Source organism: Eschrichtius robustus, chromosome 19 (genome assembly GCF_028021215.1).
Source record: "Eschrichtius robustus isolate mEscRob2 chromosome 19, mEscRob2.pri, whole genome shotgun sequence".
NCBI classification, from domain to species: Eukaryota; Metazoa; Chordata; class Mammalia; order Artiodactyla; family Eschrichtiidae; genus Eschrichtius; species Eschrichtius robustus.
In genome coordinates, this window is record NC_090842.1 from 30,539,696 (window position 1) to 30,611,784 (window position 72,089).

The following is a 72,089-nucleotide window of genomic DNA, read 5'->3' on the forward strand; positions in this document are numbered from 1 at the left end:
TAGAACAACCATCTAAAAAAGACTTTAAAATAAGTAAAAGCAAAAAACATTTCAAGACATGGAGAAAAGAATAGTAGTCACAAACCAAGAATAAAACTATTTGAAAAAGGGCAGATTTGGGGAAAAAATTCTAAAAATGAAAAATATAGTAATTGAAATAAAAACTTAATAGACCAGTTGGACTGTAAGGTAGAGGTGGCTGATGAAGGGTTAAGTGAATTGGAAAACACATTGCAGGAAATCACCCAGAATACAACACACAAGATAAAGAGATGAAAAATATGAAAGTTGATCAAATGAGCAGGTCCTACGTATGTCTATTAAGAGTTCCAAATGGAAAAAAAAAGGGAGTTAGAAGCAAATAGATAGTAGTCAGTGATTTCCCTTATCTAAGACATGAGTCTTTAAAGAAGCACACCAGGCCTCATGCAGTATAATTAAAAACAAACCTACTTTTAAACACTAGTTCAACTGCAAAGTATCAACCTTAAAAACTACCAGAGAGAAACACAAATTTACCTCAAATGAATGACATTTAGACTGAGGGCACACGTCGCAAAGCAAAAATAGCTGGCAGAACACAGCTGTTGTGTTATAAATGTAGTTACAAATGCACAGGAATAATGCATTTAAATTGCTGAGAAAAAAACTGTCTTTCCAGAATGAAAGTAAAATAAAGTCAATTTCAGACACAAATGACTATTTTGGCCAGTAGTACTTTGGCATGTTGTATATGAAGATTTACTTTGGCAAGAAAGAATATTACCTTGAAAAGAAGAAGTGGGATGCAAGAAGTATTTTTAAAATGGATAAATATGTTGGTAAATATAAACAAACACTTGATAATACAAATTAAAATGCCTATGCGTTTAAAAATAAGGGGAAAATAAATTTGTAAGTATAAAACCATGGAACATGGGAGAGCAGATCAGAGTTAAAGCATATGTTATTTAGAAGGAGGTAAGTGATATTGATTAATTCTAGACTTCAGTTTAGGTGTGAATATGAATATAACGGTAGCCATAACAGGATAGAAATGGAATGCATAATTTGCATACAAGTAGAAGAAAAATATAAAAATATGAACTGGACTACTATCCACCAAATCATGATAGTAGCTTCCTCTTGGGAGAGAGAAGAGGCGATGGCCACCAGGAGGGGCTGGGACAGGGGGTAAAGGAAACGTCAACTTTATCTGAAATGGTCTACATTTTTAAAACATTTAGAAACAAGCCTTTTTGTCCCCTTTGCCTCTGGGATATGTTCAGGATTTTCCCTGATATTCAAGGTCCCTCGTAACCTGCCTCTGTTTTTCAGCCAGCTTAGCTCCCTCTCCACCTCTCAACACATATTTTCTATTTCCATCAGGCCAGTCTCCCCATTTTTTCATAATCCTTGGCTTATTTTAGGATTCCTATCTCTGTTGTCCAAATCCTGCCAGTCCTTAAACACCCTTCTTCCTATCACCCGGTATTGACAACAGCAAATAGGACTGTCTGTAGCACATAATACATAATTACATTCTGTTTAGCTCTCTCTTATTTGTATGTAACTATCTTATGTTTATGTCTTCTATTTCCTTTTAATTGCCTTCTTTTATTCAGTATTTAACGTAAAAGATTATAGAATCTCAGAGGTCAAGAACTGTGGTGTTTATGATACCCTGCCCTGAAATCCCTCATGGCATGTTCCACAGCTAAACACATTGTAAAGAATGTATTTGGTAAATTGAAAGCAGTCCCTCTGATGGAAAGGCAATAAGAAAAGAAAATGAACAAGCAAGTTTTCATCGTTCTTTGGTGGATAAATTGCACCGACTAAACAATAATAAAAGTCACTTATTTCAAAGTTATTGATTAATCTCAGTGATCTGGAATGTATTTGAGATTCAGAAAAAGTTGGTTAAAAACATGTGCTTTGGTGTCAGACAGATCAGTTTAACCATGTGATTACTATCTTTATGAATAGGCAACCTAACTAGTCTGAGTCTTAATTTCTTCATGGGTAGAAAGGGAAGATAGTTCTTGCATGGAAATCACCTAGCTCAGCACGTGGAACGTGGTAAAAGAACTCAGTAAACGTGACCTGGGATTATTATTACCTAAAATATGTAAACCCAAAGCCATGCATGAGATAACTCAGTTCTCTCCCATCCTGCTGCCAGCCCACGATAGAATTGCATTTATCTGCCCTCTAGAAGTTAAGTGTGGCCATGCTATTTATGTTTGCCAATAAAATGTAAGCATAAAGACATATTTCGTTTCCTACAGAATTTGTAAGACCTACTAAACAATTCATCACTTCACCTTCCCCTATACGGGGAAGCACATGTTGAGATGGAGCCTCTGCCAGCCTGGGTCCCTGAATGACCATGTTGAGGAGAGCTCTCCTGCAACCCAAGTGGACACATAAAATGAATGAGAAACAAGCTTTTGTTGTGTTAAACCCCCTGAGATTTTGGAGTTTTTTGTTCTTGCAGCAAAACCTAGCCCATCCTGACTAATATAATGCATTAAAAGTTGTAGTTTCCCCCCGTCCCCCTCCCCCCAAAAAACCTACCTAAAGCCATACTTTAGAACTCATTTGCTCTTATTTAAAACACTTCTTTCCAACTTGTTTATGTGGTTTCCCATCTCACAGGATGTTTAGAGCAAAATATTAGAGGCAATGTCACCAGAGGTAGGCACTCACCCCAACGAGAAGGGAAAACTGTGATAAGAAGATAAGGAACTCAAAAAGCATTATGATCTGGGGCCATTTTGGATAGGTGGAATTAATGATGCTTACTAAAAAGGCTTTGAAGCCATCTCTGTATCGCAGCACTGCTTTTTCAGTTTATTACAGGTTCATTACATTTTTATTTTGCTTATTCATTTTCTTTACTTTATTGTACATTTAGTTTTTACTACACTTTTTTTTTTTTTTTTAATGCTTACTATCTCCCAAGCATCATGCTGAACACTTTGAATGTGTAGCAGGTCACTTAACGCTCTCAGCCTCTCTCAGAAGCGGCAGGTTTTATCCCATCTCTGTGGCAGCGCTCAGAGATTTGTAACTGCCGGAGGTTTCTTGGTCACTATGGCAGCATCAGTTTCACGTGAACCCAGCCTGTCTGATCTCAGAGTCCTTTCACCATCATGCCTCTCATGCATTAGCATAACACCGTAGGATGACCCTCAACAAAGGCTAAATTATGTTTCAGGAAAGTCTGTTTTAAAAGGCTGGGAGACATGTGTAACATTTTGGACATTTTTCTATAAAAAAAAAAAAAAGATTCAACTTTAACAAGTGCTGGTGCTTCAAAGGCTAGAAAGCTTGGGTTATCAGGAAAAGCCACATGTGGGAAGCAGCTCTCTCTCTAACCGTGTGAGATAAATGAGACAGTCTTGAATTTCAATGATCTTATAAATGCAACAGGAATGATAAATATAAGTCTATTAAAGCTCTTTCATTTAGAACAAGGAATCTGTATTCTTTGACCATAGCACTTTTTTTTTTAACTGCAACTTTCAAACAGAAAAAGTTGCTGGCCACGGATGAGTCACTTCCTTGGTTCTTTACAATGTGAAGAGAAAGGACCCATGGTTGGGGGTGGGGAAGTTGGGGAGAAGGTGAATTTCTCTGCTGCTGTCCAAATGGTTGCCAGAGAGGCCCCAGTTTGCCATTTCATCTCTGTAGTTGTTTCCTTATGCGAAGGATGGCGGTTGACACCCAGGGGTCTTCGCCATAAATGAAAAGAGCAGAGGACAACCAAACTAGAAGCCCAGAGACGTTTCCTGCATTGAGAGGCATTTGGCAGACAGCGTTTCTTATTGGATAACAGAATCTCACTCCTCACTGCCAGAACGACATCTGTGGGGCTCAACTACCCTGCTCTGGAAACCTACATTGTCCCTACCTAGCACAAACAAGGTTTCAGTCTCAGTGGAAATTTGATTTTTGTTTTTATCACAACATTTTGTATGACCGTTCAACAGGTAAGCAACATATTTGTCGTAGAACCGTAGCACTATTGTTTAAACATCACAGTGGCAATTTCAGTTCTCTGGAGGAGCTATTAAGAACGTAGGGTCCCTTCCCTGATCTGTGTTTTTGTCCCCCGTTACTGGGGGTGCAGCATATTCACATACCTTCAGAGGGGTTCAGAGATGCCAGAAGTGGGGTGATTGCAAATGCTTACTATCAGGCTACTTCTGACAATTCCTAATGTAATCCATACACTACACATACATTCTAGTTATACAATTTATGAGGTATAACAAGGGGAGAGAAGTGAAGCTGGGATATAATTGTGACTGATGTGAAACAGACATGTAGAATGAATGGCCTTACAACATTTTCTTTGAAGTTTGTTAAAAGCAGTAAAGTGATATTCACTATAAGTGAAACCTGCTGTTACAGATATCCACTGGCTTGGGGAACATTTTCTTTTGACTTTATTTCTTGAATTTTAATTCGCCACTTGAAGTTTACAAAATTTTTTTTCTTTTGACGTGCAATGGAAGAGAAAGGGAATAAAAATTGTGGAGAACCTACTACGTGCTTATCCCATACCAGGCACTTGACATCAGGGCTGACTCACAAGCCACAGTAGGACACAGTGCCTAGGGCCCACAGGAATGTTTTGGTTTCTTTTAAAGTCAGAAGAAAACAATGATATAATAATAATATATTATCAATTCATATAATAAAATTAAAATTTATTATAAAAATAATGAATATAACAATGAATCGCACCTGGATTATATTTGTCTTTTAATCCTTTCTTTATGGAAGAAGGAGCCCCCAAAGGCAACGTGGCAAGGGCCCATGGATTCCATAATGTGGTGGCCCTGCTTGATAGAAATTATCACGTTTAATTCTCCTGAGTAAATCTGAAAGACTGGAAGACATGGAGAAAGTGACATTTCAGAGACTTAAGAAGTTTTCCTAAGGTCCTAAAACTAGCAAGTGGTAGAGGCAGGTCTTAAGACTATTGTCTAATTCTTTCCACTGAAGAAGAGCTTAATGTATAGGTAATTCTACATTGGAACACCTGGCATTAGGAACGAAAAATGTCACTTATATATTTGGTACCAAAGAAATGAATGGAAAATCAGTTCTGAGGTTGGCATGTATTTTTCCATACAATATAGGAAGATGTCTAGAAATATATGTAACCCAGATGTCCCCAAGTTTACCAGCTTCAAGGTCAATACTTCTTTTCAATGCTCAAATAATAGTTTACACACCCACAGGAAGTCCGGCCTTGGTCCTACCACTATCGCCTTCCCATCTTTCTCTTGGGACCTGTGAAGACCACTTATGTGTTCCTCTAACCAGTCCTGGTTAATACTCAACGTCTCAGCAGACTGCTTCTCACAGCATTTGGGGCGTCACTTTTGGGGCAGATGGTCACAGCTCTCTCTTCACACATCAGTGCGTGCCCCTCTCTTTATTCCCCAGAACACAGCTAAGACAGAGCTGGGACTTCCAACCAGTGTTTACTGAAGTCTTGGGGGCATCAGTAGTGCAACACGAAGGGGAACACTCGACTAATATCTAGGTCGACCAAGCATCCTAATTTGCCCAGAACTAAAGGAGTTCTCGGGAAATTTTAGTTTGAAAACTGTGTCAGTCCTGGGCAAACCTGGACAAGTTGTTCACCCTACAGATGTCTCGTCTTGAACCCACAGCCCTGACTTACCTCACTTAGGGCTTCATCTTGGCTATTGGTCTATCTCCACTTGGCTAAGTTGGTTCTTCCCATCCCTGTCACCTCCAAGAATGCTCTTTCCTTAGATTCCAGACCCAACTTTTCTTGGCCTCAGAGAGAGGAAGACCTCTTTCCTCTAGTTTAAGACCAGCCTCCTTCCCTGCCCAGCCTCATTACTAACAGGAAGACCTCTTACCTTGCTGAGAAAGACCTGTGCTCCTCCATTAGCATGTCATTAAATCCTCATGGCCTGGACAAGACAAACCCAGAAGTCCACAGGACTGTTCCCAGACTCAAAGTCATTTGGTCTTAAATGACATCATGTATGGGACCCCAAGAGTCTAATATGGGTTGTTCTGTATCAAACCCATGCAGTTTCTTGTCACAATCTCTTGGCCTGATAGAAGAATGGGAGGTTGGGTCATCCCCATAATTTGTAACCTCTTGTGAGCAATGTTTAGTTTAGAACACAGACACATCTCTGGGGCAGGGGAGATGGGGAGAGTGATTTTCAGGCAAGTATCAGTCTAAATCCAGATTTCATGAGAAAAGAGGTTTATAACCCTTAAGCAGCACAGTTCTGTTCAAACACACCACAGATGTTACCAAGAAGAGCACTCAGTCCCTTGGGGTGAAGTGTCTGAATTTTGGTTACTCTGTGGATTCAGGACTTTAGACAAGAACAATGGGTAGGTATATGTCCTATATACGCTGTTGACTAAAACACCTTTAAATTGGACCTCCCTGAAAAAAAGGAAAGTTCTTTTCCAACACCAATTCCAAATCCTACCCTAGAATTCAGCAACACTTGTGACTCTCAATGATGGGTTTCCAATTTTGAAAATTTAAAACTTAGGTCTACGAAGAACCCCATTACAGGTAGGATCAGAGAGTACGTAGAGATTACAAAATTTGTAACAATGCAATTAAGTGTCACATGAGTTGACAATATTTATCACAAAGCTAAGAGGCCATCTTGGGCAAACTGACCAAAAATTTAATATTTCTGAGAAGGGAAGAAAAAATGAAATGAGACAAAATAAAGTTAAGAAAGCTGATTTCAGAAGACTTTATACTGAGGTGGTAAGACTGTAGGAGGGCTTTCACCAGACTCTATAGCATTAACTTTACCATACTTACATTAAAAAAATCATCATTGTACCTTCTTCTATACCCTGTCATTATTACATCACCTGCTTCAGTTTTTTGACCAATGATTATATGCGTATATGTTAAACTTGAAATTAAAAATCAAATCATCTGTTTTATAATTTTGCTGTCACTCTACCCACTAAATATCACTTTCCTTTTTTTTTCTCTGTAGATAATCTCAAGAAATACAGGATAAAATAGGTGTTTACCTAAAATTCCAAGCAGACTTAAGAAGTTTGTTGTGCTGAGGCCTGGATAGACTTAGGAACACATGAATCCAGGGGTTAGGGAAGAGTAAGGTCAAGGAGAAAAATCGTACAGATAGTTTTTGCCTTGGTGAAAAGTCAGAACTTCATACGCAGCAAAAGTGAGGTATCAGAGCAAATGTGGATTGCCACAGCAATCAGACAAGAAATAAAAGGAATCCAAATTGGAAAGAAGGATGTAAAATTACCACTGTTGGCAGATGACATGATACTATACATAGTTGACCCTTGAACAACACAAGGGCTAGGGGAGCCAACCCCCTGCATGGTTGAAAATCTGTGTATGACTTTTGACTCTCCAAAAACTTAACTATCAATAGCCTACTGATGACTGGAAGCCTTACCAATAACACAAACAGTCAATTAACACATATTTTGTATGTTATATGTACTATATACTGTATTCTTACAATTAAGTAAGCTAGAGAAAAGAAAATGTTATTAAGAAAATTAACGAAGAGAAAATACATTTACAGTATTGTACTATATTTTTCAATACTGTTAAGTTTATGTCATCCATTTACAAGATGAATTGTCTATCTGTCAGCACCTACATCAATATTGGCTTATATGATACAAAGCACAGGAGATATTATACATATTACTAACACCAGACAGCAAAAATGAAAAGATAATGTGAAAAAGAAATTCATATTTCTTTACAAGTATAACGATTCATGCATTGATAACAAAGAAGCAGCAATATGATTGCTTTATGTTAGCCTAGTGTAACTGATACAATTGCTTCATGGTAGCCTAGCCCATAGGCTAATGAATGGATTGTTATAAAATTTCTTTATGGCATACAATATTACAATCATATTCATAATACAGTATTGGAAACATTGTTACATTATTTAAAAAACCGCTTACCTGTGATGAGAGGCTGATACGCAGTTTCTCCAACAATGAGAGAGAGAGGAGCACACTGTACAGTAAGGTAATCCTTTGAAAACGAAGATATAAAACAGTAAGAAAACTAGCACATTATTAATTCTATATGAAATGTCACTCACCTATGCCTGTGTAAGAATAGGCTACCCACTTCAATACAACTCTTGCACGTATATTTTTGTACATTTATTGAAAAAATCTACATATAAGTGGATTTGTGCAGCTCAAGCTCATATTGTTCCAAGGTCACCTATATGGAAAATCCTAAAGACACCACCAAAAAACTATTAGAACTAATAAACAAACTCAGTGAATGTTCAGGATACAAAATTAATATACAGAAATCTGTTGCATTTCCATATACTAGGAACAAACTATCAGAAAGAGAAATTAAGAAAACAATCTCATTCACAGTTGCATCAAAGAGAATAAAATACTTAGGAATAAATCTAACCAAGGAGGTAACTCAGAAGTTATGACATTGATGAAAGAAATTGAAGACAATATAAGCAATTGGAAAGATATTATGTGCTTATGGACTGAAAGAATTAATGTTGTTAAAATGACCATACTACCCAAGGCAATGTACAGATTCAATGCAATCCCTATCAAAATACCAATGGCATTTTTCACAGAGCTAGAACAAATAATTCTAAAATTTGTATGGAAACAGAAAAGACCCTGAAGAGCCAAAACAATCTTGAGAAAGAAGAACAAAGAACAAAGCTGGGGGCATCACACTTCCTTATTCCTTATACTACAAAGGTACGGTAATCAAAACAGTATGGTATTGGCACAAAATCAGACATATAGATCAATGAAACAGAATAGAGAACCCAGAAATGAACCCACACTTATATGGCCGATTAATTTACAACAAAGGAGGCAAGAATATACAATGGGGAAAAGACAGCCTCTTCAATTGGGAAACCTGGCCAGCTACATGCAAAAAAAATCAAACTGGTCTACTTTACCACACCATATACTAAAAAAACAAAAACAAAAAAACAAAAAAACCTCAAAATGCTTAAAGGCTTTAATATAAGACCTGAAACCATAAAACTTCTAGAAGAAAACAAAGACAGTACACTCTTAGAATCAGTCTTAGCAATACATATATATTTTTTGCCTATGTCTTCTCAGGCAAGAGAAGCAAAAGCAAAAATAAGCAAATGGGGCTATATCAAACTAAAAAGCATTGCACAGTGAAGGAAACTATCAACAAAACAAAAAGGCAGCCTACCAAATGAGAGCAGCTATTTGCAAACAATATATCTAATAAGGGGTTAATATCCAAAATATACAAAGCATTCATACAACTGAACATAAAAAAACCCAACTGGATTAAAAAATAGGAGAGCGCCTGAATAGACATTTTTTCCAAAGAAGGCATGCAGGTGGCCAACAGGTACATGAAATGGTGTTCAGCATCACTAATCATCAGGGAAAGGCAAATCAAAACCATGAGCTACCACCTCAAACCTTTCAGAATGACTATTATCAAAAAGACAACAAATAACACGTGTTGGAGAGAATGTGGGAAAAAGGGAATCCTTGTACACTGTTGTTTGGACTGTTCATTGGTGCAGCCGCTTTGGAAAACAGTATGGAGGTGCCTGAAAAAGTTAAAAATAGAACTGCCATGTGATCCAGCAATTTCACTTCTGGGTGTTTACCCGAAGAAAACAAAAACACTAATTCAAAAAGATATAAGCACTCCAGTGTTCATTGCAGCATTATTTACAATAGCTGAGATATAAAAGCAACTTAATTGTCTGTCAGTAGATGAATGAATAAAGAAGATGTGGTATATATGTTTTTCGTTCATAAAAAATGAAATCTTGTCATTGGCAACAACATGGATGGATCTAGAGGGTATTATGCTAAGTGAAGTAAGTCAGACAGAGAGAGACAAATACCGCATGATCTCACTTACATGTGGCATTCGAAAAAACAAAATCAAGAAACAAAACAAAATGAAAACAGACTCATAGATACAGAAAACAAATGGGTGGTTGCCATAAGGGAGGGAGGGTAGGAGGGGTGAATGAAATAGGTAAAGAGGATTTAGAGGTGTAAAATTCCATTTATATAATAAACAAGTCACAGGGATGTAGTATACAGTATTAGAAATATTGTCAGTAATATTGTGGTAACTTTCTATGGGACTGATCATGATCATTTCATAATGTAGGCAAATATCAAATCATTGCGTAGTATACCGGAAACTAACAAAACATTGTACATCAACTATATTTAATTTAGAAAAATCAAGATAGTATGTTATTAGTGTAAGAATAGTGTAAGAATATAGTGTAAGAATAGTCTGGTCAATGAGACACAGTAGAGATTCCAGAAATAAACCCGTATTAACACAGTAAATTGATTTTTGACAATGGCACTGAAAGAATTCAATAAAGAAAAACCTTCACCAAGTGATGCTGGAGGAACTGAATATCCAGATGGAAAAAAAATGAACCTTGACCCTTACTTCAGTCTGTATAAAAAAGCTCATTTGGGATGGGTAATAGACCTAATTGTAAGAGCCAAAACTATAAAGTTCCTAGAAGAAAACATAGGAGAAAATTTTTATGGCTGTGAGGTAAATAAAGGCTTCCTAGAAAGAACACTGGTAGAAATAACCATAATATTTACAAAAATCAGATTTCATCAAAATTAAAAATTTCTGCTTATCAAATCGTATCATTAAGTACAGGAATAGACAAGCTACAGACTGGGAGAAAATATTCACAAAAAATATATGTGGCAAAGAACTTGTATCTAGTATCGAGGAATCTTGAATCTTTTATAACTCATTACTAAAAGGACAACACAATTTCTTAAATTTGCAAAAGACTTGAACAGGCAATTACAATAGAACAGATACAAGTAATTAAAAAGGACACAAAAAATTCATTAGTCATCAGAAAAATATTAATTAAAACCATAATGGTATACTACTTCACACCCACAAAATAGATAAAATTTTAAAATGCTGACCATACCAAATGTTAATGAGAATGTGGAGTGATCAGAATTTGAATCTATCTCTGGCAGGAATTTAAAATGGTATAACCACTTGGAAGACACTGAAATTTTTTATAAGCTAAACATACACTTACTCTATGATCTAGTAATTCAACGCCTAGCTACATAGTTAAAGAAACTGAAATATAAGTTCCTAAAAAGATATGTATAAGAGTGTTCATAACAGCTTTATTCATAATAGCCCCAAACTGAAAACAGATCAAAAGTCCATCCTTGGGAGACTGGATCAACAAACTGTGGTATATTCATAGAATAAAATACTACACAGCAAAAAAAGAAACAACCTACATGAATGAATCTCAAAAACATTATGCTGGGCAAAAAGAAGTCAGATACAAGAACTACGATTCCATTTATATCAAGTTTTATAACAGGCAAAACTAACCTATATTCCAAGATACATACTCAGGAGAACTGAAAACAGAGGTTTACAAAAAAAAAACATGTACACGAGTGCTCACAGCAGAATTATTCATAATAGAAAAAAAGTGGGAACATCCCAAATATCCACCAATTGATGAATGGGTAAACAAAATGTGGTATATCCATACAATAAAATATTGCTTAGCAATAAAAAGAAAGAAAGTACTGATAAATGCAACAATGCAGGCAAACCTTAAAAACATTATGGTAACTGAAAGCCAGACACAAAACGCCGCATGTTGTATGACTCCATTTATATGAAAGCACTAGAACTGGCAAATCCATACAGACAGAAAGTAGTTTAGTAGTTGCCAGGGGCTGGCAGGAAGGGGCAGTGGGGAGTGACTGCTGATAGGTATGTAGTGTCTTTGGGGGGGTGATGAAAATATTCTAAAATTAGATAGTGGTAATGATAGTACAACTTTGTGAATATATCATTGAACTGTACACTTTAAAAGGATTAATTTTATAGTATATGAATTATATCTCAATGAAAAAAACCATAGTGACAGAAATTTGAGCAATGGTTGCCTTGAAATCAGGGTGTGGATGGGGATCTAAAGGAAAATAGGAAGGAACTTTCTGGGAGGATGGAAATGTTTTATATTTCTTTAGAAGTGTGAGTTAGAAATGGCTAATAGAAATGGCTGTATGCAAATTTTTCAAAACTTATCAAACTATAAAAAGTAAGATCTATGCATTTACATGTAGATTTTTGCCTCAATGAAAAACAAATTAAAGGCAACAAAGAAAAAAGACAGAGTAAAATTGGAATAGAATACTTCTTTAACCTAGGTATGACAATTTTATCATATATATAAATCTCAAACCAGTAAGTCAATATCTTAGTATCGAAACCCTCTAGAATCTATCATTACAGTTGGAAACAAGACCAACATGTCCTGTTATGGGTGAAATGTTTTAACAAGATTCTGCAAGTGCTCACCAAAATAATTAGTGAAAATAAAAAAATAAGGTTCCTGTATTAGAAAGGAGGTGGCCCCAAATATTGTTATTTACAGTTATTGAAGTCGTCCACCTGAAAAACCCAAGAAATAATGAGAATTGTTGGAACCAAGAGGGTTTACCATCCTAATTGTAAAGCCAATAGCGTTCCTATATAATATTAAACATTATTTTAAAAATATAATGGTTAAAACAATACCATTTTAAAAATTAACAAAAATACGAAATGCCCAAGACCAATATAAGCAAAGTTATTAAACTCTACTGATGGACATAAAAATCACTTTAATAATTCAAGAGTGCCTCTCGTCTTTGCATGGATGGACTCAAAATAATAAAGATATTGCTTTTCTCAATTCATACACATATACAGTCCCAAGCAAACCCCAGCAAGGTTTTTATGATATTTAAAAAAAAAAGATTCAAAACTAATATGGAATTAAATGTGTAAGAATAGCCAGAAGAAGAGTGAACTTTCTTCTACCAGGTATAAGAATCCTGTTTTTTTGGCCGCGCTGTGTGGCATGCAGGATCTTAGTTCCCTGACCAGGGATCAAACCCGTGTCCCCTGCAGTGGAAGCGCAGAGCCCTTACCACTGAACCGCCAGGAAGTTCCCCAGGAATCCATTAATTAACGTTGGTGCAGAACTAGTACAGGAAGAGGGGTACCTTGATGGAAGGTAATAGAGAACCAAGCCAAAAACCAAAGCATGAGTATGGATTGGGACAAAGTAAAGGCAGCATTGAAATAACTAGGAAAAGATTGGATTGTTTACCAAATAACGTTAGGACAACTGACTGTTCATGTGCAAGTAAAAATGACTACCTATTACACATCTTACCATACAACAAATTCACGATGGATTAAAGGTTAAATGTAAAGACAAAACCAGAAAAGTACAAGGAAAACAATAGATTAACTACTGCATTTGTTAATTTTGGTTAGAGAAGGAGTTTCAGGAGGATGTTTGAAGTATATCATCAAAGCTAGACTAAAGAGGGAAAGGATTGACTCCTTAAAAACAAAAAACTTCCATATGACAGAAACCTCCTTAAACAAAATTAAAAAACAAACAATTGGGGAAAACACTTACTGCTTATGTGACAGACCAAACGTTAATACCTTCAATATGTGCTTTTTTATGGTGGCTTTCAACTGAAGAGTCCTGCTCAAACTTGCTGAAACATGCACGGGGATTTGCTAGCTTCTGTAACTGGAGAGCCCAGGGATGGAGAGGCCTGAAGCTTCCATCATGCGGAAGCCATGTTGGTTGCCTGTAGCCCAGTCTCCCCTATCCTACCAGCCTAACAGTCCTCCAGGAAAACAGTGCTGCTTCTCTGATCGCTCCAGCACAGAAGCTTTTGGAAGGATTTTGACCCAGTTTGGGTCACAGGTCAGTCACCGAATAACCCCCGTGGCTGAAGGAAGGTTTCTTTCTCTTTTGCTCCTGTTTCTCTTTTGTTCTGAGATTCTAGTGTGTTACCCACTGATGATTCTGCCCAGGCATGGATCATGTGCTACCCTTGTGGCAGGGAAAGGGGTAGGTCAGTGCTACACAAACTACTTGGAATGAATTTTTCATAATACAGAGTGATTCTGTTATCAGAAGGGAGAAGGAATGCTAAGGGGAAAAAACAGCAGATTTTCACTAACGTATATAAAGAGCTCTCACAAATCAATAAGAAATAGTATCTTCAAAAATCCATGAAAAGCCGTAACGATTCATCATTAATTAAATTTCAATTTTCCTTAGTCCTATTCTTTTATATCTCTGCTGAATGCTTTCCAAGGTTGTAGTTGGCTACTTTGACAAATAAAGCTGTTATAATTTATCACAAGATGCTAATATGTTATAAGGAGCTTCCTCTCCTCTTAGGTAACCCATAGAGTACAGGGGCTTTCTGCAGACAATGTTTTAATCAAAGGATTGCCTCGGTTGTAAGAATTTTAGGCATGAAAACTAAGATACAGTCCCTCAGGCAGAATGAATGCTCAAATCTTTATTTCACTAGCGTTCAATAAATCTTTCTTCTTGTATCTTTGACAAGCAAGGGAAGGCCTTGTTCTTTTGGTTTTTCTTGACTAACCTGTGATTTTGCAGTTATTTTATGTGCATATTTCTTAAATGAATTTAGGGGCCTGAACTTTACTGATTTTGTTTCAAATTTAGTTTGTGTCATTGCAAGAAAGATTAGATTATTACTTTTATATAATTTATATGTTTTTTATAAATATAAATTTTTATCTATTAGATTTCAAGTTGCTGCTTTTTTTAAAAAATATAGGCTGTATATTTTAGACCTAAATGGGAGTATTCACAGAAGATACAAAGTTCAATTTTTGAGAAAACAGAACATTTCTGTTAACTTAGAACCCTGAAACTCAAGAAGCATGATTCTTTTGATTTTTTGTTTGTTTGCTTTTAAATTTTGCACATTATTTTTATGAAAGAGAAGGAACCAATGGCAGGGAGTTAATTCAAGAGAGCCTCTCAAGTTTATATTTCACTGAGTAAATAAAAGTATATGCTCCACCCTTTATGTGTGCTCGGAGGCGTTATTCACCTTCTCTGTGTCTCAGATTCATCATTTTTGAACAGGGATTACAATAGGACCTACCTCACAGGGTGGTTTTAAGGGTGCAATGAATTAAAGTGCTTTGAAAAGTGCCTGGCCCAAAGTAAGTGCAGAGTCAGTTGGCTACACCTATGATTCATGTCATTTCTAACCATAGCCCAGCCTACCGACAGTTATGTAGCTGACACTGTTCAGAAGTCCTTGGGAGGTTAAGAAGTACCTCCTGCATGACAGAATGCAGTTGAATAGAGTTGAGAAGCTTACTTCCTTGAACTAGAATTCTCTGGAAATAGATGTTTCAACTATGGATAAAAGAAATGATCACTACCATTAATCAGAAACATAAAGAGTTCTCAGAGTTCCTTGTTACCTCTCTGTAGCCCTTATTCTATGATGATTTATCCACTGAGGTTTCTGTTTTCTCTACTAATCCGTGAATTCAAAGGAGGGCTATGATTTATTCACTATTAATTTCCTCGACCCACTATGGGCCTATCACAGAGGGGCTCACTGGATATTTGTTGAATGAATGAATGAATGAATCAGCTAATGAACAAATAACCGAACAGGCATACAACTCTCCAACCCTCTTATATAAATAGTACTCTAGTGAGCAGTGTACAAGTCAGAACTAGAAGTCCCAGAGGCCAACTACCTGGAGAGCAATGGGACAGGTTTTATCTACTTGCAATCTATTAAAAGATCATCCTTCAAAAATTCTTTAAAGCGTCTTAAGAAGAGGAAATTCCATCATCACATGTGCTTCAGCCATGAATTTCAACATTTCTTCTTTGAGAAAACATGAAATATTATACCAACACAGATAAAATCTTTTGACTACTTTTATTGGTCATTCATGCATATATACTATTAAAGCTGAAACAGAATTGAAAGGTGGTAACCAAAAGGGAAGGTAACTTAATTTAGAGAAATTAAAAGGATGAGAGGGAAGCAATAAACATGGTTGAATTTGCTGAATATTTTTCTATGCTGGGAAAAAGGTATTACCTGCTAGGTATTTGATACATGAACAGAATGAAATAGTTGGATTCAGAAAATATTTTGAAGCTTTTATTTTCTTTTGACGCAGTAGGTGAGGTCTTTTATTTTTTTTAAGAAAGTATCTAGTTCAGTTCTGTTTGAATGATCTTTTAGTATCTCTCTGCAGACATAACTTGTTTTACTGCACTTCGCTTTATTGACCTTTGCAGATATTTTGTTTTTTACAAATTGATGGTTCGTGGCAACCCCTATCAAGCAAGTCTATTGGTGCCATTTTTCCAATAGCATTTGCTCACTTTGGGTCTCTGTGTCACATTTTGGTAATTCTCACAATGTTTCACTTTTTCATTATTATCATATTTGTTATGGTGATCAGCAATCAGTGATGTTTAATGTTACTACTGCAAAAAGATTACAACTCTCTAAAGGCTCAGATGATGGTTAGCGGTTTTTTTTATCGATAGTGTTTTTTAATTAAGGTACCTACATTGTTTTTGTACAGAACACTATTGAGCACTTAATAGACTGCAGTATAGTGTAAACGTAACTTTTACAGGCACTGGGAAACCAAAACATTCGTGTGACTCACTTTATTGCGATATTTGATTTATCGCTGTGGCCTGGAACCAAACCTACAATGTCACCGAGGTATTTCAGGTTGAGTATGATGAGAAGCTGGATTCGGTTCAGCTTATAGCTCACAAAGGTTGTGTGTTTCATTCTGGTGGGGTGGTTGTTGTCAGCCCTTGGTCTGGCTCACACCTCCAGCTATTGTGAAACTCAGGGGTCTCCCCTGGAACTGTAAATGGAGACCCCAAATGAGATCAAATGAGGCGGACGCCTTAAATCAGAGGTGTCAGCTGAAGAAAGAGCTCTTTCCCTGGGTTCCTGCAGTGAGCGGTCCAGGGGGCCCATCACTTAATTCAGAGCTAAAAGAACATAAGCAATGTACTGGGTTTTCAGAAGTGGCGAACTGAAATCCTTTCCCCTCAAATTTCAGAATTAATCAGGAAATATCTACACGCATCAGATAGATGAAGATCAAAACATGTCGTCTTTATTGCTGGCCTCGCTCAATTAGCACATGTGGCTGGAATCTGTGGCCCAGTAATTGGGTTTCCACATCTTGCTTCTCACTCCCTCCTCCAAGACAAGGTATTAGGACGGCCCCTTTGTAAAGCAGACACTTCCTTGGTCAACGGCAGATAGGGTCACTGTCTCCCATCTGAGAAATCTCATGAGTTCAGACCAGTAGAAATGGCCTTCCTATCTGCCTCCAGAAAGGAGATGCCAGGCCCAAGGTAACTCATCCTGTGGATGCAGGAGCAAGAGGAGATGCCCCCTCCAGGCAGACAGACCTGAGACAGAGCCAGGACCAGCCAAGCCAAGCTCAGGCCAACCAGGCAGGTGGCTCCTTCTCCTTTGGGGAGCGAGTGAAGGGGAGAAAGGTACCAGCAGCTTAGGGAATAGCTGTCCACTTTCCAGGTATTTTATCCTTGTCCTTTCATCTCACAGTTCAAAACAGCACTTTGAAAACTTTCTTCAGAATTGAGTCCCTGATTAAAAGCATCTTCATCCTTCAAAGGAGCCACTCCCATTGCTTTTAAGTCAGGAGAGCCATGGCTGACTTTTTCTAGAAATCCCCCTTTCCATCATGCCTACCCCTTCCCCAGAGGTCCCTGTCCTTGTCACTTTCTTCATCCTTAACAACTGAAAGTCTGCGGCCCTCTCTTGCTAAGAAAGGCCTCTTGCGTCGTCTCACACCAGCCCAGGTGGCTGTCACCCATTTCGAGACATTTTTCTCCCTCTCCCAAACACCTGCCCTCTACCCAGCACACACAACTCAGAAGCTCTGATCTCCACCAAAGCCTTGGACCATTTGGATTATCTCCTGAGCACTTACTGTAGTCACAGCCTGTCTTAGAAGACTTAGTAAAGGTAGGGAATTTATTCCCTGTGCATACTCGTTTTTTCTATACTTACTAAATGTAAGACTGGACATGTTGACGTTGTTGATTTTGTTGTCACGTTCTGTTGCGTGTGAGTTCTTGGGCCGTTGAATTCATTCATTCAACTCATTCATTTATTCATTCACCTACTAATCTTTATGGAGTGTGCTTGGCCCTGTGCCGAACCTGGGGTTACAGATAGGAATAATGCTCAATTCCTATCTTTGGGAAATCAGTCTGGGGGGAGGGACGGACGTAATAGATATTTTACAATATGGCCAGGTAAACTGAATTATAGAGGCACATTGAACCGAGGTCTTGGTTGAAGGTTGAAGGGTGAGGGGGACCAGGACATTTTGGCATGTCCTGGTCTCCTTCCGTGTGAAGAAGCGCGAGATGTGCAGCAGGAACAGTGAAAGGCAGGCTGGGCCCAATCTGTGGAAGGCTTTGTAAGACAGAAGAAGGAGTTTAAACGTCATTCTGTAAGCAACAGGAAGCTGGCAGAGATTTTAAGCAGAGGTGTAACTCGATCAGCTTTTTATTAGGGAGATAACTCTGCATCAGGCGGATGGGATTCATTCTTAGAAAAGTTAATCCTTCCAGGGCAATAGGCACTTGGCTGCTGAGAAGCCCGGCTTTCAGCTCAGTGTTTGGAGGGTCTCGAGTGATATTGATGTAATTGAGCTTTTAGCAAAAAAGATGAAATCGTAATAGCCAATATGTCTAAAATGAAAAGAACGTGATTTGCCTTCTAATAAGGTACCCCCCTTAAAAATAAATCTTTAATTCAACCTATGAATTTTTAATGCCAAGAACGCAGCATAATACTTTGAAATTGAAACTTGAGACACAGGCATGGCAAAAATCTTCCGGTGGATTTGGGGCATACAAATTGAGCAGTACGAACTATTGACACCTCCTGGTGGCAGCAGATGTGTGCTGTTTGCCTGGTCAAAACAAGAGGGAAATGAGTCAAAGGCATTAAAAATAAATAACACTGGCAGCCCAGAAGGAAGGGATGGGAGGATGAAATGGCCCTGGTCTCAGGAGAGACCTGGTAGAGACCTGTTGGAAGAGAGAGATGGCAGAGGGAGGCCTCAGGTGACCAGGGCCAGCCGCCACTGCTCCTAGCGAGAAGGGCTGAGCAAGGCCGTCTGACAAATTTAAAACCAAAAGGTAGATGACTGAGATCGGTGTTCCAGAATGTCCGCTGGCAGTTTTTGTTGTTGTTGTTGTTGTTTTTTAATGTATTTATTTGTTTTTATTTTTGGCTGCGTTGGGTCTTCGTTGCTGCACGCGGGCTTTCTCTAGTTGCGGCAAGCTTCTCATCGCGGTGGCTTCTCTTGTTGCGGAGCACGGGCTCTAGGTGTGCGCGCTCAGTAGTTGTGGCTCGCGGGCTCTAGAGCGCAGGCTCAGTAGTTGTGGTGCACGGGCTTAGTTGCTCCGCGGCATGTGGGATCTTCCCAGACCAGGGATCAAACCCGTGCCCCCTGCATTAGCAGGCGGATTCTTAACCACTGCACCACCAGGGAAGCCCCCCGCTGGCAGTTTTTAAAGGAGATTGTTTTCACTTTTCAGTTCTAAACATCCAGCCAGGTAAACGCTTTCTCCATAGTAATCTCTTTCAGTTCTGTGAGCACTTTTTAACCTTCTCAGGACCCTTTCACGTACAGGGTTGTATTTAATATAAAAGAAAAGAACCTTTCCTTGAGGAAAGAACCACCCAGAGTTATTGCATTTCTCACTTGTACATTATGTAAAAAGGCACAAAAGACATTAACTGTGAGATGTTGAATAGGAAAACACAAAAGCCAATCAAATGCCATCTTAGATGGACACACTTACCTACTCTCTGTAGAAAAACAGGAGAAGGGCCAAAAAGAAGCATCTTGGTTTCTGGCTCATTTCTGATATAGAAATGGCTCAGAACTGATATGGGATGATCCAGGGTCCAGGTTTAATATTCACTGGCTGGATGACCTAGGACTTCTCCCTGCCTCAGTTCCCCTCTAGGTAAAGTGTGAAGATGGGCTGCAAAAGAGCTCTGGGACCTAGTGGGTGTTGGGCGGCTTTATGACTTTCATGGGTTCTAAGCACTTTTGTCTTCATGGTCCCCTTTTGTTGTTGTTGTTTCATCTCTTGGTTTATTAGCCAGCCACAGGCCACGTCGGTGACAGAGGTAGTCTCGTTCATCTAACATTTTAAAACTATGATTATCACCCAGCTATGTCCACCAACATATTCCTTTCCATAGGATTCTGTGTTTTCAGGGTCACTGAAGTATAACGTAACCAGAAGCTATGATTCCATATTGATTTCCAGATCAGAAAATGCATTATCCCTCCAAGTCACTTTAACAACACCATCAATACACATATGGTAAAAGCAGGTTGTTTTTGCAAAGAAAAGTTTCCCTGAAACATCCAAAGAGTCATCCCAATGTCAATCTCCTGGTTTGGTACTGCTCATACAAGGTGTTACCATTTGGGGGAAGCTGGGTGAAGGGTACCCAGGATGTCTCTATTGTTTTTCCAGTTTCCTCTGAGACTACAATTATTTAAAATTATTTTAAAATAAAACAAAACATGTTATTCATGGAAATAGGGGCGAAACATTTCAGTTCAAAATCTAAAATGAAAAGTTGAAGTTTCTTAGGAGAGTTTGGGAGTCACCTAACAACTATGATAACAGTTGAAGCCCAGTGAAAAAGGCTTATTTCTGTCGGAGGCTCCTTACTAACTCTGGCAGTGATAAACATGACATGGCATGTCGCTCTGCTGTCCCCAACTCCCAGACCAAGGAGGCTCTATGAATTAGCTTCAGCTCACAAGGAACAGGTGAGACAGAGGCCCCCAGTTTTGTGAAATCCCCGGGAGAGAACGCTGCACATAATTTATTTCCATTACTCTGCATCTGAGGCTCGCACACACCAACTGCACAATCCCAGGCCAGCCGTCTGCCGGGGTTCGGAGCCCGGTCCGGACCCAGGCCGGACTGGGTTTCATCGCGCGACCTCCGATGGCACCAGCGGGTCAGCCTGGCTCAGGGCGACCTGGTCTTTCTTCTCCTGCTGCAAGACCTGCGCCTCCCACAGCGCCTGGTCCACGTGATCGGCGGTGAGCACCACAGGTCTGGGCTTCTCCTCGTCGAAGAGCCGCTCGTTGGCCTCCGGGTACAGCTGGTGGGGCCCGACGGCGCGCAGATGTGCCGGCAGGTGCAGGAACTCCTGGGCCTTGAGGTCGCAGTCGCGCATCCGGGACCCCGGCAGCCACCAGCGGCCCACGAAGCCCGCATCCGGGATCCGGTCCAGGAAGTCGGCCCACCGGGGCTGCAGGTAGCGGCAGCGGGCCTGGTAGGGGCTGGCCTGGGCGTCGAAGGGCGTCTCATACACCAGCGAGCAGAGGCCCGGGCTCACGGGGCGCCGGTGGCCGCGACCCGGCAGCCAGAGCGGCTGCTGCAAGGACGCTGCTGAGTCGCGTTGCGCGTGGCGGCCTCCAGCGGCAGGAGGGTCCCCGACGCTCCGAGAGAGAGATCGCTCCAGGCCAGGGCGCAGCAGGCCGCCGCGTCCCCGCAGCCCTCGGAGGAGTCCCGGAGCGGAGCGAGGGCCCCGGCGCCCGACCGCGCCCACTCGCCGGGCTTTGCAGACGCAGCGTCGCCCTCCCCTCCGCGGCTTCGGGACCAGGGGACCAGAATCCCTCCGGAGCGGCCACCGCCCTTCTCTTCAGCTTGGCCAGGTATGCGAAGCAGAGGGCCGGGGGAGTCTCTTCTGCTCAAGCGCCAACATTGCCGTCCGTGGCCCCTCTTTAATTAAAAAAAAAAGAAAAGAAAATGAGATTTTACGACTGCTTGCGTAGAAGAGAAATAGAAACAGGTCTGGATTTCATTTGCCTTTATGCCAACACAGTGAAAGTGTGCATCTTGCTTCTTGCAAGAAGCAGACGTTCTCGTGCTATGGGCCCCAGGGGCGCGGTGCCCACAGCATCTCCTGGCAAAGTCGGCCCCGAGGGGGGGCAGCCGGAGAGGCGAAAGGTCACGCGGGGGAAGAGGTGAGCTTGGCTTTAAAGGAACCTGGAATCAAACTTGCACTCAGCCACTTATTCCTGTTCAGCTTCAGGCAAGTTATTTGCTCTTTCTGAGCCTCAAGTTTCTCCGACGTAAAATAAGGATAATAAATCAGAGCAGCTCTCTAGGATTGTGGTGAGGGTTGAATGAGACAGTCCTCCAGACTCAGGACTTTACGATTGCTCAGTGTCTGACATTTAGTAAGCGCTCCGTGAATGGCGGCTGTTACTCGTCTTCTTATTTTATTATCATCGTCTTCCCTAAGGGTTTGACCCATTTGGCCAGTATGGTGGCTCAGCTCAGAGCAGGGCCGACACCTGTCTGCCCACCCACTTCCTCCCTGGCAAGGTGAGCAGGGATCTTTCCTCCTGCAGGCATTCGGCCTAATTCATGGTAGCCTCACTTTGGGTTCCTCTCGTAAAGGGCATGTGGGCCCATCGGGCTGCAGAGCCAGCTCGTTGGTAACGCCCACCCCTAGGCACAAGCTGATGAGCCTCACCTGTGTTCATAGTTTGGGGGGGCAGTGATGGTAGCAGCCATCGCCCTGCTCTGTGACTGCTGAGATTATCACATTCTAGGGTGCTAAAAACCCGCAATCAACAGATTATTATAAAATTTTAAAAAGTACATGAGGGCTTCCCTGGTGGCGCAGTGGTTGAGAATCTGCCTGCCAGTGCAGGGGACACTGGTTCGAGCCCTGGTCTGGGAAGATCCCACATGCCGCGGAGCAAGTAGGCCCGTGAGCCACAACTACTGAGCCTGCGCGTCTGGAGCCTGTGCTCCGCAACGGGAGAGGCCGCGGCAGTGAGAGGCCCGCGCACCACGATGAAGAGTGGCCCCCGCTTGCCACAACTAGAGAAAGCCGTCACACAGAAACGAAGACCCAACACAGCCAAAAATAAATAAATAAATAAATTAATTAAAAAAAAAAAAAAGAAGTACACGATTTAAGTACCTGAATCTATTCTTACACGTTATTACTGGAGAGTAAAAAAGTTCCATGGAATTTGAGTGTGTGTGTTTGGGTCTTTTACTAGCCTAAAGTTTCCATAACTACATCTGTTTAGGATTCTGTGGGTATGGAAATCTCATATTGTTGATCTAGAAGGGCTATTTTTGCTTTACCAAAGGCCAATCACACAGGTCAGTGACAACCCCTCCCCCCCCCCCCCCCCCCCCCCCCGCCTTGCTCAACTGCTATTCTTTGGGCATTAATTTTAATGTTTAAATAGCAAGTGCATTTTCCAAAGGCTGCATAAAGCACTAGATAAGCAGAAGACCACTGGCTCGGGAAGAGCAGAATGCTCAGCGAAGCCTTTCGCATAGAGAGAATGCTCAATATCTCCACCATTATTTCGCATCAGAATCAGTTATGGTTGTCTGACTGATGGACAATTTTTTCCTGACCTGCTCTCTTTGCAAGTGACCTATACTGTCTAGACAGTTGCATATTATTTATACATTCATTTCAGATTTTATGATTTTTGTTTGTTTCAGTAAAGTTGTGCAGGTTTCATGCAGCCAACTCTTGGAAATGTACTGCATGAAAAGCCATATAATTGCACCAGGTGAATGCTTTCTTTCTTAGAGTTGTGTCACCATTAAAATTTTTTAAAAAGTGTTTTTTTAAGAAAAGACCATTATATGAGCTCTGAAAAAAAATGAGACCAAACTTTCCAACTTCAGCCCAAACACACACACACACACACACACACACACACACACACACACACACACACACTGCCCTCCTATCTTCAGAGTACCAGCAGCAGGCCATGGAGAGAATTAAAGACAGCTAATTTCAAAGGTTCTTAATCAATTCAAGTTGATCCCATTTGTTGATTAGGGAGTCAAAACGCATTATTTGCATTCTGTTTCAAATTCAGAATTTTCTTGAGGAGATTTGAGGCTGGAGAAATCTCTTTCAGAGCGATCCCTTGGGCAATAAGGGAGTTAATTTGAAAACTCTGGTGAGTCTGATGGGTTTTGGAAGTTTCACATGAAACATTTATAATGGCTCCTTTCAGGGTGGTGGATTTTGGTTGAGTGTGTGTGTGTGTGTGTGTGTGTGTGTGTGTACTTGTGTGCATGATGGTTCTTCAGCAGTCATGAACCAGTGGCTGAAGCTTTGTGTAATTATCTGGGTAGTGAACAAAATGCCCCATTTCCATCCAGATACATGGTGTTCTGTAGACATTACAGTTGGAGAAGGGCAAATAGCACGAAGTTTAGGATTAAATGGAGGGACATTCCCTTCCTGAGGTGCATCTGAAGCTGGGGGCTAATTCTGTGCAGGTCTCAGGCCCCAAGTCTGACCAGCCCCACTGCCTTGGATGCACAGTTTGGAACTCTGTCTTTTCCTGGCTTCACTGGGGGAAGACTTTCTACATGAGACTGAAATTTGGTATCGGTTCCTTCAAGCCCATGACCTGGTGAGTTCTGGGAAACGTGCCCTGACCAGCGTCAGAGGAAGTGAACCCGAGGGCCAGTTCTCCTGGGTGGACATGCTCAATGTAACCAGAAGTGAGGGCATGCATCTGGAAGTCCCTCCCCTCGGATTTCACCTTCCGCCCTCCCACCCCCAGTGAATTTTGCTAAAAAAATCCCAGCGCTGCTTAGAAAAGAAGCGTGTTGATGTGTGTGCCCTACATATTGGAAGAAACTATTTCTTTGGGGCAAGATTATACATTAACCTACTTGCATCTCATGTATGTCAACTGGAGATGGTGAGAGTGAACATTTCATAGGAATTATATGAAGAAAACAATGTAGCTCCAGCTGGATACAGTTTGTTCTATATCTTTGGAGTCTCACCCCTAGCCCCTCAATACGTACCCACTTATACTGCTTCCCGTGTTCCATGGGGAGTCACAGTGGACACCTTAAAATTGACCCTGGCCACCAAATTGTCAACCATGTTCTGTTTATCAGCCAACACCAACATTAAATCGTAAAACTTGCTTACCAGGTGGCTAAAGTTATTTGGGATGTAAAAATATCACAATGAAGAAAGCAAACAGTCTTCACCACTCTTGCAGAAAGGGAGAAAGTTTTACCTGTCTAAATACCAATTCTAAAACACACCATTTCCTTCGATAACGGCAAAGTGGTCCTTTTCAAAGGCTGTTTCTTTCTCAGCTTTGATTTTATTTTCTATTCCATTCCTACAGTATAAGATTAATTCCCACATTCTGCATATTGCCTGGAGTTCAGCGCACATGTTCACCGAGGTGTACAGCCCTCAAATAACTTTGGTGCCTCTTTCACCCACTGTTAGGAAGTATATTTAAAAGAAATTGCCTTTTATAGATTTAAATTACAAAAGTACTGATATCATGCAAAAGGCAGTTTAACTCATGCAAGCATACAAATAGGTAAATCTTAGGGAAGAAGATACCAAGGCTAATATGAATGTAAATAGGATTAGCTGCCTGCATTAGCAGCGGCTGTGAAATTTAAAGTACTTTCTGTTAGGTTATTCTTTAAAATACACCTATATTTCATGCGTGCATTTGTAGATATTTGGGAATATACTTTACTTTGTCTTGGGCTTGAATTTCGTAACAAGTATAGACAACGGTCCTGACCTCCACTTATTGACAGCCAAAGTAGAAGGGAAATTTAACTTTCTTGATGGTTAAATATTTACTGATGTAGAATTTTAAATCTCTAGGAAAATAGGACAAACTTTGACCAAGAAAACATAGATTCATATTGCAAACAAATTAGAAAACCGAGCGTCTAGTGGTTTTATTTTTCTTTTAAGAAAAGCCTTGTTTGTTCCCAAAGGTTGAATCAGATGTCAGTGAGCAGTTTAGAGCGGGGATTGGCAAACAGTAGCCAATGGGCTGGATCCAGCTCTCTGCCTGTTTTTGTTCATCCTCCAAGGTAAGAATGGTTTTCACATTTTTCAATGGTTGTAAAAAAATCAGAAAAAGAGTACTTCATGACACATAACAATTATGTTAAATTCAAAACTTAGTATCCATAAATAAAGTTTTATTGGAATATGGCCATGATCACGTGTTTAAATATTGGCCGCTTTCTCACTCTAATAGCAGATTTGAGGAGCTTATGGCCTCTAGGGTCTAAAAGATTTACCATTTGCCTTTCACAGAAAAAGTTTGCCAGCTCTAGGTTTAGAGTAAAAGTATCTTTATGCACTTTATTGTTGAGAATCAAAATTACGTTATTGGAGTTGGAAATCCGTTCTGAAAAGAATCTCTCATATTTGTTTACATTGAGATTATTTTCTTAGCTAGAAGCATCAGAAACAGATCATAGGTAATAAGGCATTTTTAAATATTAGGCCACAAGCTAACAGAGCACCTAAGGGCTACAGGTATGAGTCTTTGGAAGGAGGTGTGGTCAAGTGAGAGGGAAGAGCCTGGATCTGGAGTCCAACTTCCTGGGCTCACATCTCCGGTCTGCGACATAAGTTATCATGCTTATCCTTCTTGCTCCATAGTTTCCTTATCAGTAAAATGGGGGCAATAATGAAAACTTGTCTCATAGGGCTTTTCCAGAATTAAATGAGATGATGCATTAGCACATGTTTAGAAGAGTGCCCGGTCTGCAAAGCTCAGTTAGCGCTGGTTATTTTATTTTTTTAAATATAGGATGTTGGCATTTAAATCCTTGTGTATTCTGAGAGTTCACGTCCATGATAGAAGCACCTATTCTTTAGGTCACAATGTTTTGAAAGGGTTCATTAGGTAACATCACTTTGGGGTTTGGGAACACTTCCATGTGATGTGCATACCAGCTGAGGATAAAATGCTAAAAATACGGCTTCCAGGAGTCATTGAGCAGGAGTCAGTTTTCTCAAGCTATGCTGGGGAATGCGATGGGACCAAAAGAATTGCTGAATTGATTTGCTTCAATCCAGCCTGTGCTATATTACTTAATTTTAGATCTAGTTAAGAATATTCACTTAGCCCATCATTTTCACATGGAGACATCAAGGTCCAGAGACTGGGATAGACTCAGCCAAGCCACACAATAAAGCAACCCCAGGGCCATGAGAGAACTCAGGACTTATAACTCTCAGACCTGGAGCCTAACAGTAGAAACACATGCACTCAGCACCCTTTTTCTTAGACCATGATACTTAGCACGGTGCCCAGCACTTAGTAAGTACTCAGTAAACACAAGAACAACAAAAACAACAAAAATGAATGAATGAATGAGCTACCTGAAATCTTCAAAGCCCTTTTTTTTTTTTTTTTTCAAAGCCCTTTAAAACACACACAAGCATGAGAAAGATTTATTCCAATGGTTAAATGAAGAAAACTCTCCACAGAGAACTTTTTATGGTAGATCTGCCCCAGTATCTTACACCTGAGCACCTGCTGTGATCAGTAGAGTCCAGTCCATCACTTTTTTTGCCAGTAAGAGTTTGAGTGATTAGTGATTCAGTCCATACATAATGAGTTTATGCTTTTTCCTTTTCCTTTTCACCTACTCATAATTTATATTATAGTGGTATATTATGTGAATCTCTATAAACCACCTCCAATACATATTGGAATAAGGTAAAGTGTGCATAAATAAATGAATGGATATATGGATGGATAAAGTACATAAAAGTGAGAAGGAGAATACATGGATAAGTACGTAAAAAAGAGACGGTCAGTCAACAGCCATAAATCGCTTAGATTGGTATGCAGTAGGTGCTTAATGAATATCGGTTGACAGGATAGCTAGATTAATATATTTTAGAAAGCTTTTCAACATGCAAAATTGCAACAAAATGTAACCTGACCATTAACTTGACCAAACTGGGCACATTGTTCCAGAGCCCGGGAGTTAGATGAGCTTTTTTCTGTCTGGCCTCACAAGGAGCATGGGAATACAAGGGCATCTCCTTCCCAGACCAAGTTTGATGCATGAAAATCTAGATTCCCAAAACAGATCAGAGAGGCATGCATCTCACTATTCATTCATTCATTGAGTCCCTACATTTTTGCCAGACCAGTACTAGATGTTGGAGATCCAGAGCATTGTGCTTACCCTCGTGGAGCTTATAGTCTAGAAGAGCAACTAACATTAAACAGATATTCACAAAATATTACAACATAGTTACACTTCACTAGAGAGGGTGCCCCAGGATATGGCATGTGAAGATTGGTTTGGCTAAATGGTACCTTTATTTAGCAAACCTTTAGTGGAGAAGACCTGATGGAGGAGGACAGATTTAATAATATATGTCCTCCTGGGGTTTAAAGGTGTGTGAAGTCCTTCCCACAGGTGGGATGAATGATCACAATCCAACCATCAGCACTTTGGGGCATTTCTGTTCTCAGTGGAAAGCTTGTAAAACCAAGAGTCAGAGAGACCCATTGATCTAGAACTACCTTGGTCCACATAGGCCTCTTTTCTAAGGCTGTATGCACAAAGCCGAGGTCGTTTGGAGGAAGCAGGAAAGAACTCAACTTTTGAAGATGCAGCAAAGGATTAGACAGCCCTGTTAGCTGACTGCATAACTGGTTCATCAATTGGCTGCTGTCTCAATGTGATTATGAATATTCCTCTCACATAAATAATAAATAATTGATATTTTAAATAAGCATCATTAATAATTTATGCACTTGATAATTCGGTGGAAGCATTTGATGAGTGCCTAGATTGTACAAAACATTGATCTACGTGCTGTGGAGATGGGGGCCTCGAAGGTGTGCCACTCACATCTCCCTTCCAGAAAGGACTTGCCATTCAGCTACAAGGAAGGCAGTTACTTCACAGCCTCTATTTGTTGGCCTTCAGAATCCACCTCAGCTTTCAGCCAAGACCATGCTCTTCCTAGGCAGTCCCTAGGTCTTGGCCATTTTTGCCCAATGCAGAGCTCCACCAACGGCAACCATTGTTCTGGAGCTTCCTGTTGAATTGGTTAAGACTTTATCGGATGAACATTATGTTCTGAGGCTCTTTCTTCCTAATCCTGCTTCCTCCCCACTTTTCATTTCACTGGTATCAGCTCTGCATTGTGGTCCAATCTTACTTCCTCCTTTGTACCAGTCTCCCTTCTAAGATGGTTCCCAATGATTCCCAGTCTCCCAGCATTCACGCCCTTGTGTAATCTCCTCTCCTTGGCTATTGGCTAGACCTAATGACTCACTTTTAATAAATGGAAATCAGCCAAAAAACGATGGGAAGTCATTTCTGTGATTTTGGTCTCCCTAGGACTCTCTTGCTCTCTCCCCCATTTGCTCACTCTGATGAAGCAGGCTGCCATATTGTGAGCTGCCCTATGGAAAGGCAAGAAATTTAGGGTAGACTCCAGCCAATAGTCACCTGAGGGCCTCAGGTCAATAGCGTTCAAGGAACTGAATTCTGTCAACAACCATGTAAGTGATCTTGGAAGCAAGTCCTTCTCCATTTGAGCCTTTAGATAAGACCAGAGTTTCAGCTGACACTGACTGCAGCCTTGTGAGAGACCTTGAGTCAGAAGTACCTAGTTAACTTGTGCCATATTCTTGACCCACAGTAACTATGGGGTAATTTGTTACACAGCAATGACTAAATAACACATCCACTTTTATCTTTCATAGACATTACTCCTTTCTGGAGAACCCAGCTGGCACATAGGTCATCAAATCTGAGCTTTGGGAGGAAAGTCAAGGTGGGAAATGCAGAGCTGATGGTCAGCAGCATAGACGTGGAACAAGAGATGCTATCATTTGGGAGCGCGAGGTTGAGAAGAGAAGGGATCGGGTTGGGATCTGTGCGTAGCTTCAGGCATTGGAAGAAGAGCCAGCCAAGGAGACAGAGGAGGGATCAGAGAGCTTCCTCCTCTGGGACATCTTTCCTCAGTCTTCTGTGACTCCTCCCCACTGCTCCCCTGCAAGGGTTGGTGAGATGCTCCCCCACTCCCACCACCCCGTTTCCTCCCAATGCAAGTCATCCTGCTGTATCACAATTGTTGATTTCTGTGTCAACCTCCCTAAGAACCCACAAGAGATCCTTGAGGGCAGGGCTAGTGTCTTCTTCACCTTGACTTCCCAGTGTTTCACAAGGCTGGTGCTTAGTAGGAACCCATGTAATGTGTGCACAAATGTATGAGCAGAATGTATGAAACCAGCAAAATGGGATGTAAGTTTGACTGTTAAAACATGACTCAGTGAACAATTCTGTATTCATAAAACCTTAAGAAGGGGGCTTCCCTGGTGGCGCAGTGGTTAAGAATCCACCTGCCAATGCAGGGGACACGGGTTTGAGCCCTGGTCTGGGAAGATCCCACATGCCGAGGAGCAACTAAGCCCATGGGCCACAACTACTGAAGCCCGTGCACCTAGAGCCCGTGCTCCGCAACAAGAGAAGCCACCGCGATGAGAAGCCCACGCACCGCAACGAAGAGTAGCCCCCACTCGCCGCAACTAGAGAAAGCCCGTGCGCAGCAACGAAGACCCAACGCAGCCAAAAATAAATAAATAAATAAAATAAATCTAAAAAAAAATTTAAAAAGGTAGATCTCAAGTTCCTTACTGTAATTAAAGAAAAAAAAAACCTAAACCAAAAAACTATAGCTCAGCTTTGTCAACGTCTGCCCTGGAATACATGCAAAGTAATATATGCAATTTTCTCAGTTAACCTTCCTAACTCTGTGAGACAGTGACTGCTATTTCCCACTTCACAGGGAGGAGACCAAAAATGATGCATTAGCTAGTGGGCAGCAAAGATAGAGCTTGAATGTGGGGACTTTGAGGTCCCGCTCTGCATGGGAACTAAAAGTTAGGTGAAGGCTCCCCAGCCTTCAGTCTGGACTTAGGATCTGCTTCTCGTGTCCAGGGGCTGAGTCTCCAGGCAGTAGAATCTGCCTTCCCTTCTCCCTTCAGTCGTCTGGATCCTGGGAAGTTCAGTCCCTTCTGGCTGAGATCTCTGGGGTGACTGGCCAGGTTGGGTGAAATGTCTGAGATCAGCTTTTTGTGGGGAGAGGCTGGCCTGTAAGCAGGAATAGTATTCTAACCGCTTACCACCCAGCATGCTCTGTTTACCTGTGGTTGGCTTCAGTGTCATGAAGATACAGACATCATCTGTCCTTTGAACTATGTCACAACTATTTGTTGCAAAGTAAACATTTCGTCAATAAGCAAGTCATTTTTCTTCCTTTTGGATCATTCCTCCTTACCCATCCCTCCCCTGCCCTAAATTGACAAGGCATATGGCTGTTATATAGATACCATCTAAATAAGCTGATTTTTCCTGGCAACATCAACAATATGATGCAATAATGTGAGGATTGTACACATGCAGGTACAAAAGCTTTTGAAGTATCAGGGTGGGTACTTGTGGTATAAAATCTGCATGCTGAGTGAGCACCTGCTGGTCACTGTCCATTCATATTATGGCAATAGCCAGTTAGTTGCACAATTACTGGGCACCTTTTGGTTAGATGCGTACCATGTTTTTCCAAGAACAATTAAAAAATACCTGGAAATGGTCATGGAAAGTGTCCTTTGTTGATTTGACTCAGTTAAACAATGATTTCAAATAACTTTTGATCTAAATTTCTGTATAGGACCTCCAAATAAACCACTTAGTGACGAGCTTTATCTGTTTCTAATTTATAATAGAGCAAAAAGAAAATATATCGTAGGGTCCAGGAAATACTTCCTTAATCTCGATGCGTCCTATCACTACAGGGAGTAGCTTTGAAGAAGTGGAGATATCAACTCAGCAAATGAAACCAGAATAAGGCAAGGATGCTGCTTTGATAGGAGAATTAGTTAGTTCCACTCGCAAAGAGGCTACAAGGCAGTGGGACAAGCATAAACTTAGGAGATTTGCTTCTCTATTGAAAGTGTGGTGCACAGACCAGCAGCGTGAACATCACCTGAGAGCTTGTGAAAAATGCAGAATCTCAGGCCCCACCTTAGACCTGTGGAATCAGAATGTGCAGGTTAACAAGAGGCCCAGGTGATTCTTATGCACATTAAAGTCTGAAAAACTGCTGTAGCACCAGCCTTGCCTGTAACTAGACAAACCAGAGTATTATTCTCCATCTTTAAAATGAGGAGTTCGGCCTAGAGCGGTGCTTCCTAAAGTAGGATCTTCCAAATACTGCTATCCTAAGATGCTCCTTGGGAAAGAGGATTCTGTGGTCAAACATGTTAATGAACAACGAATGTTAGCTTATTCAAGGCTCTGATAAGTCCTGCAATAAAGGAGCCTTTTTAAGTAGCATTATTTGATCTCTAAACCATTTTTCACTAAAATTCCATCCCATGGAATTAGTGTTCTACCGAGCATGCTCTGAGGGAAATTGTTTTTAAAGTCCTCTTTACCTCCCTGATTCTATAAAATACATGTCTTCTACGAATTTTAGTTAGCATTTGTGTTGTGACAGGTGGTCCTCTCAGTAATCTTCAAGCAAATCTAAATGTCTCCTCTTTCCCAGCTTGTTTGAACCTTTAGAATGCTTGACCTGGAAGCTTAAGCCAAAAGATAAATAGTATAGGGGGACCAACTGCTTTCCCTAGACTGTCCTGGTTTTGGCACTCAAAGTTCTTCATCCCAGGAAACCCCTCAGACCAGGGCAGTTGGTAACCCAAAAAACAGATCAGTCTTAACAAGATTGACAAGTGGCTCGTTTTCCATTCCCCTTCTCTCTCCTCCCCTCCCTATCTAGTCCCCATCTCTACCTGGCTCCCCTCAAATGATCAGCACAGGAGGAATTGCCTGGTGGTTTGGTCAGATTGAAAGACACATGAGAAAAAGGGTAGTAGGTGTTGAGTTTGCAGACACAAACCCATGTGGGTCTCAGTTCTAATGAATGGAGTTGTCCCGTTCAGCCAACCTGATACAAGAAGAAATCCCAAGCTTAAGGTAGAGTGTGAGTCTTTGCTTACCAAACAGATTCATCATAATGTTGAAAAATAAAGACCTACTTTGGAGGAAACATTAATGCTAAACATGTCAGGTGTATTTTTGTATCTTTTAATCAGTTCTTGAAGAAACACAGTATCCCCTATGGTGATGCAATCTAGATCGCTCGAGTTTCTGGGTATGGAAATTTGGGGCAGGAAACACCTAGACAGCCCCTGCCCTTGAATCTTTTTTTCCTGAGGCTTTCAAATATATTACATTTGATTGACAAGATCCGCACATGTGTACAAATTTCCTAGTTCAGGGATTTTTTTTTCCTTGCTACAGTCCAACCTCTATGAAGTATTCTTTGTTAAAGACTTGTGGAGTCCTCCTTCTAATCCCTATAATTCTAAATTCCAGCCTTACCTCACTGTGCATTGCTTTTTCCTAGTTTCAGTTCGGTGGAACGTTTTAAAAGACACCATTGCAACCAGAACTGGATGCCTCAGTTTTTGCAAAAGCAAAAACAAGTACTAGCATCCTTTAAATAACAATATTTTCTGATGTTAATGTTGAATTAATCCAAGAAATTAATATGTATTGATGGTATTCTTTTGGGTTTTGAAAATCCTTACAACCACATAATTAAATGAGTGCCTTTAGAAATACTGATAAAAGCCCATTGCCATTCAAATATCTATACAAGACAATGGCCGTAAGCTGTGGGCTTGGGAGATTAGTTTGGCCACGAGCCAGTGTTTATCACAATATTTCCATCTCAGCTGATAAAATTTAATCATTCTTATTTAAATAGAAATCAGAATTAATGCAGGTTTTAAAGAGAAGGAATAATAAACGAATCACACTATCTTTATTTCAGAGCTCCTGGCATATATTGTCTATTCAGAATGGAAATGCTAGCAGTTGTTGTGTTGTTTTTCTACCTTGGACTTTCATTCCAGAGTCCTCCAAAATAAGGAGCTATTGCTTCTCGAATATTTATGTCTTCAGCTCTGCTTTAAATAAAGTGGTTCCCACCCTCCTCTCCAGTGGGATAAGCAGGGCTTTGCATGTGCCGGGGATTGTGACTTGAGCTGGAAGCAGCAGGGCACGTACTTGAGTGATTTCTCCCAGAGGGGCCATGGGTTTGGACTGTCCATTCACATCCTCTTGCCTGGGTCCCTGAAGACCAACAGCGGGAAGTGAGGGGGCATCCAGTGTAGATGGAGTGTGTAGCTGGCTTTGGACCAGAACCGTAGTGCTGCCAGAGGTCAAGTCCAGAGCCAAGTCTCTCCCTGGAACAGAGACCACAGCTTCATGTAAGCAGTTACAGCCTGAAGAAACCTTATTGGTCATTTAGTTCAACCCACTCATTTTGTGGACTAGGAAGTTGAAATCCAGAGAGCAGAATTGATTTGATTCTTCAGGGTCACCCTTCAAGTTAGCAGTCTTGTTAGTACCACACTAACCAGGCAAGTCAGATCTCCAGGCCCCAGCCTGGTGTTCTTTAGACTTTGTACGGTCCTTCTAACCCCGGGCTAGACCTGGAGTGGATGCAACTCAGTACTATTTTGTGTGACTCTGTCTATACATTTTTGGTGCATGTCTCAAATGGTGTGTACCAAACCAAACCCGTTCAAATTTAAATAACTCCCCATCCACAAAATAAACAAACCAACTAAAGGAACCACATTTTACCTCAGGAGTTTTATTTCTTGGGTGGAGAGGTGTAGACAACCTTATGTCTCTTCCTCCTCCTTGAAATAATATTTTTTAAAATTTAAATATCTTACATTTAAATATAAAAACACCCAGTTTCCCTGTCATTTCATTGTCTACATAATATTGCTAATATTAAAAAAATAATAATTCCAATAGGTTAAATTTATTGATCATTTACTATGTCCTAGGCACGTTACTATCTCATTTAATCCATACAACATCCCAGTGAAGTGGGTACCATTTTTATTCCCATTTTACAGTTGAGAAAACTGAGGCTCAGAGGGGTCAAGTAACTTTCCCAAAGTCACCCAGCTAGCAAGTGGCAGAGCTAGGAGTCTAGTGGTAGAGCTAGTCCTAGTTCTAACAGCCTATCAAAATGCAGTCTGGCTATAGGCTCTGGCTCTTAACCATGATTCCATACAGCCTCAGAAATGTGGATTCTTAATTTAGCCAGCACTAAGGACTTACCCGAATTTTTAGTTTCATTTCCTCTTCAAACTTTATGATGAATCCCACTGTTTCCATGACTGTATACTCTCTCCCAGTTGGAATGAGGCCCTAGTAAAGTCATTTGGTGTAAACAGTTAAATTTGTTAGGAAAGGCATTTTGGAATCAATTTGACTCTATTGCTTTTGACTTTGTTATGAATTTCAGTTTGGGTTAAGGGTGTATCAGACTTCAAAACATCTGGTTAGGTCATTTAAGAACCTTCCTGAGATTTCACAACCCCTTAAGACTTCCTTTCAAATGCAGACATTTCCTCTGTCACCACACTCTTACAAATGCTTTGAGAAACAATGAAACAGTGGTTTATTCATCTGCAATAATGTAAAGAAGACCTCCTTAATCTGGCATCAGTGAGAGTAAGATGTTTCACATGAGTAAAATTTCCAGATACCTCGACCTTAGACGAGGTGACCTGAGCTCTCAGATTTAAGAGCTGGGAATTTTTTTCTCAATAGGTTTTGATAGTCACACATTCCTTTCTTTTCTTTTTGTTTTCTTTCTGTTTGTTTTTCTTGGGTTTTAACCTTTCTTGATAACCCAGAGCTATGGTCGTAATCATGAGTAATATACTATGTACCCTAGTTGGAGGCTCTGGGAAAAATGATCTTTGGGGATCTGAGACTTGCAAACAAATGCCACTTTGTAATGAAAGCATCCCTTAAATTATTTGACGCCTTTAGATCTTAAACTATAAGCAGGATGATATAATTTGAGAATCATGCAGTAGTTTGAATACAAATACCATGCTTGCATTTTGATAGGCTGTTAGGATTATGAAGACAAGTTGAGAGGGTTAGTTAACTGTTATGGGTGGTCTGGGCTCACTTAGCATAATGTCCTTCAGGTTCATCCACATTGCTGCAACTGGCAAGATTTCCGTCCTTTTTAAGACTGAATAATATTCCATTGCATGTATACACCACATTTTCTTTGTCCATTCATCCTTCCATGGACATTTAGGTTGCTTCCATGTCTCCTATTGTGAATCATTCTGCAGTAAACATTTGGGTGCATATACCTCTTCAAGATCCTGATTTCAACTTATAGGTCCTTTTGTTTGTTGCCCTTAGCTTGTGTGTTTTAGTCTCTGTCAAACTGAAATTTCAAACATAATAACTCAATTGAGAAACTCATGAGTGACAGAAATGGTCCTCTATCTCCACTATCTATGATCATGTCTCGACTTAAAAATTAACCAGGTAGTGAAGAAAGTCACGTTTTGCATGACATTGGAGGCTGTTCCAACCATTTAGCTGCTTGAAAAGGAATATTGGTCTTTAGATGTCTTAAATGTCCCTTTAGGAGGCTGCCTGACCAAGCACAAGAAAGAAGAAACTTAACTGAGGTCCCAACAGTTCTGTCCGTTCCAACCCGAGTCCCAGGGTGAACAGACAGTGCTGACCCCCAAAGAGGCAAAAGGCAGAGAGTCTGGGCTTCCCAGGCCATGCCCGTTAGACTTGAGCTAGATCAAGTTTCCTCATCATCCCCATCCAGTTACGGTGGTCTGTGCTGGTAAATACCGTTTTGGGCAGGTTCTCCTTGTTTTTTACCATGGTTACTGCAGGGGCACCCTTGCTGGACTTACTGTATTTCCTGCTGCTGCCAAAGTAACATTGGTCATTCTCCGTCACCTTTGTCTTAATTCCTCAGAGAGAACCTTGGATTCAGGACTTTTGAGAACCCTCCTCTCTCCCCTCCCTCTTTTCCAGCTTTTCCTGCCCCTCCACCCACTAACTCAGGCACTTAACCCCCCTCTGCCCAGGTAGCCCTTCAGTTATTCCCACCTCTCAGTCACTTTCCTTTTCCTTTCCCCCCCTCCTCCCATCTGCTGACTTGTACCCTCCACCTACGGGTTCTAGTCCCAACCTGCTCTCTAATGCTGTGTGATCCTTGGCAGGTTGCTTCACCTCTCTGGGCCCCATGTGTGCATCTATACAATGAGAGAGTTGGATTGGATCAGCAGTCCCAAACCCAAATCCAGGCAAGGTTCCAAAATGAGAAAATAAGACTGATATACTTTCTTTGCATATGAAATGATACTTAAAAAATTCTTCCCTTTCCCATCAAAACCTACTTGCTTTGATTTTTTTGCTGAAACACATTACCGTCTCTGTCTAGCTTTCATCTTCCAACCAAGGATAGAGACAAGGGGCTGAGAAGTAGGTCACAGTTCTGTTTGCTCTAAGAACAAAACAGCACAGGTGTGATGACATATAGCAAATGACACCAGCCTCTGTGTTGTGAGGCAGTAGGGAGCAGTGGAGACTGTGGTAACTGGGAAGCAGGACACACGCCCAGGCTGAGGGAAGATCCTGTTGTGCAGCCCTAGATGGGTATAGCTCGGCTCTCCTACCCCCAGTAGGATTTGGAAATTCAGGTTTTTAATATAAAAATCTCTCAATGTTTTATTTTCTTCTTAAACATTGGCATCTAATTTCAACTCTAAAATTAAAAAAAAAAAATCATTATATTAGTGAGCACCGTGCAGGCCTAACAAAAGAGGCCTCTGGGCCATATTTGGCTTAGGGGAGACCAGTTTGCTTCCTGGGGATTATAGGGCCTCTTATATAAGAGTCCCTATGTGTTTCCAGGTAATAATTCAGCACCTCTGAATGACATCTTTACTCCATGGATTTTCAGCTCTTGCACATTCGATTTATACTAACCCAGCAATCATTTCATTCATTGCTTTGCGGTTTCTCCAACAGTTTCATTTCTGTGTTTTATCTCATTATCCGGATCGCTTGTTCCTTAGGGCTGAGGCAAACGCTGGACTAGACTCCAGGGAGAATTGCTAGGGTGAAAGGCCCCTGTCTCTGCCTTGAAAGGGAGAAGATGGGATGGAACATAGCTGATCTGGGCAGAGGGTCCCGGGGGAGGTGCAGCCCAGGATGGGCCTGAGGACAAGAACAGCCCCTCCTCAGATCTTTGCTTGATTCCAGGCACCATCTCTAGCCCCAGTTGCATATTCTTTGCCCAGACCACTGCAGGAGCCCCCAGTGACCCGCTAGAACTAGTCTGGTCCCCTCCAGGCCTTTGAAATCGCAACAGCCAGAGTAACTTATTATGTTCATCTGGCCTATTCTAAACCTTCTAAGGGCTTCTCACTGCTCTTTGGATGAAGCCCCTAGGCGTTAATGGGGCCTAAGAAGATCTGCCTGGTTTGACCCTCTCCAGTCCCATCTTCACATCCCTGCTGTCTTCTCCATTCTTGCCTTTCAGTTTCTCAAACACATTCCCTTTCCTCCCACACTGGGCCTTTGCACATCCTCTGCCCTCTGTGCAGACGCTGCCCTTTGCCTGGTTCAACCCTTCCCAGCATTCAGGTCTCAATACAAGGGTTGCTTTCATGAGGAAAGCTTTCCTGAGCCCCCAGGCTAGGTCAGGCTTCCCCGTGGTCTGTGGGAACAGAGGTTTGAACTGCCTTCTTCACCATTAAATTCCTAGATTGTACAATGCCTGGCACAGGGTCGGGAGAAAATAAATGTTCACTAAGAGGCAGAATAAAGAACTGCTGGAAGGGTGTGATTTTAGGAGTACTTGCTACATCCCTCTGTCCTAAAAGCATGCCCTCATCTGGGTCCTCTATCACAAGCTAAGGTCTTTAGTTTTACAGTAAGAAATATGGGTCAAGAAAAAGTATCCTTCTAGAGCCCCTCCCTGGGAGGAGAGTTTAAGAATAGGCAGGGTGAACTCGGGCGACCGGGAATGCCTGATAATTTTCGATCCGATTACTGCACCGATTACCACCTGGAGAGATGCATGCGTCTCAGAAACGGCATTTTCATTTTGAGGGTGCGGCATTCAGCACCCTGCTATCTGGTGCCTTGTTACCCAAAGCGTAGTCTGTGGTCCAGCCACATCGGCATCATCTGGGAGCTTGTTACAATGTGTACTTGACATGGACAGGCACTTTTTCTAGTTCACTCTTGTATTCCCACGGCCTGGAGGGGTGCCAGGTACACAGAAGGTATTCAATGAATGTGTGAATGAATGAGCGATGGAAGGACCAAAAGCTGGAGGGAAGGGATGTTTGAATGCAGGCATGTTGCAGATGAAGGGAGAATGAATGAATGCTGCATGAATGGACACGTGCCATCCTAGGCGTGTCAATGGTGGGTTCCTTCCCTATGGGCACAGGGTCCTGGAGGAGGGGCTAAAGATACCCCTAAGGCTTCCTCAGGGGAGAGGGTGGGCCATCGACCGCTGGCCCAAGAGGTGGAGCTTTGGCTTTGATTGAAGAAAGGGCCCCAGGAGAGTGGCTGGACTTCTTCAGGAACATGGGGCAAGCCCATGTTTGGGCATTAAAATAAAACAAACAACCAAACTGTTTGGTCTGTGAAACAGTGATCCTATTATTCCCAACCTCGACAAAGCTTGCTTAACTTGAACTTCAACTGTTGTCATTATTCATCAAGACAGCACAACCCTAATCCCTTGGTCTTAGCTAAGCCCCAGGCTTGCCTGTGCTCCTTGCAATGGATCCCATGAGCAGATCTAAGCCACAGAGAGAGGAAAAAGGAGAGCAGATGACCACCAAGAGGTTGGTGATACACCCATGAAGCCCTGCCTGTCCAGGCAAAACTTCAGAGGAGAAGCTACATTTTCTTATTAGTGTCATATTCCCAGGAAAAATAGGTCTGGAATATTAAGTGCCGAGTGTGGAACATAGTATATTGTTTGGTAAATTTTCTACATCATGATGAAAGTAATAATAGTGCATACTTATATAGGCATTGCTCCAAGAAACTAACTTATATTAACTCGTTTTACCTTTGTAACAATCCAGTGAAGAGCTATTATCACCCTCCCATTTTGCTGATGAGGAACTAAGGCACTGGGAGATTAAGTAATTTCACCCAAGGTCACACAGCCATTGAGTCAGTAGCAGAGCTGGGATTCAAACCCAGGCAGCCAGGCTCCCCTGGGTGCATGATCTCAAACTATCTACTACCCAGCCTCATCTGAAGTCTGAAGACTATTAAACGAAGGGATGCATGCATCCCTTCTGGCATTTATTTATTCTGCAGATCTGAAAGCATCTGTTATAAACTAGACCCTCTCCGTAGGGAGCCAAAGACAAGAATAGCAATTCCTTACCCCTGTACAGTGTTTTAGAAAGTACTTCCTTGATGGTCCGATGATCCTCTTCACAGAAGTGGACACCTGACGCCTGGAGAAATTGCGTGTCTTTTTTCAAGGTCCTGTGATTAGAAATAGAACGAGCTAGAACCTGAACCTGGATGTTCTGACCCCAGACCCAGTGTTATTTCCATCCTAACATGCTTGTTGAAAATACTGGAGGAGATCAGTATCATGTCCTATCACAGACATGTGATAGGAATAAAACAAGATAGAAATGGTTTGTGCTTTTACAGAACATGTTAAATACAATGGGTAGCTGTAGATTACCATTATGTAACAGCCTACATGCTACCATCCTAGTGGAAGAACTCACCTCCTTTATCAGCCTTCCTGGAGAGGTGTTGGAGTGTGTTGTTTTAAAAGAATAAATACATGTATAAAACATCTTGTAAAATGCACGGTTAAACCAGCCACAATTTCCTTTCCAAAGAAAGTATGGTTCTGAACCTCATACTATTAGCTAAAAAAACCCCTATTTGCCAGTTTATGAAAATAATTTGGGGTCCATATTTCTCCCCCTCGTGGACTGACTTGCCCACTTAAAAGGTCGCCCTTTTGAAATGAACTCTCATTAAAATGCTTGGCTAGTGACATCAATAAGTTTATCCCTTGGAGGAGGCAAGCATGCTGGGGCTGTAATGACATGGTCTTTTGGTGATCTGAAGGCATTGATTAACCCTCACCTGCCAGAAATCATTAGCAACCAGATTGCTATTTTCTGATAGTTTTGAAAGGAGGATAAGTTTTAGTAAATAATCATTGGCCACTTTCCCAGGGGGAAAACCAGGCTGGAGCAGCCCTGAAACGCCACATTGGTTTATTTTTTAGTGGGTGTATTCAGGGAGGAATGGAAATTGCATTCCAAGCAGCTAATTATAGGATGAGTGTGCCTACTTAACCAGGGAAAGCATGTCAGCTCTGCACAGAGCTATCATATTATATACATTTACTGTTCTCTGGATAATTAACAGGATCAAAATATTACTGTCAGATTCAAGGGGAAAATTAACACATTATCTTAATTGTCTTTTCTACTCAGGTACAAGGCATTACCATTTCAAATAGGACTTGTTTAATACATTGGAATTTTAAACTGCAGTTCCTGAAGATGCCGTTAATCCCTTTCCAAACTTTGATCTACTGTTGTGATATCTTTGGACCCTGATTTCTCTGTTTCACTTTTGAACTTTTCAAAAAGGTAATAGAGGGTGCGATAACACACTGGACCCGGCTTGCACTGCCTCATAAGAGCTGACCGCTACATTTTCAGAAATTTTGGAAACTGGGTTAGACACACTATTATTAAAAAGTAAACATTATAAACTTACAACTAAAGAAATAGTATCAAGACAAAGGAGAGAAATACTGGACTTAAAACTTACCACTTCCTAATTATTTTACCACATTTTACTATTACCTTTGTTATTGAAGTTACCTCTACCGTATCTCTATGGTAGAGACTACATAATGGTGACCTGGTGCTTAATCCTTTCCCAGCTCTGCATTCAGTGATATTACATTGGTAGCTTGCCACCAGCCATGGTGCAGGTATTTATGCCATGGAAACTGGCAAATACTACAAATCAAGGCTTTGTTAATTGTCTTAGACTAGGGTTGGCAAACTAGAGCTTGTGGGCTGGATGTCTATTTTAGTAAATAAATTTATTGGAAGATAGCCACGCTCATTTGTTTATATATTACCTATGGCTGCTTCTGTGCTACAACCACAGGATTGGGTAGTTCCTGCAGAGACTGTATGTTCTGTAGGCCTAAAATATTTACTATCTGACTCTTTACAGAAGTGTTGCTCTGGTCTGTATTAAGAAAGTGATGGAGAAAATATTGATAATGAAGCTGCAATTTGTAAGTGTTATCATGTCTATAGCCATTACATTTATGACTAGCTTGTATAACTCAAGAAGCCGGGGATCTCGTCTTCAGTCATGGCTATATCTAGGAGTTCAAATGATGCCATTGGGTCTCTCAGCTTTGCTCTCTTCTCTATTAACTATTTTCAGGCAGGGTTTACCACGATGTGATAAAGTGGCTTCTCAGAGTCTCTGACTAATATCCTCGTTATAGTTAAGTGACCCCAGGTAAGACAGCATCACTTTCATGGTAGCTGCAGCAGCAAAAGCTCTGCCATGGGTATATGCCCAGGTTATGTTAACCTGCCATGGGTCATATGCCCATGTATGAACCAGTCACAGAGATGAAGTGCCCTGATTGGTTAGGCCTAAGACACGGGCCCATGCCAAGAGCTAGGTCCATGAGCCAGCATCATCAGGGAGCTTATTGGGAATGCAGAATCACAGATCCCTTCCCAGACTTCTCGAACCAGGATCTGCGTTTTGACGTGATCTCCAGGTGATTTGTATGCATATTACGTTACGAGAAGTGCTGCTCTAGGCCGAACTTCTCACCCTGCAGGAAACCAGGGCTCAGAAGTTTCGGTGGCTTTTCCAGTGTCACCCAGATTAAGTGCTGATACTGCTTCAACCAGCTCGCTCTTCTCTCTGGTACCCCAACACACCTGCCAACACATGATCCCCTAAACAAAACTGCGACGGGTGCTCTCCCTGACCTCTTAGTCTGAAGCTGTCTTGAATCCTATACCCTGTCAGGAAAGAGGTTTTAAGATAAGACTCGGAAAAAAAATTCCCAGTGTTTCCAAAAGAGAGCCTGTCTTCAGCTCTCCATCGCCAAGAAACACAAAGTTAAACTCCCAAACAGTTACTTACACACACGTTGCTGGTGATCATTAGTCCCCAGGCACCAGGTGGTCTTGTTTTATTTATGTTGGGCTAACGTGGAATGTGTGTATTTTCATCATCACTACCATTATCATAACAACAACAACAATGGTGATAAGAAATACATACTTTTCAAAGCCAGCAGTGCCCTTTAGCAGCCTTGGAGCTGGAGTGGAAATGCACAAATGTTAGGTCTCTCCCGTATTTCCTTCCATGTTGACATCAGGAATGACACACATGGTTAGCAGATTTTCCACATGTTTTTCTCCCTGGCTGACATCTCCCCACTCAATCAGAGCGAAGCCTGTGATCAGAGAGAGTGTTGATTGACTGCTTAGAGGGCATGAGCCTTCACGAAAACACAGGCATGGCAGTTTATATAAATATCCTGACACTTTTTTCTTATTCTCGCCCATCCATTAAATTCCCATTTTTATTTTTTTCTTTGAGCTTAAAATTAATATTTTCTTTGTGGACATGTAATATCCCGGCATGCCTCAGTGCTCACTCAAGCAGCTTGTTGTTAGCATTTCCTATTTAACTGGACCTCTTTCTCCCTTACTCATGTGGAATTCTCCCACCATGGGTTTCCAATCGATCTAACGTCAAAAAATAAGAAAAACAAGACCATCTCCCCAAATTATAGAGTGTAGTACATTGTTTTCTTTAGTAGGATGACCACAAAGATTCATACGTAGGCCGATGTTATTTGGGGGTCCAGGACTACAAAGTTCCAATTATTTGGGTAATTTGGGCACACAGACCCTCTCTCATTTGTCCAAATTAGTTGGCTAATTGCAGCTGTTTGGTTCGAACGTGGAGGGATTTTGGCTGCTTCCAAAGTACAGGGAAATAAATGATGTCGTTTCCTTTGGAACAACATTAAAGTTGGAAAGATTTTAATATGTGCAATTTTCCTACTGATAACATTTAACTTTCTGGACACCCTGGAGTGGAAGGAAGATTATACACTATTGACAGAGGTGAAATTCTTTCAGTTCGTGGTCTCGGAATCTAACATAATTATGTAGTACACGTTCCCCCAAACTCCTTCAGCCACCAGAGGAGACTGGTGAGATACTCTCTTCTAGTCATCCAGATAATTCCAACTGGCAGCCAGCTGACCCCAAGCTCTGTCAACATCCACCTAAGATCTTATGGGATTCACAATTCTTCCCAGGTTCGTCCTGGAAATGGAATTGGCTGTGACACTATTTCTGTCCCAGGGCTATACTTTTACCTGGGGATAGAGATTCTCCGTCCTTTGTCTTCATTTGTCCCGTGGTTACACTGAGTATGTGTGTCCCACAGGTACTATGGTCCCTGACTTTCAGGGGACTCAATTAGCAAAAGGTAGGTCCTTCAGTCCTTTCTGAACATGTGTTTCCTAGGCTTACCCACTCCTTCTGAGAGCCCAAAAGGGCTGTCTCTTTTCAGTCCCTGATACCCAGGGGATCACATGACCCAAGAGCAGCCCTTACTAGTGAAATTCTAAACTCCTCCCCAACGCCTACCCCAGTCCCAGGTTACTTGATAAATATCTCTTAGTTCACCTTTGCTTAGACGCTATAGAAACAAGTCAAGTCAAGAACTCTGAATTCAAATCCCAATTCTGACTACCTTGCTGTTTGACCTTGGGAGAGTCAATTCATTTCTCAAGGCCTCAGTTTTCCCCATCTATAGAATGGAAGGCATTAGCTAAGGTCTAGGTTAAATCCAAACCCAAAAGATGAATCCATTTTAAGGGATTATCATACACCAGAGGAGACTTCCCTGGTGGTCCAGTGGTAAAGAATCCGCCTTCCAGCACAAGGGACTCGGGTTCGATCCCTGGTTGGGGAACTAGGTTCCCACATGCCGCGGGGCAGCTAAGCCCACGCACCACAACTACTGAGCTTGAGCGCCTCAACTAGAGAAGAGAAAACCCGCACACCACAACTAGAGAGAAGCCCGCGTGCCACAATGAAAGATCCTGCATGCCTCAAGGAAGATCCTGTGGGCCGCAACTAAGACCGACGCAGCCAAAATATATTAAAAATAAATAAATAAATAAATAAAATAAATATTTAAAAAAAAAGAGATTATCATACACCAGAATTTAGAATATGGATTTTCCCATCTCTGAAAAGATGCCAGTTATTATGCGTCTGTAAGAGTTCGCAGAATTATGACCAGTCTTAAAAAACCGGCAGTATAGTCATTACCCATAACATATAAAAAGCTGCTGTGTCTTCCCTCTGCAATGAATGTTTTTGTCTCGGCTCCCGTGAATGTCTGAACGCTTCTAAAGACAAAATTTCAACTCTCTTTTTCCCCTTTGTGGGCCAATCTTTTGAACTGCAAATAGATGAGCAGAGACTATTTATGCATTCCACTTCTCCTGTACATGTTTGTTTGACTGGTAAGATGGAAGGTAAGGGACTATTTAAAGATATCTTTGAGAATAATGTAAGTACACAAGGGGGCCAGGAATAATAGGTTAACATCACAGAAAATGTAGGTTGGGTATAAACTTCCCGGCAGTTTGCATGATTCAATTATGAAGTAGTATCCCATAGGAAAGGCTTTGATCATCCGTAGTGGAGATGTTTGCAATTTCGCTGGATTTTTAAAAAATCTCTCAGAGTCATCTTTGCAAAAACAAAAGGAGAGAACGCCAAATTTGGGCTCTTTCTATGCATTAGTTTCTTTCTCTTTCTTTTTCCCTCCACTTGCTAATTTCTTTGAATAATCATTACAATGAAGTGTCACAAAGGATCCATTTAGGATTTCAGAATAGCAACAGCATATGTGTACTTTGTGGAGGGCTATATGAGCCTAATCCGATATTGTTGGCTCCTATGTGAAGTGAAAATGTTTAACTTATTACTCAGGACTCGTAAGTGGATATAACTTGCTTATCACTACTTGAGCTTTCTTGAAGACTAGAATACTCCATTTTCTTTCTGCTTCCTTTATTTTTGGTTAACTGTTTTAAAGTAAAATAAGACACTCAGAGAAAAAAACAAACAAACAAACACCAAAAAATGTGTAGTTTAAAGAGCTATTATAAGAGAAACATCCTTGCAGTCGCTACCCAGATCAAGAAATAGGACTTTGCCAGTCACCCTGGAAGACCTCTTATGTGTTCCATTCTAATCACAGCATCTTTCCTCCCCACAACCCTGACTTTTGTGTCACTTCCTTGCATTTCTTTATAGTTTTATTAAGTGGATATCCCTAGGCACTGTAGTCTTGTGCATTTTAAAAGACATTTTATGTTTTTAAAGTTTCTCTCAATCTATAGGTTTTCTGTCCATCCTTTTCTATTCTTTAACTATTTCTGTTGAAAGAACTTGGGACATTTGACCTGAGAGTTTCCCACAGTCTGGATTTTGCTGATTGCAAATTCAGGGTGCCATTTAGCGTGCTCCTCTTCTGCTATCCTTCCTGCAAGGGAACCCAGAGGCTGTCTTGGACTCATGTGTGATCTGTTTGGAAAGAATATAGCTGGTGGTGTGTTCTTTCCGTGGAAAGCACATGGGGGTGTGTGTCTATTTCATGATATTAGCAGCCTTAGACATGCAATGCTTGTATCCTTTCATTCATTTGAGTTTATAAAATGATAGTATTTTAACTCTATCATTTTTCCCATTTAATAGCAATATGAATGTAAAGAGATGCTTGCTCTCATCTGTATTTGACTGCCCAGTGGCACAGTTTATATATGAAAGGTTGGATAAAGGCTTAGTTTTCCCCCTATATTTATGAGTTTCCAAGATAATGAATTGGCTCCCTACATTCCAAAGGTGACCAACCGGTGTCTTTAAAAATATCATTATGAATTGTCATCAAAAAAGAGGAAACAAATTGAGCACCAGAAAGAAATAAAGGAGGGAAGGAAGGACGAAAGGAAAGGAAAGTGGAGGGGAAGAGAAGGGAGGGGAAATAAAAGAAAAGGAAAAGAAAAAATGGGAAAGGAAAAGAAAGGAAAGGAAAAAGAAATACTTAGGTATAAATCTAACAAAACATGTGAAGGATCCATATGTGGGAAACTGTAAAATACTAATGAAAAAAAATCAGAGACCATTCAAATAAATGGAGAGATAGTTCATGTTAGTGGACTTTAGTTTAAAATAATGTATCAATATCAGTTCATTAATTGTAACAAATATACTCATGTAAGATGTTAATAGGGGAAAGTGGGTGGGGGACATGGAAACTCTCTGGACTATCTCCACAATTTTTCTGTAAACTAAAACTCTTCTAAAATGTTTATTTGTAAAATATCATTATGATCTCAAGAATTTAAACATATTTGATGGGATTCAATCAATTGCATTTGTTTGTTTGTTTTTGAAGCTTAAATTGTCCTGTTGTTGGTCTCTTCAAAATAGGCTCTTGAGTCCTTTTCACCTGACCCAAGTCCTTGAAAGTTTTCTGGGTATCTGGTATGACAAGGTGTTCCTGGCTCACCTTTTACACTCCCGCCCCAGACATAAAATCAGCCGTTTCTCCAAGAAGCCCTGGTTTCTTCAGTTAGTTGGAAATGTATTTCAAGGTCATAATCTTCGTGCTAGGGACAGTCATCTTTAAAACTCATCAACAGAGCTCATGAGTTTATACTAATGATTCCACTTCAAATTCAAGACCCCAGTTATTTATTTTTTAAGTTAACTTAGCCTCTTCTGTAATACATCTGTACACCCCCTTTTCCCCACACTGAGAACCTTGGTTCTCAGGGACACAGGGAGTGATAAAAATCAGAACACCCCGTATTACTCATTTACTTTACCCCAAATTACACAACAGTTTCAGGACAATACTAACACTGTACCACCAATATAACTATTGAGAAAAGTTAAAATATTTTTCCATGTGGTCTTTTCATTCTTCCTATTTTATAGTTGTACTATAGATAGCTACAATGCCCGGGCATGAGAGCCCTTACAAATTATACTCTTTTTCCCTTGAACCCTCATTTAGTCTTAGTTCCACAAGTAACTATATGTTAAAGCTTACAAACAGTCCTTGTGTTTATGCCTCTCAAGTTGGTTGTCTGAAGCTCGTGTTATAGAAACTTCCATGGGAAGGGCGCATGGAAACAATATTCTTTGAGATCTTGTATATTGATAACATTTGCCTGTGTCCTTTGCACTTTAAAGGTACTATTATTAAATATAAAATTCTTGACTCACGTTTTCTTTCCCTGAATTTCTTAAATATTTCACTCCATTTTCTTCTGACATAAAGTGTTGTCATTGAACTGTCTCATTTTCTTTCCCTTATAAATCATTTGTTCTTTTCCCTAATTGTCTAAAGGATTTTCCCATTCCTTCCTCCCTCCCTTCCTTCCTTCCTTCATTCCATCTTTTCTTTTTTCTTTCTATGTTCCATTATTTACTAGAGTATGTCTTAATGTTGGTAGCTTTGGGTCAATAGTCTCAGTTATGTAGTGTATTCTTTCAATGTATAGTTTCAAATCTTTTTTTTCCTCAGTAAAGTTTTTCTGAATTACAATATTTAGTATTTGTTCAAAAGTATTCTTATTATTCCTTTGTTGGATAGTCTTTGCCTATCTTAAATACTTGTCACTTTATTTCAAACCCTTTTTTGTTCTTCCTTACTTTCATTTATATTTTTAATATTTTTGTTTTGATCTGTTTACCTTAGGGCATAATCTGTCATATTTATTCATACTTGTGTCCCTTCTAGTTTAATTTTCATTTCTGAAAATTATTTTAAATTGCTCTTCTTATTCCTGTTGTCTCATCTCCAAGTTTTTCAAATTCTGATCAATACTGTTCTTTTGTGCATATTTTCTTATTGTCTTTTAGCTCATTTTAAAATAGAAGTTTATAGTTTTGATCGGTTTTGTGAGCATATATTTCTGGCAAGCTTTTATTGTCTGCAGGAATGTTATTCTGCCCCTTTTACTCTTTTTAAGATAATTTTGTATGGGATTTATCTTTGGTACATATCTGTCAATCATTTTTATACAGAATTGTTTTTCTGAGCTTTTGGAAAGAAGTTTAGTTTAGGGTAGCTTTTATAACTTCAGAGAATTCCCTTTCCTGATGTTTTTGTATAGTATTATGATGACTTTTCTTGACCCTGTTTCCCTCCTTCACATTTATCTGGACCTTCTCCTTTGTGTGTGTTGACTCCTACTTATTTATGAATCTATTTCTGCCAGTTATTCCTCAGTATGAGGGTCCTCTACTGAAAGGGAGTCCTGGCATACTAGTCTTGGATGTTGAAAGGAGCAAAATTTCTGCAGTTTCTTCACTGCTTACTGTGAACTCCTCCTATTCACCCACAATTAGATTGGGCAAAACCTCTTCCAGTTTGAGCTACTATTCTCATATTGGTCTTCCTTGCTTGCTAGTGAACACTGTTGGTATTTTGAGATTCCTCTGTTCCCAGGTTCATCGGATGCTCTGTTGCTTCCCTCTGTTTCTTCCTGCACAGGCCTAGTGTCGTTGGTGGTTATGATATTGTGATTGATAATGAGAAATGTCTATTTGGTCTTCATCGCTGTTTCCAGCACAAAGCTCCTATCTTGGGATTTCTTAAGTGATAAACGTGTCTTGATATTCATAAATTATCCCTCTCAACCACACCTGAGTTTCCATTAATGAAGTGACTTTTAGAAAGCACCAAGGGATGGGGGCTCGTTGCCAGGGGGACCAACCACTTGATTAGAGGGTTGGAACTTTCAATCTCACTCTCCCCGACCTCCAGGGAGGGGAGACGGGTCAGTGATTTTATTAATTTGCCTGTATAATAAAGCCTCCGTAAAGAGCCAAAAAGATGGGGTTCGGAGAGCTTCAGGTTGGTGAATGCATGGAGATTTGGGGAGAGTGCCATGCTTAGAGGGAGCGTGGAAGCTCTGCTTCCCTTCCCACATACCTTGCACTATGTGTCTCTTCCATCTGGTTGCTCCTGTGTTATATCCTTTTACAAAAAACCTGGCAATCCAGCAAGTAAAATGTTTCTCTGAGTTCTGTGAGCCACTCTAGCAAATTAATCAAACCCAAGAAGGGGGGTCATTGGAACCTCTAATCTATAGCAGGTTGGTCAAAAGCACAGGTGACAGTCTGGATTAATGATTGGCTTCTGAGGTTCGGGCGGTGTCAGTCTTGTAGGACTGAGCCCTTAACCTGTGGCATCTGACAGGTATCTCCAGGTAGACAGTGTCAGAACTGAGTTGAATCGTAGGACACCCAGCTGGTGTCCCAGAATTGCTTGGTGGTGTGGAAAAAACACACACTTTAGAACTGGTGTCAGAATTTTAGTGGTTTATCCCCATGCATTAGCTTTGGGGGGTTCTTGGGAATACTTGATGCATAGTGTAATTACCAGTATTGTTTATAGGTCTTTGATTTTTTTTTCATCTAGTTGTTCTATTTTTATACTGGAAATTGGGGAGATTAAAGAACTATGCCACAGCTGCTCCCGCCTTTTCAGAATTTCTCCATTTTTCTGACCCATTGCTACACTTATTCATCTTTTGATACCAAAGGAATAAACATTAATACGTACAGAATATGAAACAGATGACATTCTAGTTGTATTTTATTTTGAAATATTCATATATAAAATAAATATTCTTAACTTGCAGAATATGGTATTTTTTGGAAAAATTTTCAGAAAGAAATAAGTCAACAAAAGGGAAATAGACTCACAAGAAAGATTTTTGCTAACTATACTTTTTGTTTGTTTATATGGGAATATCTTAAAAAAAAATTTATTTTATATTGAAGTACAGTTGATTAACAATGTTGTATTAGTTTCAGATGTACAGAAGAGTGATTCAGTTATACATATACATGTATCTATTCTTTTTCAAATTCTTTTCCCATTTAGGTTATTACAGAGTATTGAGCAGAGTTCCCTCTGCTATACGGTAGGTCCTTGTTGGCTAAGCATACATTTTAGAAAGTTGTTCATCTTAAATGATTTTAAGAGACTTTAAGAAAATTGGGAAAGCTGGTAAAATAAGACTATCGACTTCCTTAATTTACAAATGTGGTAAATTTGAAAACTGAATAGTCCCTGCAAATCTAATTCCAGACACTTCTTCATTGGCTATTGAGAACCTTGGTGGTCACAGATAGTCAACCCAAGTTGAAATTATCTGAATCCTTGTTTCTCCATTTTTTTCTCCCCATATCCCGCCTTAGCCATATCATACCACTAGCATTACCATAACTGTAATTAATATTCACGTAGACTGCTCCTGTTTCCAAAATGCTTCTCATTTATCTAATGCTACTGAAGCCTTATAACTATAAAGATGTGTATCAGTTGGGGATGTGCTCAGTTGCAAATGGCAGATAACCCAACTAATCCTGACTTCAACACATAGGAATTTATTTTCCTATACACCAAAATCCAAAGATAGGCAATCCAAGGTTGATAAAGTTGCTTACGTGACCATCATGGACCCAGTTCTTTCTACTTCTCCACTCTCCCATTCTAAATATGTAGTTTTTGTCCTCATGGTTACAAAATGGTTGCTGCCTTTCTAGATGTTATATGGACCATTGTCAAGATTGGGCCTTTGCTGCTAAATTATGACAAAATTCAATACACATAACACACATAAATATGAAGAGCAAATATTCACTCTTCTGTAAATTCTCTCTTTGGACATAAATAGTTGAATCCTAAATGGAATGTTCTCATTTGTCAAGATACTCTCTTGCAAAAATATGGCATTCTTCTGATAGTTTCATAAAAACGTTCTGGGAATTTGCAGACCGAGCTCTGGGAATCTCTTATTCTACCATTTGTCTTCTTGCTTTGGTCTTGGGAATCTGCCAGGGGCCACACATAGTCCTGGGGCTGTTATAGTGAAATCTGAATTTCACTTTTCTGTACCCCATGTGCAGAAAACCCACCGAGGCCAGTGACATGCCTGGCTGGGTCTTATTGCTATGTTGAAACTTTACTCCTCTTTGCTTGGTGACCAGTTGGGTGCTTAATCTTTGTTTCATGGACAAATATTTGTAAGAGTGTTGGAGTTTCATTCTTTGCTTCATTTCTTCAATAGGCATGGAGATTTCTTGGCATAGCGTTTTGCCGATGGTAGGTGTTCTATATGTAAGGCCTGGTGCCTATCCTCAACACCATTATAAATATAGATATTAAAAGTACCAGGGCTTCCCTGGTGGCACAGTGGTTGAGAATCTGCCGGCCAATGCAGGGGACACGGGTTCGAGCCCTGGTCTGGGAGGATCCCACATGCCGCGGAGCAACTAGGCCCCTGAGCCACAATTACTGAGCCTGCGCGTCTGGAGCCTGCGCTCCGCAACAAGAGAGGCCGCGATAATGAGAGGCCCGCGCACCGCGATGAAGAGTGGCCCCCACTTGCCGCAGCTAGAGAAAGCCCTCGCACAGAAACGAAGACCCAACACAGCCATAAATAAATAAATAAATAAATAAATAAATAAATAAATAAATAAACCCAAAGTTTAAAAAAAAATTAAAAAATTTTAAAAAAAAGTACCAGTGTCCTACAGATGGGAGTTTATGTGAAGAAATCCACCACCTCTCTAAATAAGACCAAATTCTGCTCCGCAGAGCTGGCTGCTAATGGCACAGAAAGGTGATCAGTTTGGGTCATCCATTCTGACCTTTAGAGTCACCTCTCCTGGGGGCCATGAGCTGATCATGTGACCACCACCACACTGGCATCCCAGGGCTGCCCCTCCCTAAGGCCTGGATTGTGTATGAACAGGTCTCTCTGACCCTGATCCTTCATCTGTAAAATGAAATAACACTCCTTAGTTCAAAGGGTTGTAAGGCTTAATGAGAGAACATCTATGAATCCAGCCATTCTCCTGTATCCACAGGTTCTGTATCTGCAGGTTTCTCATCCATGGATTCAGCTAACCCTGGATCAAAACTGTTTTATAAAAACATTTCCAAGGGCTTCCCTGGTGTCACAGTGGTTAAGAATTCTCCTGCTAATGCAGGGGACATGGGATCGAGCCCTGGTCCGGGAATATCCCATATGCCGCAGAGCAACTAAGCCCATGCACCACAACTAGTAAGCCTGTGCTCTAGAGTCCGCGAGCCACAACTACTGAAGTCCGCGTGCCTAGAACCCGTTGTCCACAACAAGAGAAGCCACCACTATGAGAGGCCCGCACACCGCAATGAAGAGTAGCCGCCGCTCGCCGCAACTAGAGAAAGCCTGCACACAGCAATGAAGACCCAACGCAGCCAAAAAAAAAAAAAAAAAAAAAATTTCCAAAAAGTGAAACTTGAATTTGCCATGTACCAGCAACTATTTACATAGAATTTACATGTGTTTACAACTACATAGCATTACATTGTATTAGATATCATAAGTAATCTAGAGATAATAACAAGTCTATGGAAGGAATGTGCATAGGCTATATGCAAATACTATGCCATTTTATATAAGGAACTTGAGCATCCGTGAATTTTGGTATTCGAGTGGGGTCCTGGAACCAGTCCCCTGAAAATACCTAGGGATGACAGTAGTGACACCTCTATAAATAATGCAGAAACTGATTTAGGCTCCAAACATGATATCTAGCACATAAGAAGTACTTACTCAAAGTTAACTTTTATTTTGCTCATCTGTATTATAGATGAGGATATTGTGACCCAGGGAGTTTAAAAAGACTGGTCCGGGCTTCCCTGGTGGTGCAGTGGCTGAGAGTCTGCCTGCCAATGCAGGGGACACGGGTTCGAGCCCTGGTCTGGGAAGATCCCACATGCCGCGGAGCGACTGGACCCGTGAGCCACAATTACTGAGCCTGCGCGTCTGGAGCCTGTGCTCTGCAACAAGAGAGGCCGCAGATAGTCAGAGGCCCGCGCACCGCGATGAAGAGTGGCCCCCGCTTGCCGCAACTAGAGAAAGCCCTCGCACAGAAACGAAGACCCAACACAGCCATAAATAAATAAATAAATAAATAAATAAATAAATAAATAAATAAATCTCTAAAAAAAAAAAGACTGGTCCAAGGATATTCGGTTGTTAATTAGTGGGGCAGGAATTTGAACTCAGGTCTACCTGGCTCTTAACTTTAGCTTAAACGTGGATACTAGGAAAGTAGGACAAACTTCTGAAAGGATAGGGGACTATACCCCACTCACTTCATTACCAGCATCTCAAGGCTCAGGTGTGAGAGTACAAGTTACCTGCAAAATATTCTGTGGCAGTGCTTGTGAGATACTCAAACATCCGGCCAGTTTAGACACTTCGGGGGAAAAAAATGTTGAAATTAATTGTATAGACAATATAATCAGATAATTGGCAGATTCTGACCCCAACCCTTCTCCAATTTTTTTCCTCTATTTTTCTTTCCTGGTCTCTTTGTAGTGATGGACTCCAGTAGTAAAGAAAATAAAAAATAAAAAATAAATCTCCTTCCTGAGCTCTTCCTTTGTAAATGGTAAATATCTGCGTAAATATGTGGTATTTTGGATACGGGTGGAAAGTGGAAAACCGAATGCATCATTTTGAGGTCCTGTTGACCAAATACTTGGAATTTTTTACTTCCCTTGTACTCCTTCAGTTGGGCATTACACAGGCTCAGAGGTATTCCTTTTTTTTTTTTTTTTTAAATTAATTTATTTATTTATTTATTTTTGGCTGTGTTGGGTCTTCGTTTCCGTGCGCAGGCTTTCTCTAGTTGCGGCGAGCGGGGGCCACTCTTCATCGCGGTGCGCGGGCCTCTCACTATCGCGGCCTCTCGCGTTGCGGAGCGCAGGCTCCAGATGCGCAGGCTCAGTAGGTGTGGCTCACGGGCCCAGCCTCTGCGCGGCATGTGGGATCTTCGCGGACCGGAGCACGAACCCGTGTCCCCTGCATTGGCAGGCGGATTCCCAACCACTGCGCCACCAGGGAAGCCCAGAGGTATTCCTTTTTTCTAGTCACTTAAGTACTTTCCCTCTGAAGACGGAAAGACTAATAATATTGATACACAATAAGAGAGAGAGACAGAGAGAGAGAAAAACCCTGTGTGTCTGTGGCTTGTACATATCGAACACTTAAAGCATATATTTTTCCATGTGACTTCTGTGACTCCAGGGTTGGGGGTGGAGGGAGGTTGGGGGGGCGGTGAGGAAATATCCATCGCGGTCCTGTCCCGTTTTTGCCTGCCTCTTCTTCTCTGATTCCTCTGATTCTAAAGGTGGCTCCCCTACCCACGGAAGTTTGCTCTTCCCATTCCCTGGCCATGCTTCACTTAGAAATTCTCTGAGGAACTCTGCTGCTCACCGGTAGGTGAGGGTCATGGATGACAGCTGCCCTTGGTGTCTCATCGTCCTGGTACCTACAGGAACTTGGCAGTCACGATAAAGGGTGACCCAGGAGCCCGCTGACCACACCAAGCATGTCTCCCATCAGTTTCCTTATTCTTGGCTCAGTTTTGCCCATCCCTTCCTGTGAAGCAGGAAGTAGAATAGTGTTGGTTCTCAGGCCTGGGCACAGCTTTTGTGTCTCTCTTTGGTTCATGGTAACCTTTGCTTTGGTTCCATCTGTTTATCTTCCTCTGGAGGTGTTCTTTGATGTTACATGTGCCTGATAATAATACCAACAACAATGATGAACAGTGCTGCCGTGGTCTGGGCACACTACCATGTGCCAGATAGTCCCCTGGTCCTTTTCTATACACTATGTCCAAGCTCAGGGCGACCCTCTAAAGCCAGATTGTGTCATCTTTATTTTGCTGATGAGGTAACTGGGGCTCAGAGACACCGTGACTTTCCTAGGATCACTTACATTCTCTGACCATTTGGGGTTCTAATTTGGGTGCCACTTGTTCTGTAGTAAGCATCCCTTCCAATGTACATCCCTCTTCCAAATGTTGGGCATGCACTGCTGGAAAAAGACACGACAACTTTCAGGCCTCTGAGTGCACTAGGTAACCTTGAATCAGTGGTGACTTCCTTTCATATGCTCCTTCAATACCACTGGTTATGTGAAACAGGAACTCTGCTGATGTTGAGGCTCTTACACCTGTCTGACATTTGTTAATCTCCCCTTTTAATAAAGAGACAGTGGCCTCCAGCACTGAGCTCTGGGCAAGCAATTATGTCCAACTAGAATTTAATAGTATTGTTTTTATACTTGTATTTACTTTGTATGGCAACTTTCCTTCTATTCCAAGTGATATTAATTTCCCATTTGTGTTAGTGATGAAAAGTTTCCTTTCAAGATACATCAATCTAGATTTTAAAAAGTGAGCCATTTTAAAGAAAAAAGGGAAACAAATAATGGTATGGATCATAGGAGGATAGAGAAATTATGTAAAATTGATACTTAAATGACTGAAATATTAGAAACGTCACTCCTCAACACTTCACTTATTTGTGAAGTGAAGGAAGCCAAGCCCACGTGAAGGCACAGAAGGACATGAGGACACATTGGTGCTTATACTTTTGATGCCTGGGCACTATTTTGTGATATTGTAGTTCTTTGACAGAATTGAGTCATACAGCTCTTCAGATGATTCAGTGAACATATTCCCAAGGCTCCATTTTTCATGGAGTGGGGATGAGATGGATGCACCAGTAGAACTATCATAGAAGGTGGAGTATGATAAAGACTGGAAATGGGGTGTGGACAGAGTGTGGTAGAGTCTCCAGGCATGTGGAGTCACTTCTGGAAGTAGGAATCAGGAAGGCTTCCTGGAGGAGAAGGCATTCGAGTTAGGCTTCGAGGAATGGGTAGCCATTGATTACATGGATATGAAGTGGGGAGAAGGGAGCAGAGAGACAGAGAGGGGAGAAGTACAATCTGAGTTTGGGAAACAGCTAGTATCCAGTCTGCTTTGAGCCCTGGGATATGTGACTGGAAGAGTAGATTGGAGCAAAATCATCAAAATCCTTAAAAATAGGCCAAGGAGATGGGCCTTATTTTACAATGGAGTTGGAATGCACTGAAGGCACCTCAGAGTAAGAAAAGTCTTGTCATTGTAAATTCTCATGGGAGATACTGATATTTATTTTTCCACCCAGGCCCAAACCTAGACAGTCAAACTGCTTTATCTCTCTTTGCTGGATTGATGACCTAGTCCATCCTGTCACTGAGGGTGCAGCTTTCTGAGTGTCCTGGCTTGATGTCTCTATAAAGCCTTAACTCCTATCCTTCTGTGGTGGTAAAAGCCCAAGCTCCTATTTTGCCCAGACTGCCTGCCATGAACCACACCTTGGGGCAGCTGCAATATCATTTCACATATAACTCTCAAGACTTCGAATCCATTTTTGTTTTAAGCCTTTGGGAATTTCGCTGATTTATTTTTTTCTTTTTGTGAGCTCAGTTTTGCTGCATTTAAAAGGATGTTAATTATATGTCACCCAGTAGTTCTAGAGATTTTTGTGATCAGAGATTCTTCAGGTTATCTAGTCCAAAATATTCCTAGAAATAAGAGGTCTGCAAAGGAAGTTAAAGTCCCCTCTTCACTAGCTGTACCTACCCTGCATGAGCCATGGCTGAGTTTTCTCAGAAAATAAACATTTTGAGGAGGTTTTGCAAAAGTGAGGAAGAAAGACGAGCAAATCTAGTATCTCTTTTTTAGGTGAAGAAATAAGTGAGAGGGGTTGCAGTCACCTGCACTCTCTGAGGGAACAATGGCATCCCTGGCAGGACATCTCATGATGTGATGTGATGTGATGGTTTCTTTTTCTTAGATTATGGAAAGATAAGGCAATAGAGAGAAGGATATTTCATTTTAATCTTTTACGTCCCTTCACAAGGTATAAAAGGAAAAAATAAGATAAAGCAGTGCTCTCTTGAAAAGTCCGTATTTTCAAAGGCTTTGGGCAGTAATGTGCTTATTAATTGTCATAGATCGTCACTGTCATCAAAAGAATATTGTATAATATATAGTGGGCTTTATAGGGCGAAGAGAGAGAATTTCAAGTTTCTCTCTTAACCTGAGCCACTTAAAATGAAAAACAAAGGCCATTAAATCCTGTTCACTTGAAGTGGATCCTAAATATAGTTTATTGGGGCTCTTAATTCACCCTGAAAAATGCTGTAATTATTAAAGTGTCCAAGCTGTTAACTTGAAAACAACATATGCCACATTTACATAATGATTTGCATATAATTTCCATGTAATTCATTTAATGTCAAAATGTACAATTATACTTCCAACCCCTCTGCCTTTTACCCCCATGCCCCTTCCTGGCCCTGCTGTGTTAACTCAGAATATCTTCCTTGTTGGAATCTATTTACGAATGGGTTTCAAAGAGATGGCTGGATGGAGATCGTCTATCATATTGGTCCAAAAAGGTTTGGCCAAACGTATTTCTTCTTCCAGACCGGATTGGTTGTACTATCTGTATTGTGACACTTTGGGGACCAGTTACTCAGTTCTGCCTGAGACACATGGGCTTATTTTACAGATGAAGAAACTAAGGCTCAGAGAGGTTCTCCCTGATTTGCTGTGGTCTTTGCTTGCTTTCTCTGCCCCAGCAATCCAAAGGCCTCCACCTGCCATACAAAAGGCTTTCTCGTGTATCTTTTACAACAGACAAATATGCTTTGTTTAAAAAAATCATTTGCCGTAGCTCATGTGATTATTTGGGATGCCAAAGAGGTAGCTCTTGGGTTTGCCATCAAGGACAGGGAAGAATCCTTCCATCTGATTCCATAAAAGTATTTATCCTATGCGGGTGGACTTTCTGTCTAAACTAATTGCAGGCCCACAAACATGTCATGCTTTTTCTGGCTCCTACATGTGTTTTCTGCATTCCTTTCCCACCTCTCCCCTCTCCCTGAATCTCTGTTTGCACTCAACATCCAGTGTCCCGTTTACACATCACCAGGATGCCTTCTTCCATGCCCTGTGACTAGGTTTGATGCCCTTAGAGTGAACTCCTAGATCACCCTGTTTGACTCGAGTTCCCCTGAAAGCAACCCTTGAGACAAAGACTTGGGTGTAGGTAGTGTATTCGGGAAGTGACCCCAGGGTACAGGGATGAGGGAGCCGGGAGAGTGAAACCGGGAAGGAAGAAAAACAATATTAGGGGGCATTGTTGAAGTTGCTGCTGTCGGCAACAGGAGCTCGATTCCACTGGGTCCTCCTGGGGAGTGTTTGGAATGACTCCAGCATGAGTGCCTGGAGGATGGGAACTGAAGCATTTATCCACTGGATCAGTTGCCACTGGCTGAGGGTTGCCCTGGGAGTTGCTGATTTCCCTGCCCTTCCCAGCTGTGCAGCTGCACGGGATGACCAAGCTCTCCAGGGCTTCTGCCGTGTGGGGGGCACCCAGAAAACGAAGCTGTGTGTCACTCAGGGTGGTAGCGATCTGCCAGGCACTGTCTACCCAGCCCTGGCTGAGATCAGAAGGAAGGCCAAGCAGGTGTGTCCCCAGATGTGTCTACCACTGCACTCACCACTCTGTTTTGCATTTCCTTCCTCCTCTAGAGCATAAGCAACCTGAGGACAGGGGCTGTGTGACCACTGGGTCCCCAGCTAGACACAGTGTTTGATAATAATCTGTTGCACGAATGCATCAGGTACCAAATTTAGTTCAGCTTCAGCAACTGGTTACCTCTAAGCTTAGGAAAGTCATAAGAGTTTTTTGTTTTTAATTTATCCCTTTTTTCCCCCCAATTCTGTCCTTTCTAAAAAATTGGAAGAAAGTAAATGAATCAAGGGAAATACACGTATGCATTAAAAAATTGTCAGAAGCAAAAAGGAAACTGGGTCCGTCAGGATTCTTTTCTTGAAGATACCAGCAAATTCTGAGGCAAAATTGTAGCTGATATTTGGTTTCATTCAAAGGAATAGCCTCAAATAAACTAAGTTAAATGGGTAACAGCCAAGGTCATGGTTAGAGACACTTAGGGCATTTTCTCCCAGAAGCAGCTCCATCTTTTCTACTCACCTCTGCTTTGTCCTTCCTGTCGTCTCATTTAGTTTCTGTTCCTCTCCTTTATTTCTTTTCTTTTCTTTTTTTTTTTTTAAATATCTTTACTGGAGTATAATTGCTTTACAATGTTGTGTTCGCTTCTGCTGTATAACAAAGTGAATCAGCTATATGCATACATATATCCCCATATCTCCTCCCTCTCGAGCCTCCCTCCCACCCTCTCTATCCCACCCCTCTAGGTGGTCACAAAGCACCGAGCTGATCTCCCTGTGCAATGCAGCTGCTTCCCTTGTGTCCTTCCTCAGGTCTAGGACTCCGGCGGCTCTATGGAGCCGAACAGGGTGACAGGTACACCAGTGGGCGATGGGGCCACTTTCACTTTGGATGGCACATTTTATCAAGACAAGAAGCCAGGTGCCCATTGTTCCTCCCCAAATAAACATGAAGATCTGACAGCCAGGGGGCTGAGAGGAGGCCGTGCAAGTAAGCAGCCCTTGAGGCTTCCTTATCTAGTAGGAAACCATCAAAAAATGTCAAGTCAACAGCTATAGAGGACAAACGAGTGGTTACAGTTGGGGGGTGGGGGCAAGATGAGGGAGGAGATTGAGAGGTACAAGCTATTAGGTATGAAGTAAATAAGCTATGAGGATATATTGTAAAAATAAATAAGAAATAATAGCATTTGATAACACTAAAACAATTTAAAGTAAAATACCTAAAAAAACAACAAAAAAAGAAAATGTCGAGTTAGTGGGCCTGCAGAGGTGACCTGGCACCCCCATTGGCCCCCCCTCCATGTCTCTGGGGACCTCTAGGCTATGGAAGCCTTGCCCTCCAAGCAGGGCCTGAGTGGCGGGCTGTACCTCACGGCGGGAATCCGCCGGTGGGTGATCCTGGGATCTGCTCACTCTCCAGGGGGTAGGCAGCTGCCGGACGGGGACAGGGAGAGGGTCTGAGAGGGGAGGGGACATCCGGTCGGGAGACAGAGCAGCAGCCTTTCTTCCTGCCTCCCTCGGCCCTCTGTAACTTTCACCTGCTCCAAGGGGATCCCTGTTAGCACAAATCCCTGTGCCTGGTGCATCCCTTTCTGGAAGCTCCATCCAGATATTCCTGTGATTGACACTGGGCTGTGTGTCTGTGTATGTGTGTGTGTGTGTGAGAGAGAGAGACAGAGAGACAGACACAGAGATGGAGACAGACACAGAGAGAGATAGAAATATTATAAACAATATTTGTTTATAATAATGATGATAGCTGAGAATTCCCAGGTAGTCCAGTGGTTAGGACTCTGTGCTTCCACTGCCGGGCCCAGGTTCGATCCCTGGTCAGGGAACTAAGATTCCACAAGCCGAGTGGCATGGCCAAAAAAAAAAAATGGTGATAGCTACATTTATCAAGGTGTTTATCAAGTTCAGGCACCATGCTAAGCTCTTCCCAGGTATCCTCTCATGGGTTCTATGAATATTCCCATTGCACAGATCGAGGACTGAGTCTCAGAAAGGTTAAGTGACTTACTCAAGGTCACACTGAGTAAGTGGAGTAGCTGGGCTTCACACCCAGGCAGGTCAAACTGCAGAAACTGGGTCTGTAATCATCACGGTGGGTGGTTAGACACCTGCAGGGTGTGTTCCAGGCGGTGCACAAGTGTGTGTGTGTGTGTGTGTGTGTGTGTGTGTGAGAGTGTACATGTGTACATGTGTGTCCTCTTGTGTGCACATGTATAGAGAAAGTCGTAGTTGAGAATACAGAATGGAGCCAGATGGCATGGGTTTGAAATCCAGCCATTATATCTCATCTGTGCTGTCTCAGGCAGGTAACTTACACCTCTCTGTGCCTCAACTGCATCATCTGTAAATTAGGCACAATAGTATCTAGCTCATCGGCTTGTGTGCACTTAGAAGGGTGATGTGAGTATGAATTCTTATGTAAATGCTGGATATTAGCTATTAGCAGTAGTAATCACATATCATTGTTGAGTAAATGAGAGAGGTATCAAATGTTTATTGATAAGCATAATAATAAGAGCGTTTACTGGCTGCCCACTTTGATGCAGTGCTGTGAATACAGTCCCTGATTTAGACCTCCCAACTCTACTGTGAGGTAGGTATCGTTATTTCCATTTTATACAGGAGGCATTGAGTCTCAGAAATATTAAATAATTGGCCCAAAGACAAATATCTAGGAGAGGTCGGAACAGAGACGCAAACCTTGATCTCCGCGCTCTCCTGTCTTACACACTTTTTGTGGGTTCATTTGTTCATTTGAACAAATACCTTTCATACAGACTGAGAATTTTTTTTCCGAATTGGGAATTGTGCCCATCTGCCTGCCTGAGAAAAGTTTGCACAGAGCTGCTTTTGAATAGCGACCTCTTGTAGCTTTTTAATTGCCACTATCTCTTTGAACATTTGGAATTTGTAATGAAATCACTTTCCAACCCTGATTCATCCCAAATTCAATATTCTGTTTCCTTTCAGCTTTTTTTGTTTCCCGAGCAATGAAAAGATTGGTAACTTTATAAAACATCTAAAAGTGCGGTGGAAGTTTCCTGGGGCTTCAAGTGTTGTGTTATGTTATCTTTGGAAAAACTTTGAAGTCCCACCGGTGTAATAGAAGCCGTTATTATGTCATGGAGCTGATTAGCATGCCTGTGGGAAACATTAATTCATGCTGACATCATAGCTGGGTTTGCAATCAATCAGTTTGTTTTGCTTCTTTTTGCTCCCCGCCTACCCCGCAAGCCACCCCTTAGTGCTCTTAATGTAAAGGTGATGGGCTGACTTTCTGAGGATAATGGGACATGTAAGGATGCCTCCAGATGAGGCTGAACTGAACCACAGAAGCGGCCACCTCGTGACAGCCCTGGGAGGAAATGGCGAAACAAAGCTTTTGACAGAAGCAGGGAGAAGGCTGCTGGCCCTTTGATTTGCCTTGAAAGGTTTTGATTTAGCTGGCATTCAGACTCTTGATATATAAAACTTTTTTTTAACTCAGTAGTCTGCACGGCTGCCTGAATCCATTTGGTTCCGGTCAGTTATGATTAAGCTGATTGCTGGTGGCTCTGGTGTGGTAAGGAGCAGTGCTGGCTTTCATTGGGTGAGGCTTTCATTGGGTGAGGTTTTCACTGGGTGAGGCTAGCACATTCCAAACTGTCTCATCCTTCGGCCCAAAAGTACATTTCATTGACAAAGGAAGCTGTAAAGAGGAGACGTGTAGACTCCTATTATCTCAAATTGTTAATATTTAACATGCATTAAAGAGCTATCTTTCTGTTCGCCACGTGCAATTAATTTAATCACCAATGCACTGTTAACTTATCTATCAGAAATGTGAATTTTTTCACGATGTATTAATCTGGTAATGATGTCTTTCCTTTTACCTTTAGATGTAGTATTATTATTTTATGTTACGTGGCATGTTCTCTTGGGAACTAGGGAGAAATTACAGGAAGTATTGGGAAGAGCCTAATGACAGCTGATTTGGGGTAGGGAAAGTTCAGGGTATTTCTAGTCTGAACGGAACTTGGGGCTCCCTTCCTCCTTCTGGGCATGTGTGACCTGCTCTGCTCCCTCCCTCCGACCTCTAGATTTATGTGGCTTGGAAAGCCGGGATGATCAGTTCCCTGGGTCAATTTTTGACCTGGAAGATGGAAACTCTGTAGTCTATGGTGAATCAAGGAAGGAGAAAATTGGGGAAGGGAGGTGTTATTTTAGATGCATATGTAAATAGCTGTATTTTCATAGCTGGGTCCCATTTTGCCACAGCTATAAGCCGCCCCCCACCCCAAGCTACCTAGGCTCCCTTTCTGATAAGCCCATCACATTCACAACTGCCTGCTCAGAATCTGCCTTCTGCCATTAGATTCAGGCTGCCTGAAGGCAAGAACGTGTCTGCCTTGTTCACCAAAGTGAGGACCTACTATGTATTAGATACTGTCCTGGACCTCAGGGTTATAGAGATGAGTAAGGTGTGGTTCCTGCCCTCCAGATGTCATATTCTTATGAACAAAACAGTCATGCATTCAGATAAACAAAAGAATATTTGGAAAATGTCCCAAGCGAGGTCTATCTTACATGCAGTAGGAACAGAGGGGGACAGACTTCATAGCAGAAGTGAGGTTTGCACTAATTCGGAAGGTAATCGGGGATTTCTCCTAGCAGAGAAATTGGGGTGGGGCGGTGTGTTTTTGGTCACCTGCAAGAAACCCAGAATGGCTCCATCACAGGGGTCCCCTGGGGGAGAGAAAGAGCAAGGAACAGGTAGGGAGTTCTGAAGCTCAGAAAGGCAAAATGACTTGCCCAGGGTTGCACAGCAGACAGAGCTGGGAGTTGAAGCCAGGTCTACTCATAAACCCAGTCCTCTTTTGGCTGGATAATAGTTCGCATGGGCTGCCCATGGTGAGAAAACACATCCCTAGTATCAGGATTCTCCCCAGGCGGCCCTATTTGGCTGCAGTAGACTTCCAGTTAACACATAACTTTCAAGCCCCAAATTCTAAGTGCCCAACCCATGGGGAGGACAGAGGTTTAAAAAAATTCATAAGTTATCATGTTGGAGAATGGAACTTTTGCAAAAATGAAACAGCATATGATATAGATAGAAACTGCTATAGAAATCCCCCTTCCCAGCTGAACTGCTGGGCCACAGTGATCTGTTGTCCTTATTTTATTTTTTTCCTCCAGTTCATGCTAGGTGTTCCTTTATTTTATTATATTTTTTCTTATTTTTATTTTATTTTATTTTATTTTTATTTTATTTTTTCTTATTTTTATTTTATCTTATTTTATTTTTTCTATTCTATTCTATTTTCTATATTCCATTTCATTTTTTATTTTCTCCTATCCTGACTCCAGATCTCTAACTCCACATACATGCATCCTTGCTGGCGAATTTAGTTGAGGCTCTTCTAATCTGCCCCTCCGTACACTGATATGTGCATCTCCTGGAACACATTCTGTATTTGTGCTAAAATTAGGTGACATTGGACTACAAATCTCATTCTGTGAGCCCTGGGCACCACGCTGTTCTCAAACACATTAATATATTTCTATATCAAAAGGTATGAATATTTACACTAAGTGGAATATGAAGAAACTCTAAGGAGCCTCATGTCAGTTCAGGTCAAGTTCCACCTCCAAATAAATTTGTGCCAAAGTTTTGGAAAATTTTCATATTTTCAGAGCTTTTAAGGATTGCGGATAAGGGACTGTGGACCATTTTACTCCTCCGTTCTGCCTCTGATAGACCCCTCTGAATTTCCAACTCTGCCAGTTTGAACAGTGCTTCAAAAGCAGGCCTCATCCACGTCTTCCTGTGAACCTTTGGGAGAAAGTCTCTGGGGTAGACACCCCAGAGAAGAGGGTGTCCTTGGATCTTAGGACCTGTGCATTTTCACTCTCACTAACTACTGCCAGATTCATTCCTCTGCAAAGTACCTGTAGCAGTTAACCCCCCACCAGCAGGACATGAAGGAGAGTTCCTGTTTCCTGACATCCCCACCATCACTCAATATTATCTGATTGTCTAATTCTTTTTTCCAATTTGAAGGGTGTAAAGTGCCATCACAATCTTGTTCTAATTTGCCTTTCTCTGACTATCAGTGAACATGAACTTTGTAAATATGTTAGCTCTTCTTGTTTTCTCTTGTGGGAAACACCTATTCATATCCTTTTAGTTTCGCATCCTTTTTCCCCCCCACTATATCATTTGTTCTTTTGGGTTTTGACTACAAATCATTATCTACTCCAAGGTCACAAACATATTTATCTTATCTGCTTACTATATTTCTTAAGTTTTACTATTCATCAGTTCAGTCTTTAATTCATCCAATTTATCTAGTGCTTATGTTTTTGTATATGGTGTGAGGTATAATCCAACTTTTTCTCTGTGCTATGAGTCAATTTCTCCTTTTACCAAATAATCTGTACTTTCCCTATCCATGGGTGAGGCTCCCTGTCTTAGATACAAATGAAGTAGAAAATCCTACAAGGACATTGATTGGAATTACAGTTGACCCTTGAACAATACAGGGATTAGGGGTGCCAATCCTACACATATTCAAAAATTCACGTATAACATTACAATTGGCCCTCCAATACAGATATCATGGTTCTGCATCCATGGATTCAACCAACCATGGATCATGTGGTACTGTGGTATGTATTTATGGAAAAAAAATCTGTGTACATGGTTGTGTATGTGGACCTGCATAGTTGAAACCCATGTTGTTCAAAGGTCAGTTGTACTGTAGTACATATTTAGTGGAAAAAAATTCACATATAAGTGGACCGGCACAGTTCAAACCCATATTGTTCAAGGGTCAACTGTATATATTTATTTAGGGAGATTTAACATCTTTTATAGCTCATTTAGTCCTCACAAGAACACGGTGAGTTAGATCTTCTATCCGCAATTTACAAAGAAGGAAACAGAAGCTCCAAGAAGCTAAATAAACCAGTTATTGAGTGGTAGAGCAAGGATTCAAACCCAGATCTGACTTTCTGAGGGTTTTTATTATTATTATTGCACCTTTGTCTTTAGTATTACTAATCTGTCTTTCTCTTGTCCTTGTGAATGTATATCCTTGCTTATTTATTTATGACCATCCAATCCCTCATAACCTGCTTTCCTTTAGCTACAAAAATAACCCAAGGGTAGTAGTTGCCAAAGCAGCTTGATAGCCTATAATTTTTTTTTTTTTTCTCCTACCTGAAACACAGGGGAATCTTTTGACTGGCTGCCACAGGAACCAAGAACAAAAGCTTTGAGATTCCGTCTGCCCTCAAATCAGATCAGGTTCTTAGAGAAGTAACCTGTTCTACAAGTAAAACAAAAATGAATAGACTCTATAACTAATTTCCATTTTCCATTTTTAATACCTCTGATGAGTGAAAGAATATCTGATAGCTGAACTTAAATTTGAAGTTTATAAAGAATCTCTAATTTGATCTAGAAAAAAATCATAAAATACTTATGGTATAAAAATAAGTAGAAAGTAGTAAGAGCAATAATAAATTATATAGCCATAGTTCTTTATAGTTGTCAGAGCATATTAATGCTCTTTGTTTCTTTTGGCTCTTCCAATGATCTTTTAAAACAGGTAAACTGAGCCTCTATTTTACAGACAAAGAAATTGAGGCATGGAGTTTTACCCAAGTGCAGCTGATTGTGTGAATTCCCCCAGCTCTTCACGTCTAACTGTATTCATCCTCTTTGCCATCTATCTTTAAAATTCTTCCCATTGAGAGGCAGAATAGATTTCCTCAACCACTGATTCTGTGTTTGACCATGTAATTTGCTTTGGTTAACAGGATGTTAGCAGACATGGCTAAAGCAGAGGTTTGAAAGTGGTTGGTGTGCTTGCCTGCATGTTTCTGCTTGCTTTCTTGCTCTTCGGATGTTACAATAAGGACAATCCAGGCTGGCCAGCTATTCCAAGGAGGAAGGTAAGAGACATCTGGAACAAAGCTTCCCCAAATAAGATGCCCCGGCCAAGCCGTACCTGGAGCAGGGCCTCCCACTGACCTGCAGATTCATGAGTTTAATTATTTATGATTGTTGCCTTAAGCCACATAGTTTGGAAGATAGTTTGTTACACAGCAGTAGCTAACTGATACATCAAGGTAAACCAGCTAGTAAGTTGTAGAGCTGAAATTAGAATCTAGATCTTCAAACGTGTAGTCCTACACACTTTCAACTATGCTAAGTTGCTTTTCATGCAGAGAGACATTTATTTGGGTGTGAAAATACCTCAAGATGGAGTCTTTTCTGGTCAGGGACTGCGTCTCACTCTTCTTTGATTCCTCAGATCCTAGTCCAGTCCCTTGCACATGGTAGGTAATCAGGATATGTTCATTAAATAAATGAGATAAAAATATGAGGGCCATACCTCCATCCCTTTGGTCTTATTTTTACAGTTTCTGGTTAATAAAAATAAAGTCAAAATGGAAGGTATATTGATCAGTGAAAATCACCTTCTAAAAATTGGTCCCAGCAACTGCACAAAGAGGGAACAGTCATCATTTTCTTTCAGACATCTGTCCATATGTGGCATATTTCCTCTCTGAAGAAAGATCAAACCCCATAAAATGCATCATTTATATGACACTCCCCATCATGAACCAGCATGGAGACAATTAATGAGAAGCAAAGGCTAAAAGAAGAGTCCACGAGTTGGATTCAGGCAGACTGTGGTGAAAATGCACTGCCCTTTGGGAGTTACACACAGGAAAAAAGAACAAACATCGTGCCTGATTCCCTGCCTGCCCCCCACCCTCACCTCCATCTCCACTTCCCCCGTGGCCACAACAGCTTGAGGTAGAGAATTTGTATAACCCACATGGAGAGCTTTTTCTTCTGATTTTTTGATCTCAGAAGTCCAACAGTGGCGATGAAGGTAGCTGTGACATTTGCAATTTTCCATGCACCAGCCCATTCCATTTCCTTTCCTGGTGCTGCTTCCATGGTACAGTAAACCTCCAGCTCTGACAATAATTATAGCCGGAATAATATGAAGGGAGTAACAGGAACAAAGCGTCGCTGTAATTGCCTTTTCATTATTTGCTAACAGTTAGTTATTCAGTCACAGGGAAAAATTACACAGTAATTGGTTGACAGTGGGGAAGCAATCGCTGAATCCCACAACTATGATATTTTTGCTTGTTGGGCTTTAGACCTTTTATTCATGTTTTGATTAAACAGCTGGAGCATTAAACTGACATATGAATGTATCCTTGGTCAAATTCCGATGTGATTGTTTCTACCCCATTCAAAATGTTGAATTTAAACTAGCACCTACAGTAGAGCTGTAAATAGTCTATTGACTTTCAAATAAATCCCTCCTCTTTACTCCAGTTCATAAAGAAGGCATGGTGGGTGTAATAGCACAGACTTTTTTTTTTTTTTTAACAAATCAGTTTTCAGTTGGGTGTTTTCAAAAGGAAAAAAAATAGGGGATCACGTGGTGGAATCTTCCTGCCTTCAGATTTTTCTCGAATTTAACTTTCTAAACTCAAGAAAACATTCACTTTCACTTGCTCCTACAGGTAGAGAAACTGACGTCCGGAAAGGGGACCGAGCTGTTCAGGGTCATCCGGCTCTCTACTCTTTTTAGGACTAGAAACCAGAATGCTGACTCTTAGTACTTCATCTAAACTGTCTTCTGGCTCCACATTTGCATGCAGGAGGAGAACTAGGAAAGCAAGACAGGTAAGATCTACGCCTGCACAAGCATGCATCTCCACATGCGTGCGTGCGCTCACGCGCACACACACACACACACACACACACACACAGTACATGGATAGATACTATATGTTGCTTGACTGTGGGATGTCATTTAGGTGGTGTTTACAATCTCCATTGGTAAGCTTCATGGGTGCCACCTTTCCTTGGATTATTCCAGGCATCCAAGGACCTAGCCTAGGGCTGTGTGTGCCATGACACCTTGCAAAATGTTTGATGATGATAACAGAGCGAGAAGATCTAATTCTTAGGGTCCAAGCTTAGGAATCTTTTTACTCTTGGTGATATAAATGTTATCTTGGTTAAACAGCAGAGTGTTGACTTGGTGTCCTTGTGGCAATTGCAGAAGCAGCTGAGAAGGGGCATTGTAAAGAATACATCCATGTTTGTATGTATGTGTATGCATGTGTCTATATCAGAGGCTGGTGATGAAAGATGGAAAAGCTGCCCCAAAGTCTTCATTTAAAGATGGAAATTTTCTGTTTAGGGGGTAGAATGCACTAGATCGTATGCATGGGGACTTGAACCCACTTCGGTATGCAGGTAAAAGAACCTCAAGACCATGACCCTGAGGAATTGGTTATGTATAGGAAAGATATTTGGGAACAGGATGGGTCTAAAGCTATGACTAACTCGGAAAGTCAGGAAATAAGCTTGGTGCTTCACACATGATCTTATTTAATTCTCACAGTAGCTCTAAGGGGCAAAGTTTCTCATCTTCATTTCATAGGTAGAGATTAAGTCTCAGAGAGATTAAGGGACTTGCTCAAGATCACCAAGCTAGTAAGTGGGAGAACCAGTGAATAAAACCCAGAAGCTAAACTTTGTCCCTTGAAGTCATTGGTGACCTTTAGCTACTTGCAGGTAATTGGAGCTTACCTAATTTTCCAAGTCAATCCACAGTCAACATTGTTTGATGTCTACCCTCTAAGTGTACCATGGGGATTCACAGGCAAATGAAAAGTTCCTCTCCTTGAGATGCTTAACCTCTCCCAGTGGAAACCATGAAGCAAGGCATGGATGGGTCAGTCCAGCATAGAGGCCACTCCTATAACCGTGGTGACTCAGTTAGAGTTGCCCCAGAAGCAGACCCTGAGACAAAGACTCAAGTGCAACTAGTTTATTTGGAAGGTGATGCCAAGAAACATGGATACAGGGTAAGGAGTCTGACAAAAAGGGCAGGAAGCCAACACGGGGTGCATTGAAGGTTATTGCCAAGGACATCGGGGCCCCATTTTCCTGGGAGAATTCTAAGAGGCAGTGGCAATCCGGCTTCAGTGTTATCCTTGACCTGAGGGTGAGGAAATTGGGGTATTTATGCTCAGTGCCCTGTCCATCACTGTTAAGGGCTGCTTCTGAGGGTATTAACTCTTCGCATTTCCAGTTTACTCCGTGCACAAGCTCAGGGTACACCAGCAGCCAGAATGAGCCCTTGGTAAAGATTTGCTGGTGGTCTCACTGAGCATCCTTCTGTATTTACCGATGAGTGCCAAGGTGATATGGGTGGGGAGCTGACAGGGTCTGCCACCATGGTGACAGGCAAAGTGTGTCCCAGAATGGGTGGTATTGCTGAGCAAGACTTCAGAGGTGAACGAAAGGGCATTCTAGAGCATGGTGGCCCCCTAAACAGGGGTGTAACTTGAGACCATCAATCTCTAAAAGAGCTGCCAGGCTCCGTACCAGAGGCAGAAATTGAAACGCCAGATTCAATCCCAATGAAATCATCTCCTGCTCACTACATAAAGCCCATTTTCTTGTCCTGATATTCAAGGCTATTCACAATGCAGCCTCAGTTTACCTCTTGACAAGTTCTGAGTAAATACCCCCTGGGCTCGGATTCCTGTGTTGCTGCCCAGTCTTGCCTTTGAGACCCTGCCAATCCTTGAGGCTCTCAGCTCCAAGCCTGCCTCCTATACAGCCTTTCACGACCAGCTTGGGTGGAGACCTTTCTCCGCCCCCTGCTCCTGGCCTGACACACTTACGTAGCCTCCATCACTTCCAGTGATAAAAGCCACAATCTCTTTTCTGCATTTCCCCAAACCTTGGAGCTCTAGAAACTCAAAAGAGTTTTGCTTTCGGTATCATTTGTTTGTTTTGCTTTATAAAAAATCTTATATGGTAGCAAAATCTGACCTGAACTGCCATGAAGCTATTTCTAGTTCTTATTTGATCTAAATATTCACATATTTCACTACATAAATATTCATGTATTTGGTTACAGAATACAGCCCCAGATCCTGCTGTGATTTTCTATGTACACCATATTTCTTCTCTAAAATCTTTATATCTGCACCATATTTCTTTTCTATAATTTTTATATATGCGTCGTATTTCTTTTCTAAAATCTGAAAAATTCTGAATTATGAAACACGTATCTCTGGTTCACATGATTCAGACATGGGGTTTTGAGCCTGTAATAATAATAATAATAATAATAGGCAGTACTGTAGTCCATTCTAAGGATTTTATATATTTAATGATTTTAATCCTCATAAGGACCCAAGAGAAGTTCTAGTAATTACCCTATTTTCCTAACATCGCTTAGGAAACTAAGGTTCAGAGATGTTATGTAACTTGCTCCAGGTCACACAGCTTGCAAATGCTGGAACCAGGATTTGAACTTAAGGCAGTCTGGCAGAGTCAAAGCTCTTACTTGCTCACTGGGCTTCTTCTAAGTCTGCATGTCCAGCCTTGGAGTTGTACCTAGCACCCAGCTCAGACTTACCGTCTGGCTTGTCCCTGAGTGTTCTCCTGGGGAGCCTGTTTCCTTCTGAGTCTGAATTCTCGACTTGGAGCTTTAAGCCACCAGCACTGAGTTGGTGCTGGATATTTATCTCCCTGGAATGAGAGTTTCTGGAGCTTCTTGCAAACTTCAGTGGTCCTCAACTCCTCAGACCACAGCCTCAGGAGAGCAACTTGCCTCTTGCAGCCCAGCCCTGGAACTGGTGCTGCGTGCGCCCTGGATCTGTAGCCTCTCCTCAGGCACCCCTTCTCTGCCCCTGGAACCTCACCCCTGCCTCTCCCATGTCT

At 41.3% G+C, this 72,089-nt stretch overlaps 1 protein-coding gene across 1 annotated transcript; it reads right to left on the bottom strand.

Annotated features, from left to right (window-relative positions):
- Positions 1-20,973: 20,973 nt before the first annotated feature.
- On the bottom strand, positions 20,974-42,760 carry LOC137752387 (mitochondrial import inner membrane translocase subunit Tim29-like). Its single transcript, XM_068527109.1, is given in 5 exon segments — positions 20,974-21,449; positions 21,452-21,773; positions 33,957-34,135; positions 40,171-40,274; positions 42,639-42,760. Coding segments are annotated over 5 exon segments (1,203 nt in total).
- Positions 42,761-72,089: the final 29,329 nt, after the last annotated feature.